Source organism: Dendropsophus ebraccatus, chromosome 7, assembly GCF_027789765.1.
Source record: "Dendropsophus ebraccatus isolate aDenEbr1 chromosome 7, aDenEbr1.pat, whole genome shotgun sequence".
NCBI classification, from domain to species: Eukaryota; Metazoa; Chordata; class Amphibia; order Anura; family Hylidae; genus Dendropsophus; species Dendropsophus ebraccatus.
In genome coordinates, this window is record NC_091460.1 from 97477 (window position 1) to 169565 (window position 72089).

At 46.2% G+C, this 72089-nt stretch overlaps 1 protein-coding gene across 3 annotated transcripts; it reads left to right on the top strand.

The window, feature by feature from the left end:
* Positions 1-768: 768 nt before the first annotated feature.
* LOC138797163 (gastrula zinc finger protein XlCGF57.1-like) lies at positions 769-58905 on the top strand. Of its 3 annotated transcripts, none has more exons than XM_069976989.1 (8): positions 769-873; positions 3287-3544; positions 15785-15881; positions 15956-16120; positions 16209-16344; positions 16500-16594; positions 21553-21610; positions 35418-36469. In XM_069976989.1, the coding sequence occupies exons 3-8, from the start codon at positions 15813-15815 to the stop codon at positions 36395-36397; spliced, it is 1503 nt and encodes a 500-aa protein (XP_069833090.1). In that variant the 5' UTR covers positions 769-873; positions 3287-3544; positions 15785-15812; the 3' UTR covers positions 36398-36469. The 3 variants fall into 3 exon arrangements, with proteins under 3 accessions (XP_069833090.1, XP_069833092.1, XP_069833091.1); XM_069976991.1 differs by lacking the exons at positions 769-873; positions 3287-3544 and adding exons at positions 5998-6395; positions 57517-58905 and having other exon boundaries at positions 35418-36347; XM_069976990.1 differs by lacking the exons at positions 769-873; positions 3287-3544; positions 15785-15881; positions 15956-16120; positions 16209-16344 and adding an exon at positions 33004-33071 and having other exon boundaries at positions 16566-16594.
* The last annotated feature ends 13184 nt before the right edge of the window (positions 58906-72089 follow it).

The following is a 72089-nucleotide window of genomic DNA, read 5'->3' on the forward strand; positions in this document are numbered from 1 at the left end:
GTATATGAATTAAACTGTGGTGGATGTGTAGGGGTTAAAAGTGGATGCATTGAAGTGTTGTGGATCTAAAGGGGTTAGCAGTGGATGAATTAGATTGTAGTGGATGTGAAGGGGTTAACAGTGGGGTAATTGAACAGTTGTGGATCTGAGGGGTTAACAGTGGGTGAATGGACCTGAAGGGGTTAAGAGTTGGCATTCTTTAGTTAGTCTCACATGTAGGTGTCACCCTATGATCTTCCTGGCACATTCTGGAGCCTGGAACTAACTAGTCCTGGCTATTACCGTAATACATGGTATATAGGAGCACTGCAATTCCTAGTGCTGATAGTGGGACTCCATTTCAGTGAAGTGCTGATAGCGTGACTGCAGTGGGGGGGGGGGGGTTCTGTGTAGAAGATGATGATGATGATGTGAGGCACCTGGCAGAAGGTGAGCACAGCCTGACATTGTTTGCTGATTAGCACTTTATATTATGTGACCAAGAAAGGTCATAGAGTCAATTGTATTTACATCTAGCACGATTTACCTGATCACATGACTGTGACATCATCGCGGGTCCTGTATGGCCTATCCCTGTATGTACCTGATCACATGACTGTGACATCATCGCAGGTCCTGTATGGCCTATCCCTATGTGTACCTGATCACATGACTGTGACATCATCGCAGGTCCTGTATGGCCTATCTCTGTGTGTACCTGATCACATGACTGTGACATCATCGCAGGTCCTGTATGGCCTATCCCTGTGTGTACCTGATCACATGACTGTGACATCATCGCAGGTCCTGTATATCCTTTCAACAGTATATAATGGATCACATGACTGTAATACCATCACAGGTCCTGTGGGCAATAAGATAGAACATCATCAGGTGAGATCTGATTGTGTCTCTGTACTTTGTCCATCCAATCACTTGGCGGCAGGTTATACAGTGTGCGGATGCTGGGCGGGAATTACCATTGTAGCTCTTTTTTGTTGTTGTGTTTTCTGCTTCTTCATGTAATCAGTCTGCACGGCTCAGTGATGGCTCCTACTCTGTGCACCATGTCCTGGGTCAGAGTGGGAGCATGCACAACATAATAAATGAGGCACAAACTATAAACACACACACACCTATGTACATCAACTATTTATCTATATATCTGCATCCACCTATATATCAGCATACACTGATCTACATAAGCTATTCACCTGCACAGTCATCCCTCAACTCACAATGGCCTCAGGATACAATAGTTTCAACATACAGTGTTCCTCTCTGCACCATCGTAATTTGAGACCAGACACAACATACATACAACATACATACAACTTACATACAACATACATACAACATGCATACAACATACATACAACATGCATACAACATACATACAACTTACATACAACTTACATACAACATGCATACAACATACATACAACATGCATACAACATGCATACAACATGCATACAACATGCATACAACATACATACAACTTACATACAACTTACATACAACTTACATACAACTTACATACAACATGCATACAACATGCATACAACATGCATACAACATACATACAACTTACATACAACATGCATACAACATACATACACTGCTACAGACAGTCAGGATCTGCAGCACATGTAAATATCTAGATGATTGACCAATATAAGTGGCCATTTTACTGGTAAAACCCCAGTATTACTAAAGTGCCTGCAATGATTGGCTGCCTAGTATCTCCTCCCTACAGTATAGTGTGATACTACATGTCCTGTACTGCTGTGTGTCTAGTATCCCCTCTACAGTATAGTGTGATACTACATGTCCTGTACTGCTGTGTGTCTAGTATCTCCTCCCTACAGTATAGTGTGATACTACATGTCCTGTACTGCTGTGTGTCTAGTATCCCCTCTACAGTATAGTGTGATACTACATGTCCTGTACTGCTGTGTGTCTAGTATCCCCTCTACAGTATAGTGTGATACTACATGTCCTGTACTGCTGTGTGTGTCTAGTATCTCCTCCCTACAGTATAGTGTGATACTACATGTCCTGTACTGCTGTGTGTCTAGTATCTCCTCCCTACAGTATAGTGTGATACTACATGTCCTCTACTGCTGTGTGTGTCTAGTATCTCCTCTACAGTACAGTGTGATACTACATGTCCTGTACTGCTGTGTGTCTAGTATCTCCTCCCTACAGTATAGTGTGATACTACATGTCCTCTACTGCTGTGTTTGTCTAGTATCTCCTCCCTACAGTATAGTGTGATACTACATGTCCTCTACTGCTGTGTGTGTCTGGTATCTCCTCCCTACAGTATAGTGTGATACTACATGTCCTGTACTGCTGTGTGTCTAGTATCTCCTCCCTACAGTATAGTGTGATGCTACATGTCCTGTACTGCTGTGTGTCTGGCATCTCCTCCCTACAGTATAGTGTGATGCTACATGTCCTGTACTGCTGTGTGTCTGGTATCTCCTCTACAGTACAGTGTGATACTACATGTCCTGTACGGCTAATTACCTTTACCATAATGAGCTTCTCCTTTGGGCACCAGGTGAGGGTGACTTCATTTTATTTTTCTGGGGCCCTCTGTGATCTGTACAGGACCTTCAAAACAGTCCAGTCTTCTACATAGAAAGTAATTTACAGCTTCCAGAAGCTCTTTCTGACTGTTGTATGTAAGGACTTGCTTTATCTCTATTAGTCATCTGCTTATTTTCCTTTAAAGTGTCACTGTCGCTTCATTTTTGTTTTTTTGCAGAAATCAATAGTACAGGCAATTTAAAAAAAACGTTGTAATTGGGCTTATTAGGCAAATATGCCATTATCTGCATTCAAAAAGACTTTCCCCAGGCCTCCCCCTCTCTCATTCACTGCTCATTATCAGGAAATTTCGACTTTTTAACATCAATCGGGTCCTGTCTGTTCTATGGAGAGGGCAGGGGGGAGAAGGGAGATTAGTCCGCAGCAGAGGGGAGCTGTGTGAAAGCCGATATTCAGAGGTCAGAGAGGTCAGTGCTGACTGTCAGAGGAGATAGCCGGTGATGTAGCTGTAAATTAACTCTTTGTTGTCCTGTTTTGGTGCCTCATCTCCCTCAACCCCTGCCCTCTCCATAGACAATCATGAAGACAGGGGGAGAGCTTCAAACTGCTTTTTGATTATAAAAATGCATTTTTCGGCTAATAAACACAATTGCAAAGTTTCTTAAAATCGCCTGGACTATTTTTTGCAAAACAATTTAAACGACTGTGACACTTTAAAGTTTCACTGTCATTAAAATTTTTTTTTTGCAGAAATCAATACTACAGGCGAAGGGGAGACTCCCCCTATGCATTTAGACTCACATGTAGTAGTCACAAGTAGAACGCCAGGGCACAGATCCGACTATCCATCTGAGGGAGCACGATCGTGCTGATTTTGATCTATGTACAACCCCCATCAAACGGACACCGTACCACCGGGAGCCTGCACAACAGCGGAAGGCGTTACCACTACCAACCACTGTCAAACAGAGACTATACCTCTGGGAGCCCGTACAGCTGCGGAGACTGGTGAGAGGTGGTAACCCACCATACAAAAATCATCCTACATGACTCCACTATTATATATGCATACTAAAGCATACATAAACATTAATTCATATAATAAGTACTTAAATAAGGATAAGAGTAAACTGCAAATAATTTTCTGATACGCGGCAAGCAGGGGCCTCCACCTGTTTTTATACACACTATTATAAGATAATTTTATGAGAACATTTTATTCATTATTATATTATCTATTTGTATAATGTGTATTTATATCTAAGTGGATATATTTTATTTTACTTTACCCATGAAATTTATAAATATAAATTTAAGATTTTTGATTTATATCTATCAAGTGTCTTTAGAGAGCCTACCACTTTTTCTTTTTCATCTACCAATTGCCATGAAAGTTCTATAGGGTGCAGAACCAGGTAGTGCATTCAAGACACAACATTAACCAATTACTCTCCTTCCACCCTAAGTTGAGCTCACCACTTTCCTTTTTGTATGTCAGAAAGGGTTTTTCTTGTTATAAATAAAGGGCTCAGATTGATTGAACATAAACTAAATTAACCCCTTCCCCCAATATGACGTCCATGGACGTCATGAAAGCAGTGCCATTCTGCATCATGACGTCCCTGGACGTCATGCTTTCCCTGCCTCCCCCCCCCACTGTCCCTATCTGAGATCTGGCAGCAGGAGGAAGCTGTGTCACACAGCCTCCTACCGCTGCCACTGCCAGGAGGGGAGCCGTGCTCCCCCCGGGCAGTTAACCCCATAGACACCACGGTCGTTGCGACTGCAGCTTGTATGGGAAAATTTGCTGTGTTCTGCTGATCGGACGGCGGGGGAGGAGGCTGCAGCACGTTGCCTCCTCCCGCTGTAATGCTCCCCCAGGCCCCCCTTCCTTCCCCCTGTAATGTCTGGGCTCCCCCCGGCCCGATCCAGCTCCTCCCCCTGTCTTTCCCGGTCCCTGCACTGATCGTTTGAATGAGTGTCACTGCACGGATTATGTGCTGTAATGCATTATATATGTACCTGCAAAAAAAAACACACACACACATACGTAAACTAAATAATGAAAACAAATAAATTAAATAATTAAATAAATAATTAAAATATACACATTCCCCATCCCCCCCTTTATAAATGATCCCCTATAAATAAGATACACATATTTGGTATTGTCACGTCCATAATGACCCCATCTTATAACCCGTTACATTAATTATACCGCCAGATTAACACCATTCAAAAAACTAAACAAAATGACATTTATTTTTTTTGTTAATCCTGCCCCCTAAAAAATATAGAAAAAAGCTATCAAAATGTCACATGTACCACTAAAAACATCAGCTTATGCCGCAAAAAAAAACCCCTCACATAACTCCATTGGCGAAAAAATAAAAATATTACTGCTCTTACAATATGCAAGACACAGTGTATATATAGTATAAATGGCATAAACTATAACAAAAGCGATATAACACATATACATATATATCACTGTAACCGTACCGACCTGACAAATAACGATAACATGTCATATGTAACATATAGTAAACGCTATATAACATGTCATATGTAACGTATAGTAATGGTCGTACAAAAGGAAAAAAATGGATTGTAATGTAATATCTGCCAAAAAAAAATGAAAATTTTACATTTCCCCTCCAACTTGCTTAAATTTCTGCAAAACACCTAAAAGGTTAATAAACTTATGAAATGTTACTTTGAATACTTTGAAGGGTGCAGTTTTTACAGTGGAGGGATTTATGGGGGTAACATACAGGCCCCACAAATCCACTTCAGAACTGGACTGGTCCCTAATAAAATCAGAATATGTAATTTTCCTGAAAATTTGAAAAATCGCTGCAGAATTTTGAAGCCCTCTAACATCCTAACCAGTAAGAGGACGTTCAGCAAATGTAATCACCATAAAGTAGACATGTTGTAGATGTTGCATTAGTAATAAGTTTATGTGGCATGACTATCTATATTCAAAATTCTCTTTTTCTGAGAAAAAGGATTGTAAATTTTTCAAATTTTTGCGCAAATGTTGTGTTTTTTACAAAAAACTACTGAGTGTATCAACCAAAGTATACCACAAACATAAAGAGGAATATGTCACGAAAAAACAGTCTCAGAATAACCACGATAGTTAAAAGCATTGCAGCGTTATCACTACATAAAGAGAGACGGTCAGATTTTGAAAAATAGGCCCTGGGCATTAAGGCCAAAACAGACTGCGGGGGGGGGGGGGGGGTGTGGGGGGTGTAACAGGCTTTTTTCTTAAATCTGTAGTAGGGCTGGGTGATATGACCAAAAAATTTAATCTCTATTTTTTTTTTTTTTTCCCTTTTGTATTGCTGTATGTATGCACTGTATTGCTTTCCAGTGTAACAGTGCTCCCCCTGTGCCCCCATGTAGTAGACAAGCCCCCTTCATAAGTAGGTTTGCCAGATATGTGCCACTCTGTGCCCCCATGTAGTATAGGAGATCTTTGTGCTTCTATCTAGGTAGGGTATAGTAGAGGAGGTATATTGGATAAGGGGTGTAATAGTACAGATATACAGTCATGGCCAAAAGTTTTGAGAATGATACAAATATTAATTTTTACTAGGTCTACTGCTTCAGTTTTTAAAATGGCAATTTGCATATAGTCCAGAATGTTATAAAGAGTGATCAGCTTAACAGGAATTGCTTGCAAAGTCAATATTTGCCTAGAAAGTGAACTTTATCCCCCAAAACACATTGCCCCATCATTACAGCCCGGCCTTACAAGGAGCAGCTAACATTGTTTCAGTGATTGCTCCAGTTACACAGGTGTGGGTGTTGGTGAGGACAGGGCTCGAGATCAATCTGTCATGATTAGGTAAGAATGACACCACTGGACACTTTAACCCCTTCAAGACCAAGCCTATTTGCACCTAAAAGACCAGGCTCATTTTTCAAAATCTGACCTATCTCACTTTATGCGCTTATAGCTCAGTGATGCTTTAACGTATGCTAGCGATTCTGAGATTGTTTTTTTCGTCACATATGGCACTTTATATTAGTGGCAAAATTTGGTCACTACTTTGTGTGTTTTTTGTGAAAAACATCAAAATATCATGAAAAATTTTAAAAATTTGCATTTTATGAACTTTGAAATTCTCTGCTTCTAAAAAAAGAAAGTTGTATTACATAAATTAGTTACTAAGTCACATTACCAATATGTCCTCTTTATTCTGGCTTCATTTCATAAACATATTTACTTTTTTAGGGTGTTACGGGGCTTAGAAATTTATCAGCAAATTACCACATTTTCGTGAAAAGTTTCCAAAACTGATTTTTTTAGGGACCAGTTCTTATTTTAAGTTGATTTAGGAGATTTGTATACTGGAAACCCCCATAAGTGACCCCATTTTGGAAACTAGACACCTTAAAGAATTAATCTAGGGGTATAATGAGCATTTTAACCCTACAGGGGCTGGAGGAAAGTATTCACCATTAGGCCATAAAAAAATGAAAAATTAAAATTTTCCAATAATATATACATTTAGATTAAAGTTTCTCATTTTCAAAAGGAACATGAGAGAAAAAGCATGCCAAAATTTGTAACACTGGTTCTCTTGAGTACTACGGTACCCCATATGTGGGCGTAAACCACTGCATGGGCACACAGCGGGGCTCAGAAGGGAAGGAGCGCCAATTAGCTTTTCCATTGCAGATTTTGCTGAAGAAGTTTCTGAGCGCCAGGTGTGTTTGCAGAGCCCCTGTAGTGTCCGCAGAGAGAAAATACCCCATAAGTCACCCCATTTTGGAAAGTACACCCCTCAAAGAAGTCATCTTCAGGTAGGATGAGCAATTTGACCCCACAGGTGTTAGAGGAAAGTATTCAAAATTAGACAGTAAAAATGAAAAACTCAAATTTTTTCCAATAATATGAAATTTTTCAATTTCACGAGGAAAAAGAGAAAAAAAGTACCCCAAAATTTGTAACGCAGGTTCTCCTGAGTAAAAAGGTACCTCATATGTGGGCATAAACCACTGCATGGGCACACAGGAGGGCTCAGAAGGAAGGGAGCGCCAATTAGCTTTTTCAATGCAGATTTTGCTGAAGAAGTTTCTGAGCGCCAGGTGTGTTTGCAGTAGGGCTGGGCGATAATGGCCTAAATTAATATCGCGGTTTATCGTACATATTGCCGCGGTAACGATAAATTGAGCGATAATTATGACACGACCCCTTTTGAAAACCACACCCATTTGAAACACGACGTTTCGGCGTCTCCTATGCCATTTTCAAGTGGCACTTAGGAGACATAGGAGACGTCAAAACCCTGTGGTTTACTTATGAAGTTTGCTGCACATCATTTTATGGAATAAATCCACATTTTCACATTTGTACTACAATCAGAGTGCTGCAGAGTATCTGTTACTAGCTGATCCAAGGTCTAGGATTTGTCTGCTGGCCCCCACAGTGCTGCCTATATTGTTTGCTATAGCTGTCTATCGATCAACCTCTCTATCTAAGATAGATAGATAAATCAGAAGAATACCGCAGCACTCATGGGAGAGAATTCAGAAGAATACCGCAGCACTCATGGGAGAGAATTCAGAAGAATACCGCAGCACTCATGGGAGAGAATTCAACACAACGTGTTTATTTCCCCAAACACGTTGTGTTGAATTCTATCCCATGAGTGCTGCGGTATTCTTCTGATTTATATTACCTATACCGGGTGGTCGCTGGTATATACCGCCTGGCACCACATTCATCGCTACACGAGTGCTGCATTCATTCTGAATTTCTAAGATAGATAGATAGGTAATAGATATTAGAGAGAGGAGATATATTATAGATAGATAGATAGATAGATAGATAGATAGATAGGAGATAGATGGGAGATAGATAGGAGATAGATAGATATTAGAGAGAGGAGATATATTATAGATGGATTATATATCGATAGGAGTCCTATCTATCTTGTATCTATCTACGATCTGTATATCATCTATCTATAATATATCTCCTCTCTCATATCTATCTATATATCATCTATCTCCTATCTATATATAATCTATCGATCTAATATAGATAGATGATATATAGATAGGAGATAGATGATATACAGATAGTAGATACTAGATAGATAGATATAGATAGATAATAGGAGATAGATGATATACAGATAGTAGATACTAGATAGATAGATATAGATAGATAATAGGAGATAGATGATATACAGATAGTAGATACTAGATAGATATAGATAGATAATAGGAGATAGATGATAGATTATAGATAGGAGATAGATAGATAGATAGATAGATAGATAATAGATTGATAGATAGATGATAGATAGGAGATAGATAGATGATTATAGATAGGAGATAGATAGATAGATATAGATAGATAATAGGAGATAGATGATAGATTATAGATAGATAGGAGATAGATAGATAATAGATAGATAGAGGAGAAGTAGGAGTCGCACTTAGTGGATGTAGCGGGTGCTGCATGTAGCGGGTGCTGCAGAATGTAAGTCCCTTGGCTGGAGGGATCCCCAGGTACAAAACGAAAGTTCCAAACACTCCAGCATAAGTGAAAAAGTAGTGGTTTATTGCAAGGTGCAAAAAATACAAAGGTGCAACGTTTCGATTCCCTCTCAGAATCGTTCTCAAGCATGCTTGAGAACGATTCTGATTCTGAGAGGGAATCGAAACGTTGCATCTTTGTATTTTTTTGCACCTTGCAATAAACCACTACTTTTTCACTTATGCTGGAGTGCTTGGAACTTTCGTTTTGTAGATAGATAGGAGATAGATAGATTATAGACAGGAGATAGATAGATAGATAGATAGATAGATAGATTGATATGAGAGAAATTAGATAGATAGATCTATCTATCTCCTATCTATCTATCTATCTATCTATCTATCTATCTATTATACCTGCTGTTCTGCCCTGACCCCTCAATTGGGGTCAGGTATGGGGTCGGCACCTCCTTGCTCCCCCGGGCACCGCTCTCTCCCGCACAGGAATCCTCCCTGTCACATATATCTGTTGTCAGTGTCCCGGGCAGAGCGTCGCACACAGCTGCTTCCAACACTGACAAATGATAACGGGCGCCGAGGATTCCTGCGCGGGACAGAGTGCGGTGCCCGGTGGAGGGAGGATGTGCTGACCTATACCTGACCCCCTGCGGCCGCTGTATGTGAGGGAGAGGGGGGGCCACGGCTCACTGTGAGTGCAGCTTACAGAGCCGTCCGGCAGCAGCGATGAGCACACACTGGAGGGGGAGCTGCTACCTGGAAACAGCCTGTCACATCTCCAGCCTTCTTCCTTACCCCCAGCAGCACTGTTATCAGTGTCCTGAGCCGAGCGTCACACATGGCGCACGCCCCCCCAGACAGCAGAATAGTTTTACCCAGGCCAGGCAGCGGAGGAAGAGGGACGCGAGGAAGCCTGAGGGGAGCAGAGCTAACGGCCGCTGGGTGAGGGGAGGAAAAATACCGCAGATACCGTCCTGGCAGAGTTGAGGTCGGTTAACCGACGCCAGTGACTGTATCGGTATTTTTGCGGTATACCGCCCAGCCCTAGTTTGCAGAGCCCCTGTAGTGCCAGCGGAGTAAAATCTCCCCAAAAAGTACCCCAAAATTTGTAACGCAGGTTCTCCTGAGTAAAAAGGTACCTCATATGTCGGTATAAACCACTGTATGGGCACACATCAGGGCTCAGAAGGAAGGGAGCGCCAATTAGCTTTTTCAATGCAGATTTTGCTGAAGAAGTTTCTGAGCGCCAGGTGGGTTTGCAGTGCCCCTGTAGTGCCAGCGGAGTAAAATCTCGCCATAAGTCACCCTATTTTGGAAAGTGCACCCCTCAAAGAATTCATCTTGGTGTGTGGTGAGCATTTTGACCCCACAGGTATTAGAGGAAAGTATTCAAAAGTAGACAGTAAAAATGAAAAACTCGAATTTTTCCAGTAATATGTTCCTTTAGTTTGAAATTTCTCAATTTCACGAGGAACAGGAGAGAAAATTCACCCCAAAATCTGTAATGCAGGTTCTCCTGAGTACAACGGTACCCCATATGTGGGTATAAACCCCTGTATGGGCAGCCGGGCTCAGAAGGGAAGGAGCGCCAATTAGCATTTTCTCTGCAGATTTTTCTGAAGAAGTTTCTGAGCGCCAGGTGCGTTTGCAGAGCCCCTGTAATGTCTACAGAATAGAATCCCCCCAAAAGTCACCCCATTTCGGAAAGTACACCCCTCAAAGAATTCATCTTGCGGTAGGATGAGCATTTTGGCCCCACAGGTATTAGAGGAAAGTATTCAAAATTGGCCAGTAAAAATGAAAAACTTGAATTTTTCCAAAAATATGTTGGTTTAGTTTGAAATTTCTAAATTTCACAAGGAACAGGAGAAAAAATGTACCCCAAAATCTGTAACGCAGGTTCTCCTGAGTACAACGGTACCCCATATGTGGGCATAAACCACTGTATGGGCACACAGCAGGGCTCAGAAGGGAAGGAGCGCCAATTTGCTGGAGCAAAACCGCAGCTAGTAATAGTTATTAGAATAGCGCAGTTACTAAAATACAATAAAAAAAATTAGATTACAGGTAATGTGGGGTGGTTACGGACAGTCTGGGGTGGTTCCGGGTAATCTAGAGGTGGTTACGGGCAGTCTGAGGTGGTTACGGGCAGTCTGGGGTGGTTACGGGCAACCTGAAGTGCTAATAGGTAATCAGAGGTGGGTACCTGTAATCTGGCATGGTTACGGGCAATCTGGAGGGGGTCACTGGCAATTTGGGGTGGTTAGAGGCGACGTGCGGTGGTCATAGGCGACGTGCGGTGGTCATAGGCGACGTGCGGTGGTCATAGGCGAGGTGCGGTGGTCATAGGCGAGGTGCGGTGGTCAGAGGCAACCTGCGGTGGTTGCGTGCAATCTGGGGGGCTACATGTAATCTGGCATGATTACGGGCAACCTGGGGTGGTTACGGGCAACCTGGGGGGGGTTACAGACAATCTAGAATTGTTACGGATAGAGTGAAGTGCTTATAGCTAATCTGGGGTGTTACATGTAATTTAGGGTGGTTACAGGCAATCTGGGGTGATTACGGACAATCTGGAGGGGGTTACTGGCAACGTGCGGTGGTTACGGGCAACGTGCGGTGGTTACGGGTAATCTGGGGGTTACGTGCAATCTGACGTGATTACGGACAACCTGGGGTGGTTACGGGCAACGTGCGGTGGTTACGGGCAATCTGGGGGGTTACATGCAATCTGACGTGATTACTGACAACCTGGGGTGGTTATGGGCAACGTGCGGTGGTTATGGGCAACGTGCGGTGGTTACGGGTAATCTGGGGGGAGGTTAGGGGTAATTTGGGAGTAAACTGCAATTATTACTATAATAAAAAGTGTGTGTTTTATTTTTTTGTATGTTTGTCACTTTTTGTACTTTATACATTCATGTTCACTGTATTACTATGATTACTGTGATATTTTCTATTCAGTGACAGAGACCAAATTGGTCTCTGTCACTTTAAATTTTCAGAGCTTGGCTGGTTGTGGAGCGCATGCGCACTTCATAACCAGCCAGGACACTGAAGAGGAAGGAGCTCCAGGAGCAGGTGAGTATATGGGGAAGGGGGGGTGGGGGCGACTTGGGGGGTGGGGGGACATCACTTTTTATCCCCTGTCACCAATCATTCATGGTGACAGGGGATAAAAAGTGCCGGCGGCACATGGCACAAGTGATCAGCGGTATATAGTATATACCGCTGATCGCTTGTACCGGGACCCCACAGGGGGGGTCCCGATGACTGCCCCATGCTCTCCGCTACCTCCGGTGGCGGAGAGCATGGGGCTTTCATTCATTTTTCTTTTTTGATCACTGTGACCAGACATTAGTCTGTTCACAGTGATCGCGGCGGCCATCTTGGATCCGATGGCCGCCGCGGGAGGGGGGGTTAGTGACTGGGGCACTAGGGGGCTGATCTGGGGTCTGATTTTTACTTATTTCATCTCCCCCCACCGTGGATTCACAGTGGGGGGAGATGAAATACAGAGGCGGCACCAGCCCATTAGTGACCGCCGTTTCGGCGGTCACTAAGGGGTTAATGGGGGTCAGCTGCGGAATCGCAGCTGATCCTCATTATCTCCGGTGCTGTACACAGATGAGAGCGGGATCGCTGTCCCTGCAGCGATCCCGTTCTCATCACAAAGCCCCTGTCAGTCAGGAACGTATATGTACATTCCTACTGCACGGGGCATGTGCAATAGGAACGTATATATACAGATGGCTGACGTGAAGGGGTTAAAAGGAGGCTGGTGCTTGGCATCATTGTTTCTCTTCTGTTAACCATGGTTATCTCTAAACAAACACGTGCAGTCATCATTGCACTGTACAAAAATGGCCTAACAGGGAAGGGTATCGCAGCTAGAAAGATTGCACCTCAGTCACCAATCTATCGCATCATCAAGAACTTCAAGGGGAGAGGTTCCATTGTTGCCAAAAAGGCTCCAGGGCGCCCAAGAAAGACCAGCAAGTGCCAGGACCATCTATTAAAAGTGTTTCAGCTGTGGGATGGGGTTACCAGCAGTGCAGAGTTTGCTCAGGAATGGCAGCAGGCAGGTGTGAGGGCATCTGCACTGTGCACTGTGAGACTGCGGAGACTCTTGGAGCAAGGCCTGGTCTCATGGAGGGCAGCAAAGAAGCCACTTCTCTCCAGAAAAAACATCAGGGACAGACTGATATTCTGCAAAAGATCCAGGGAGTGGGCTGCTGAGGACTGGCGGAAAGGTCCAGGGAGTGGACTGCTGAGGACTGGGGGAAAGCTCCAGGGAGTGGACTGCTGAGGACTGGGGGAAAGGTCCAGGGAGTGGACTGCTTAGGACTGGGGGAAAGGTCCAGGGAGTGGACTGTTGAGGACTGGGGGAAAGCTCCAGGGAGTGGACTGCTGAGGACTGGGGGAAAGGTCCAGGGAGCGGACTGCTGAGGACTGGGGGAAAGATCCAGGGAGCGGACTGCTGAGGACTGGGGGAAAGGTCCAGGGAGCGGACTGCTGAGGACTGGGGGAAAGGTCCAGGGAGCGGACTGCTGAGGACTGGGGGAAAGGTCCAGGGAGCGGACTGCTGAGGACTGGGGGAAAGGTCCAGGGAGTGGACTGCTGAGGACTGGGGGAAAGCTCCAGGGAGTGGACTGCTGAGGACTGGGGGAAAGGTCCAGGGAGCGGACTGCTGAGGACTGGGGGAAAGATCCAGGGAGCGGACTGCTGAGGACTGGGGGAAAGGTCCAGGGAGCGGACTGCTGAGGACTGGGGGAAAGGTCCAGGGAGCGGACTGCTGAGGACTGGGGGAAAGGTCCAGGGAGCGGACTGCTGAGGACTGGGGGAAAGGTCCAGGGAGCGGACTGCTGAGGACTGGGGGAAAGGTCCAGGGAGCGGACTGCTGAGGACTGGGGGAAAGGTCCAGGGAGCGGACTGCTGAGGACTGGGGGAAAGGTCCAGGGAGCGGACTGCTGAGGACTGGGGGAAAGGTCCAGGGAGCGGACTGCTGAGGACTGGGGGAAAGGTCCAGGGAGCGGACTGCTGAGGACTGGGGGAAAGGTCCAGGGAGCGGACTGCTGAGGACTGGGGGAAAGTCATTGTCTCTGATGAATCCCCTTTCCGATTGTTTGGCACATCTGGAAAACGGCTTATTGTGAGAAGACGAGGTGAGCGCTACCACCAGTCTTGTCTCATGCCAATTGTAACCGGCATCCTGAAACCATTCATGTGTGGGGTTGCTTCTCAGCCAAGGGAATCGGCTCTCACAGTCTAAAAACACAGCCATGAATAAAGAATGGGACCAGAATGTCCTCCAAGAGCAACTTCTCCCAACCGTCCAAGAGCAGTTTGGCCATCAACAATGCCTTTTCCAGCATGATGGAGCACCTTGCCATAAAGCAAAGGTGATAACTATATGGCTCAGGGAACAAAACATAGAGATTTGGGGTCCATGGCCTGGAAACTTCCCAGATCTTAATCCCATTTAGAACTTGTGGTCAATCATCAAGAGACGGATGGGCAAACAAAAACCAACAAATTCTACAAAATGCAAGGATTGATTGTGCAAGAATGGACGGCTATCAGTCAGGATTTGGTCCAGAAGTTGATGAGAGCAGCCGGGGAGAATTGCAGAGGAATGAAGTAAATATTGACTTGCTGCAGTAACTCATTCTAACTGTCAGTATAAGCTTTTGTTACAGAAATATAATTGCAATCATATTATGAGTATGTGATAAACCTCTGACAAACACATAAAAACCAGAGGGCAGCAGATCATGTGAAAATATAAGATTTGTGTCATTCTCAAAACTTTTGGCCATGACTGTAGATGAGGGGTGTAATAGTACAGGTACAGACATAGGGTGTAGTAGTACAGATATGGGGTATAGTAGTACAAGTATAGTTGAGGGGCAGACTGGCGGGCACTCACACTGATCAGCTGTTTGAAGGGCCTGCAGTCTTTTTAAACAGCTCTTCAGTGAGTGATCTGACATGCTGACCCATACTGATATTTGTGGCCTTTCCTGAGGATATGTTATTATTTTTTAAAGATTGGATAACCACTTTAGGCCACAATCCCACATGCATGCAAATGCCTCCTAATCTCAGAAACATTGTGCAACTGCTGGAGAATGCCAGTGGCTAGGTTTCAAGCATGTGTTTGCATGCAGGTGGGAATGTGGCCTTACAGTGGTTGGCTATCTTATCTTATAGCTGTTTTTAAATAAAATTGCAGTGTTAAAAATACTGGCTTTCTGCCTCTGTGCTGTATAATAAAACTTTACCCCTGTTGTCCCTCATTATAGCGGCCAGCTAGACGGCTTTTCTCTGCCTTTCCACAGCGGTGCAATGCGTCCAGAAAACAGGCACCGTGGAGAAGAATAGGGTGACAGCGTAGCAGTGACCCCCGTAGGAGTGCTGCCATCCTGCACCTTACCCCGTCACCCGTCCTGCACCTTACCCCGTCACCCGTCCTGCACCTCGCTCCGCTGCCCGTCCTGCACCTAGCCTTGCCACCAAATCTCAGTGATTTTTATTTTTTTTCTTTGTGAAAATCGAATTTATGATTTTCACAAAAAAATCGAATTGATTCTCAAATTCTGGGGGAATTAAATGAATGAATTCGATTAATCGCCCAGCCCTAAGCTGGAGTATGCCAGGCTGTATACTGCCCTTTCAGCAACATGTGATTTTTCCTCTCCATTTCTCCTTGTTCCTCAAATCCAGGACCCTTATAGCCAAAGTCTGGAAGAAGATGGACAGAGACGTGGCTGCCCGGATACTAGACCTGACCCTAGAGATCATCTACTGGATATCTGGAGAGGTGACATTACTCGTTTCTCTATTACTAATACTGGGGAAGGACGTATGTAGTGATCCGTGTCTCTCCATCCCCAGGATTACACCATAGTGAAGAAGACATGGGGGGAGGGTGTGGCCTTCCCCCAGGAGTCAGGAGGGCGGAGCAGGGCCCGGGGCCCCATCACGGAGCCTCCATCACTGATACATGAGCAGAAGATCCTAGAACTCACCCACAGGATGACTGAGCTGCTGACTGGAGAGGTGACACTGGGGAATGCTGGGAGATGATAGAGTAATCCAGGAGGCAGCAGGCTGGGGGGGATGACTGTGTGATCATTGTGTGTGTCAGGTTCCTATAAGGTGTCAGGATGTGGCCGTCTATTTCTCCATGGAGGAGTGGGAGTATGTAGAAGGACACAAGGATCTGTACCGGGGGGAGCAGCCGCTCATGATGGAGGATCAGCCGCCCGGCCTCACAGCACAAGGTAAGAGGAGACCTTCCTGATTCTAGAGAGCAGGGGGAGGGGCCCCTACGTCCTCCTCCCATCCTCCTCCTATCCTCCTCAGCTCCTCCTCCCATCCTCCTTCTGATGACATGTAGCAGTGTATAATGGATTGGCTCCCTGTGTGTTCCCTACAGATGGAGGCAGTGACAGGAATCCACCAGAGAGGTGTCCCCGTCCTCTGTATTCCCAGGACTGTTCAGAGGGAAATGTCCCAGCAGACAATCAGCAGGTAGATGAGATTCCTGTTATCTCCTATAGATGATATAATGGAGCTCCTAGATGTGGAGTGTGCTCTCTGTCATCTTGTTTTTGGCTCTGGTAAAGATGACAAATGGTTTCTAGGTTATTTTGGGTATCGAAGTTATTGAAAAATCAGTGTGATAAATGTTCGGCAGTGTAAATGGAAGTCACAGAGGGAACAATAATAAATACAGTGGTACCTTGTTTCTCAAACTGCTTGGAACTCAAACAGTATTTTTAAGGAAAGTTTACTTTGGTTTCAAACTCTTGCTCGGTTATCAAACACTATTCGGCCACCCAGTCTTCAAATACAGTAACACCGCGGTATTCGAACGGAAATTTACCTTGAAGTAACGTTTATAATTCAAACTTTGCTCAATATCTGAACGTTTTTGTGAGCGTAGATCGTGGGTTGTACTTGAGGAGTTTAGCACTGGTCAGGCTTCACATACAGTACTGTATAAGATTGCTGGAGTGCATATACAGTCAGTGCACCACCATCTCCCATCCTGTACTGTATAAGATTGCTGGAGTGTATATACAGCACAGTAGTAGTACAGTCAGTGCACCACCATCTCCCATCCTGTACTGTATAAGATTGCTGGAGTGTATATACAGTACAGTAGTAGTACAGGCAGTGCACCGCCATCTCCCATCCTGTACTGTATAAGATTGCTGGAGTGCATATACAGTACAGTCAGTGCACCACCATCTCCCATCCTGTACTGTATAAGATTGCTGGAGTGCATATACAGTACAGTAGTAGTACAGTCAGTGCACCGCCATCTCCCATCCTGTACTGTATAAGACTGCTGGAGTGTATATACAGTACAGTAGTACAGTCAGTGCACCACCATCTCCCATCCTGTACTGTATAATACTGCTGGAGTGCATATACAGTACAGTAGTAGTACAGGCAGTGCACCGCCATCTCCCATCCTGTACTGTATAAGACTGCTGGAGTGCATATACAGCACAGTAGTAGTACAGGCAGTGCACCACCATCTCCCATCCTGTATAATACTGCTGGAGTGCATATACAGCACAGTAGTAGTACAGGCAGTGCACCACCATCTCCCATCCTGTATAAGACTGCTGGAGTGCATATACAGCACAGTAGTAGTACAGGCAGTGCACCACCATCTCCCATCCTGTATAAGACTGCTGGAGTGTATATACAGCACAGTAGTAGTACAGTCAGTGCACCACCATCTCCCATCCTGTACTGATCTCCCATCCTGTACTGTATAAGACTGCTGGAGTGCATATACAGCACAGTAGTAGTACAGGCAGTGCACCACCATCTCCCATCCTGTACTGTATAAGATTGCTGGAGTGTATATACAGTACAGTAGTAGTACAGGCAGTGCACCGCCATCTCCCATCCTGTACTGTATAAGACTGCTGGAGTGCATATACAGTACAGTCAGTGCACCGCCATCTCCCATCTGTTACAGTGCTGGGGTGGGGGGGCTCTATACAGTAAAGGATGAGTGAGGAGTTAGTGACTACTGTACTATAATTACTGGTTTTGTTGAGTGTTTCTTGTGTATAATGTCCTGTACAGTATATAGTACTGTACTGTAGGTATTAAAATGGGCACTTTTCAATGTTATAAATAAGTATTGTAGGTAATTATTGGTGGGTGCTGGAACCAATTAAACACACATACATTATTTCCTATGGAAAAACATTGCTCGGTTCTCAAACTACCTTCCTACTACTGGTTCACAATTAAGTTCAAGAACCGAGGTACCACTGTATTTATTTGCATCTGGGTTTGCGCCAGGGTTATCACCCATTTAAGTGGCAATAAATGAAGATGTGAAGGGACCATTAACCCTAATTTATCCAACATAAATCAGATTTACCGAGGACTCCACCAACACTACAATATGTCCACAGTTCCAGCCCATCTATGTAATTTGATGTCCCACTCTCTGTCCTTTTATACTTTGACCATTTGATCCTTTTTCTCCTTCCTACTTTCCCTCATCTCTTCTGGGTTATAGAGTGGAGGGAGCATTCAATTCCAACACTCAACCATTCTTGTCTCTTCCTTTACTGTGGATTGTAATATCTCCTCGTTCAAAGAGGAAATTTAGGATCCTGCCTGGCGCACCCGATTTCCCCCCCCCCCCCCTTATTTAGCTGCGGATCCCTAGTAACCCAAGTCTGCCTCCCCTTTTTGGCCCATCGACTTCTCTGCTAATCATATATCATGAAGCCACTTATGGAACCCTACCCTGTGGCTCGGGGGTTATTTTTAATGGTCCCTTGTATTTTATGCTTATAGATCGATCTATCTATTTACTACTTCCACTTTATCGTAACATGATTGTCCAGTATTTCACCATCTCCTCCTCCTCCTCCTCCTCCTCCTCCTCCTCCTCCTCCTCCTCCTCCTCCTCTTACTTCCCGGCTTTCTACCTCTCTATTTGTCGTGTTTTGATAAGGCAACCCCCAATTCACAACTTTACTTCATAACTCTAAAACCTAGATCTCTTCTAATAAAAAACAGAAAACAAAACCTTCTCCCACCGCAGGGAGTACACAGGGGGCTGCTGTCAGTATATACAGCGAGTACACAGGGAGCTGCTGTCAGTATATACAGCGAGTACACAGGGAGCTGCTGTCAGTATATACAGCAAGTACACAGGGAGCTGCTGTCAGTATATACAGTGAGTACACAGGGAGCTGCTGTCAGTATATAGAGAGTACACAGGGAGCTGCTGTCAGTATATAGAGTGAGTACACAGGGAGCTGCTGTCAGTATATAGAGTGAGTACACAGGGAGCTGCTGTCAGTATATAGAGTGAGTACACAGGGAGCTGCTGTCAGTATATAGAGTGAGTACACAGGGAGCTGCTGTCAGTATATAGAGTGAGTACACAGGGAGCTGCTGTCAGTATATAGAGTGAGTACACAGGGAGCTGCTGTCAGTATATAGAGTGAGTACACAGGGAGCTGCTGTCAGTATATAGAGTGAGTACACAGGGAGCTGCTGTCAGTATATAGAGTGAGTACACAGGGAGCTGCTGTCAGTATATAGAGTGAGTACACAGGGAGCTGCTGTCAGTATATAGAGTGAGTACACAGGGAGCTGCTGTCAGTATATAGAGTGAGTACACAGGGAGCTGCTGTCAGTATATACAGTGCTAAAACAAAACACAAACAGAGGGCGCTTCCTGGTGCAATATAGTCAATTTCAGAAAAAGTAAAAGCGAGCAATAGAAACCCCCAAGAGGGGTAGACTGTACACTCACCTACTAGGGTTGTGCTGGATAGGCACAACGCTAGTAAACGCATAAGCTGCACCACCGCAGCACACAGGAGGGACCACAACAGAACGTTGAGTGGAAATAGCCAGGAAAAGTTATCTGCCAGGACCCAGCAGATAGTGGATTGTCCTGTCACATACGGCCGCAGGTGGTTAGGAGCGGCAGACTCCGACTTGACCGTGATTATTAGGGACCAGGGTGGATTTGTTTTAAATCAAACTGATTTAAATCACGATTTAAATCACGATTTAAATCACTAGTCCGGAAGGCTTGATTTAAATCAGTGATTTAAATCAAAGTTTCTACCTAAACTAGTTCTTGCTACTTTAACATGCAAGTAGATGAAGATTTTTAGAATCACTTTTTATATTACTTTTTTCTCCCCAGTTTAATGGGTTAATCATTCATATTTGGACACCACTGTTCTGTTGTACTTAGGAAGGAGAAAAATAATCCTGAACTTAATAACAATTTAAATGGATTTATTCAACTGAAACAATAACAACATTACAGCATACGTTATTTGCTTAAACAAACATCCATGTTAACTAATTTGGCTAAACAAAAAAAAAAAAAAAAAATAGTCCAAACAATCAAACATATTGTCTAACTTCTTGGACTTGGTACTGAAGGGGATGATTCTGTATTCATGGGTTTGTAGAACAATAGGATTAAGGTCTTTTTCTCAACTCTGTTCATGTTGTAACATTTGAGAACATATACAGCCTTTATTCTCAGCTTTATCTCATGATGGAAGAACCTTTGGATGGTAAAATATTTTCCTCAAAAAGCAGTTTATTGAAAAAAATCCGATTTAAATCAAAAAAATCCGATTTAAATCAAAAAAATCCGATTTTTTTGATTTTTTTAAAAAAATCATTGATTTTTATCCACCCTGTTAGGGACGCAGTGAACAAGATTGCAGGGATGAATGCCGCTCGAAGTAAACCATAAAAAAAATTTATTTGTAGCAACGCGTTTCTGCCCTCTAATCCGAGAGGGCCTTTCTCAAGCTCTAACCAACATCTTACAAGTGTAGCCTTTTATAGCAGAAAACAGGAAAAAAGTACTTCCGGCCGATCTACACACCTCAAAAATACATAACAAGATTGCAAACAGATCATAAAGAAGTCATAAAACTATATTGCATACCAAACTTCATTACCATGTGGAGTCGTAAATATATACGTGTATACAGTGAGTACAGGGAGCTGCTGTCAGTATATATAGGGAGTACACCGTACGCCCTTCGACCTCTTACAGGTAATGTGTATTATGCTACAGATGAGTACGGTGATGCAGTATTATTACAGCACATATGTCTGAGTGTTCCCTATAGCTGAGATATTATACAGCACCCGCTCTTTAGGTGTATAGCAGATATGAGTGTGTAAACTGCCCACAGCAGCCAATCACAGCTCAGCTCTCAGCTCTGGTAACATGAGTGCTGAGCTGTGATTGGCTGCTGTGGGCAGTTTACACCCTCTTATAAATCTGGGCTGATATGTTTGACGGCAGTGGTCTCATTGTCTACGGGGAGGCTAATGTGTCCGGGATCCCAGTCAGAGAGTTCCCAGCAGTCAGACCTTCCCAAAATCCGACTCTTATCCCCTTTATCAGGGTTCCTGTTGGTTTCTCTCATGTCCTCAATGTCTGATTTTTGCAGGAACGGGAAGGTGGACTGACGAGTGGAGCTGATAATCCCACATCGGTGTCAGTTAATGGTAAGAACCAAACCAGTGCCATGCAGGCGCAAATAACAAGACGTGGATCAGAGCCCTATCAAACATGGAGCATGGGGTGGGGGCAGGAATATCAGGAGAGACAGTGGAGAGCCATGACATAGAAGAGACCGTCTGTTGCTTCACATCCATAACCCGGAGGCCAGGCAGAGGGCTCCCAGTAACCTCCATGGATAAAACATTCCCAGGGCTCCCAGTAACCTCCATGGATAGGACCTTCCCAGGGCTCCCAGTAACCTCCATGGACAGGACCTTCCCAGGGCTCCCAGTAACCTCCATGGATAGGACCTTCCCAGGGCTCCCAGTAACCTCCATGGATAAAACATTCCCAGGGCTCCCAGTAACCTCCATGGATAGGACCTTCCCAGGGCTCCCAGTAACCTCCATGGACAGGACCTTCCCAGGGCTCCCAGTAACCTCCATGGACAGGACCTTCCCAGGGCTCCCAGTAACCTCCATGGACAGGACCTTCCCAGGGCTCCCAGTAACCTCCATGGATAGGACCTTCCCAGGGCTCCCAGTAACCTCCATGGATAGGACCTTCCCAGGGCTCCCAGTAACCTCCATGGATAGGACCTTCCCAGGGCTCCCAGTAACCTCCATGGATAGGACCTTCCCAGGGCTCCCAGTAACCTCCATGGATAGGACCTTCCCAGGGCTCCCAGTAACCTCCATGGATAGGACCTTCCCAGGGCTCCCAGTAACCTCCATGGATAAGACCTTCCCAGGGCTCCCAGTAACCTCCATGGATAGGACATCGTGGAATTTTGCCCCATGTGGCTGGAGCAGGCAGCTGGTGTGATGGGGGAGCAGCGCTCACCTTACACCGACCACATCAAGGATTATGGGATATATAACATTTCTATTCGTCCTACGGCAGCACAGGAAAACAATTGGGTTAACATGAGTTTCATCCTACCAGACAGAAGAAACAAACAATTAAAGCATGAACAGGTGAGATCTCTTACCCTGATTACCATGCTATAAGAAATCTCCAGAAAGCACACTACACAAGTTTTGTTTCTTCTGCAGGGCAGGAGGAGTATAGTTTTATGTGTCCCATATTGGTTCTATTTTTTTTTTCTTTTTCCTTTTCAAGTTATTGTTTTAGGGCTCTGTTCATGTTCTGCATGTTCATTCCCTGACTCATGTTCAAATATGACTATATGCTTTTAGAAGCTCTGACCTTGGGGAGTGAGGTCAACTTCATTTATGGGAAAAGCTCTGGTCTTGTTGTTCCACCTGACCAACTTTATATATACCCTCAGGTGACTCTTTACTTGGCATTCCAAGTATTTTTTGGTTCCCTAACATGCCCCTGTGTGGTGATTGGGACTGCTGCGGTGTGTGTTAGAGCAATTTCGACTGAGACCTCAAAATGGATCTCCCAGGTTACTTTGTCTGTGAGCTTCAAATTGCAAACTTCCCTGGTACGGGGGAAGGGAAGAATGTCTGGCCAGAATGAGTAGGCAGTCATACACCAGTGGTATACAAATGCCTCACTCCATGGTGGAGTGAGTCCACTTTATTTATAGCAAAGCTTGACCAACTCTCTGAGCATGTTCCAACGAGTTGACCAATAATATTGAACATATACATAGATAGGTTAGAAGAAGACAAGGTATGGTAATGCCTAATATGGTAGCCAAGAAATCGTACATAGTAATGGGTTTTAGCTCATGGCATAGTATATCTTTAGCCTAAGACATATGCTGATCCTAGTGAGAAAACTGGTGTCGTGTGCATACTGTAACCAAGACCCCTTCCCCATGCTGTCTTATACCAGATGTATTAGGGAAATTATTGGTTAACCATATCCTAGATGTTACATAGATAAATTACTTCATCATGTGCACGCATTTTACCATCCGTGGTGGAGACAGAGATGAGCTTGAAGCTACGTCCGGTCAGGCAGCACATCCCCGTGGTGAATGGCAGGATGGGGTGTTACAGGCTCTCTGCTTGTTACTGTCTCCGGCAGGTCATAGTATGCCACGTGTCTCTGGCAGGAAGTACTTTGTCTAAGTTCCTCCTCCGTTTGCGGCGAAGGCGCAGTCGGGCTCAGATTCCCCGGCGCATGCGCACTGCTGTTTTCTGTCTCGGAGTTCATTTAAAGCAACTCTGTACCCACAATCTGACCCCCCAAACCACTTGTACCTTCAGCTGCTTTTAATCCAAGATCTGTCCTGCGGTCCGTTCGGCAGGTGATGCAGTTATTGTCATAAAAAAAACTTTTAAAATTGCAGCCCCGTGCCATACGGCCGTGGCCTAGATTGTGAATGCATTAGGCTGGCACAACCTCCCTGTCCCTCCTCCCCGCCCTCCTCATCATTAGGAATGCTCCAGGCAGATTGCCTCCTATTCCCCACCTGTGAGAACACAGCACATGGGCTGGATCGTTAAGGCACCTGTGCAATGTTCAAACTGGAGTAAATGTTCCAGTGGCATTGATGAAGAGGGTGGGGAGGAGGGACGGAGGGGTGGTGCAAAGTTAGGGCACAGATACGCCCGTAGGGCACAGGGCTGCAAGTTTAAAAGTTGTTTTTTATGACAATAACTAAATCACCTGCCGAACGGACCCCAGGACAGATCTTGGATGGAGGGATTTGGCCTGGCCGTCCGAAGACGACATCGCAGACTGAAGATCGGAGACGAGTCGGCACGTGACAGGTATGTGTATCGCACCACACTTCCGGGTACACGGGTGGGGGTGGTGGGACACGGGGAAGGGGGCCATTCACAGACATAACATACATTACAAAGTTGTATAACTTTGTAATGTGTGTTATTCTGTCAATAATTCTTTACTGCCGCACTACCCCTTTAAGCATGATTCACCTAGCAGGAAGTTGCAGCTCTGTCAGGCAGCACCTCCGGTGATCACAGAAGGTATATGGAGATCCTCATGGTTCCCTGCTTTTCCACTGTTATATGGATTCTCATTATGCTTTCTTCTTTTTAGATGGCTGAAGAGAATTGATCCAGAAAACAGACAAGGAAGGAGAGGCACAGACCGTGCTCAAAGTTTTCTCAACCTCTGCCTGATAATTGTGAAGGCTTCCCGTGCACTTATTTTTATTTTTGCTGTGCTAAAAAAGGAAGGTACTTGGCGTCTTGTAATAGGCCTGTCCTTTCTGAACAGATATATTCTGGCAAAACACTTCAGAATGGAGACGATCAGATCAGTTACAACATTCTTACAAGAGAACGATTGGGCAGCAACCCTGGGCCTGAATGACGCCTATTTACATATACCAATTTTGATGGCCCATCGCAAGTTCCTCAGGATTGCCATTTGGCAATGGAAGACAGTCCGTCACCTGCAGTTCGTGTCTTCCTTTTGGCATTTCATGGGCTCCAAGAGTCGTCAGCAAAGTTGTAGTGACTCTAGCTACGCACCTCAGACTCCAAGGAGTCTTTGTTGTCCTTTACTTGGACGACTGGCTCATCAAAGCCCAGTCAGAAGAGCTTCTTCGTCAGCATATCAACCTGACCATGTCTGTTCTACAACATCATGGATTCTTTCTCAATCTACAGAAATCCAACCTGCAGCCTTCCAAAATTTGCAGATTTCTAGGGTTACGGCTGGACTCTGTGGACATGAAGATTTTCTATCTACAAAGAGAGAGAGAACAAGCTCTTCAACAGTGTCAAGGATCTTCTCTCCACAGATCATTCTTCGATTCGTACTGGAATGAGAGTCCTAGGTCTGATGACCTCATCTCTGGAGGCAGTCTGTTGGTCCAGTCTGTTGGCGCACATGAGACTCCTTCAGCAGGACCTGCTCTCTGTGGGATCGTCGCCAGTCTTCTCTGGACAACCCATAAAACCCTAAGGTTGTGGCTATGGACAGACAAGGTCTCATAAGGGAAGAGTCTGTCCAGGGCTCCCCAGGTAATACTTACCACAGATGCTTCCAAACTGGGTTAGGGAGCTCATGTTGCGGATGTTTGGATTCAAGGGTGTTGGTCCATAGAGGAGTCTCGGTGCTCATTCAACCTGAGAGAGCTGAGAGCTATCCACAGGGCTCTAACTTAACTGTCTCATCTGGTCTCCAGAGTGTCTTCATCCAGTCAGACACTCTTGCAGCTGTTTACTATGTAAACAAGCCGGGGGGGGGGGGGGGGGGGACAAGATCCCCTCTGCTAATGAAAGAGTGTCAAGCCCTGATATCGTGGGCAGAGAATCACCTCTTAGGGTGGTATTACACGAAGCGATTATCGTTCGAATAATCGTTCAATCGGTCGTATTTGAACGATTATCTTTAAGTGTAATAGTAGACAACGATTAAACGACGAACGATTGGTCGCTGGTCGTTTAATAGGTTTTGAATCTATTTTTATCGTTTGTCTTTTACACATCGTTCGCACATCGTTCGTTTGAATAAGATGTCGTTAGCCGTTCCCTGTTCATTCGCAAATTGAAAGGGGAGTGTTCTTGAATTTTGTTGCTCCAATATAACCGATAATCTTTCCGTGTAGTAAAACGAACGATTATTAGGCAACCGCTATTGCGATCGTTGGAGATCGTTTATCGTTAATCGTTAATTGAAAAAAATCGCTTCGTGTAATACCACCCTTAGACATCCATGCGGTCCACATCAAGGGGTCTTCCAATGTCACAGCATATTGGCTGAGTCAACATCAAATTCAGATAGGAGAATGGAATCTGCATCCGGAGTCTTTTGCCTGGATCGTGGAGAATTTCGGCCTTCCGGAGATGGATGTCATGGCAACTGCGAGCAACAAGAAGTTACCAACGTTTGCCTCTCTCAACAGGAGGGATTCACCAGATGTCCTGGACGGCCTTTCCTTCAGCTGGTCCAACCGCTTTCTTTACGTCTTCCCACCTCTCCCCCTGGTGACCAGGGTATTGAAGAAGATCCAGGAGGATCAAGCCCACGCGATTGTAAGTCTCCCTTTTTGGCCCAGGAGGGCTTAGTGTTAGCACGCGTGGGAGCTTTCGAGCAGGAGATACAAAGAAAATTCCCTTACGCAGGGACCTTCTCAGCCAGAACGGCCTTCTACATCCTTCTCTGAAGAGTCTGCGGCTCATGGCCTGGAAGTTGACAGGCAGTCCTTAAGAGGCAAGGGGTTGGCTGAAAATGTTGTTGACATTCTTTTGTCTTACAGAAAACCTTCCACCATTAAGGTTTATGACAGAATCGCTGGCATCTGTAGATTCTGCTGTTCTCAGAATAATGTATCATCGCCTACAGTTCCTGTTGTGCTGAAACTTCTGCAAGAATGCTTTAGGAAAAATTTAAAATATAACACCCTAAAAGTAAACTTTTTAGCCATCAACGATCGTGACCCTTCCTGTTTTTTTTTTTTTTTTTTTTTTTTTTAATTCTAAATTTTTATTCAAATTTTTATACAACAATGGTTACAACTGGTGTCTCGCAGGGCGCTGAGGCACTCATATTCAGACAGACAGAACCAACCACGGCTCCCATAAAGTGCAATCATTTGGCATAGCAAACTGCAAATGAAGGATAGGGAGTGAGCTAGCGCTCAACCAAAGCTCAGAAAGGTCCGAAGACCAATGGGTTGGGGGGGGGGGGGGGGTAAGGGGTGGAACTAAGGGGGGCAGTTAGACAGGGAGGGAGTACTGAGAAGGGTGGTGACAGGAGACCAGGCGGCTCCTCACTGAGTCAGCAAAGATCTGTATTCAGGGGTCTCTGTGAACTTGTCCCAGTGATACCAGGTCCGAAAGAACCAAGAGTTTCGGTCATGGAACTGAGCAGTCAGGTCCTCCATATGTTTGATGTCTTCCACTTTCCGGATCAACAGTGCAAGGCTAGGAGGGTCTGGTTGGCGCCATAGAGCGGGTATACAGGCCCGGGCAGCATTGATCAGGTGTCGGAGAACTGAAGTACGGTAACTTCTGAGGGGGATGTTGGACACTTGCAAGAGGAAAAGAGCAGGCGAGAAAGTGAGAGGATAGTCAGTAAAGGTGGAGGCAATACGCCACACCTCTTTCCAAAAAGGCTCTAGTCTGGGGCAACTCCAGAATGTATGGAGGAGGGAACCTTCCTCGACGCATTCCCTCCAGCATTGTGGGGACACCTCAGGGAAGATCCGGTGAAGTCGGGTAGGCACCCGGTACCAACGGGAGAGGAGCTTGTAGCCCGCTTCCTGAATGCGGGAGGAGATCGAGGAGGAGTGCGTGCATGTGAGCTGCGCTGCGGTGAAGGATGTGTTCAGATCCTCCTCCCAGGACGTGAGGAAGGGGGGAGAGCCCAGCATGGCATACAGAATGGAAAGAGAATGTAGGAGAGGGCCAGAGCCCAGGCATAGGGGTTCGAAGTGTGTAGGTGGGCGGGCAAAACAGGAGGGCATGGGAAGGGTGAGGAGGAAGTGATGGAGCTGAAGTGATCTCCAGAACCCTAAGGGGGTGGGGGTCTGTCAGGGCATTGAGATCAGAGAGCTAGGGCCATGTCGTGCCCCTGAGGAAGAATTGGGCAAGAAAGCGTCCAGCCCGCGACCACGTGCGGAAGCCTGCATCTTCTATCCCCGGGCAGAAGGATGGGTTATCTAGAATCGGGAACAATGGAGAGGGGTGTGTGGCCAGGAAGCCAGCGGAGAGGTCCTTATGACAGACCCGGAGTGTCAGGGCAATAGTGGGGTGGGAGCCCGCAAGATGGGCGGAGGCCGGGAGCCAGGGAGCCGCCAGCAAAGACAATGGAGCGACCGCCTTTTCCAGGTCCACCCATAACTTCGAGGAGGAGTGGCGGTGCCAGTCCAGTACTCTGGACAGATGGGAAGCGACATAATATTGGTAGAGGTTAGGCAGCTCCAGACCTCCCTTCGATTTGGGGCGATACAAAACTGCCTTTGCTATGCGTGGTTGTTTGTGCGCCCATATAAATTTGGTAAGAAGTGAGGTGAGTTGCCTGAGGTACGACAAGGGTACCGTGACCGGGAGGGCCTGAAAGAGGTACAGTAGACGAGGCAGAACATTCATTTTAAAAATTGCACATCGGCCAAACCAGGAAAAGGTGCCCTTGTGCCATCGAAGCAAGTCCCTCTCTATCGTCTGGAACATAGGTGGGAAGTTTGTTTTGTATAGATCAGATGTGGAAGGTGTGAGCTGGACCCCCAGATACTTGAGGGAGGAGTGGGTCCAGCGGAAGGGAAAGGACGTCCCGAGGGAGGAGACTGCCTCAGAAGGGAGGGATCTGTTGAGTGCCTCAGATTTTTGGAGATTGATTTTATAGTTAGAGAGGGCTTGGTAAGGGGAGGGCTTGAATGGGAGTATAGAGAGCTAATCCATTCCAGCACGTGAGGGCCGAGACTAACATGCCTGAGTGTGGCAAAGAGAAAAGGCCAGGCTACATGGTCAAATGCCTTCTCCGCATCTGTGGATAGAAGCATGGCAGGAAGGGTAGAGGAATGGGCCAGGTGGGTAATATTTATGGCTCTAATGGTGTCGCGGGCCTCTCGCATGGGCATGAACCCTACCTGGTCAGGGAGTATTATAGCTTGCAGAAGGGGGGTGAGGCGAGACGCCAAAATTTTAGAAAAGAATTTAAGGTCCAGATTCAGAAGGGACATGGGACGGTAATTTTGGCACAGTGAGGGGTCTTTGCCTTCTTTAGGGATAACTGAGATATGAGCGCTGAGGGCATCCAGGGGGAGGGGGGAGCCAGTGGACACAGAGTTAAAAGTAGACAGGAAATGGTCCAGCAGGAGAGGACCGAAGACTTTGTAGTAGGGCAATGTAAACCCGTCTGGTCCTGGGGCCTTGCCCGATGGGGACGTCTTAAGAGCCCATTCCCACTCTGAAGTCGTGATGGGTGATTCGAGCGAGGCGGCTTCCGGTGATTCGAGCGTGTCGGCAGTCCTGACTCCGTCAGATACGAGGCAATGGCCGAGTGAAAGGGTGGGGAGTCCAGAGAGGTTGTAGGAGCTGGCAGGCCGTAGAGGGAGGTGTAATAGTCCCTGAAGGATTCCGCTATTTGGGAAGATAGGGTCTGTTTTGGTCCGGAGGAGGAAGCAATATGGGGGATGAAAGAGCGGGCTCTCTGTTGGCGCAGGGCTCGAGCTAGGGTCTTGCCCGGTTTGTTGCCCAACTCAAAATAATGGCGGCGACATCGCGCTAGAGAGGCCTTGGCACTTGCAAAGGTGAGGTCTCTCAGCTTACCTCGCAGGTCCGCTAGCTCCGACCCTGTGGCAAGGTCCAGGCTCGTTTTATGTCGTTTGTCCAAGTCCGCAATCCGCGCGATCAGTGACCTTATTTTGGCTGATCTTTCCTTCTTGAGGCGAGAAGCGAGCTTGATGAATGTGCCCCTTATGAAGCACTTGTGAGCCTCCCACACCACCAACGGGAGAGACTCAGGAGAGGTATTAGCGGAGAAGTAGCTAGAGAGGTCAGTCCGGACTTCGGCCAGGACTCCTGGGTCCCTCAGCAGGGTCTCGTTTAAACGCCAACGCCAGCTTCGCGGTTGGGGAGGGGAGAAAGAGAGGGAGATCAGTGCATGGTCAGAAAATGAGATGGGGTCTATGGAGGCCGCCGCTACACGGTCCAAGTTTGCAGGGGAGATAAAAGGTAGCCAATGCGGGAGTATACGTTGTGGGGGTGCGAGAAAAAGGTGTAGTCTTTATCGCGGGGATGAAGCAACCGCCAGGTGTCCATAAGTTGGTAGGAGTGAAGGGATTGTTTTGCCTGTCTTAAGGAAGAAAAGGAGAGAGCAGAATGGCCAGAGGAAGAGTCAAGAAGAGGGTCAAGAGCCATGTTGAGGTCACCTCCGAAGACAACCACACCCTCCAGGAAGTTCTCAACCTTCGATAAATACCGCTCCAGAGAGGCAGCCTGCCCTGCATTGGGGAGGTACACCGTACTAAAGGTGCATAGGACACCCGCCATTTTCCCTTTTACAAAAAGGAACCGTCCCTCTGCGTCCAACCTCTGATCTATGAATTCACAGGGGGCTGTACGAGCAAACATGATTGCTACCCCCTTCGTTTTACAGTCCGGAGAGCAGCTGTGGTAAGCGTCCGTGAAGTGGAGGTCCGACAATCTTTGCACTTGGTCCCTGCGGAAGTGGGTCTCCTGGATAAAGGCCACCGAGGCCTTTTTAGCCCATAGGAGATGTAGCAGAGAGGAGCGCTTCTCTGGGACGTTTAGGCCTTGTGCGTTGAGTGATACACAGAGCACTGTTGACATGACTTAGTGAGGAGCGAGCCTAGGTGAAAAGAAGAAAGAAGGGGGGGGGGGGGAGGAGAGACTGAAGGTAGGTCAGGAGGCGAAAATCTCCCAAGCACTAGGGAGGACGGAAGTCTAGTGGACCACCGTCCGTAAAAAAAAAAAACCCTGTGCGGAGGACTGCGGGAAAACGCAGAAGAGCAGGCCAGAGGATCGAGTCCGGCAGGGAAAGAGCGGTGTCACCCAGGCATATCATGACAGTCCCACCCGCAGCAATCGGTGGATCCAATATTGTCAATTCGGCTAGAGTCTCGTCCGGTCCCTGATCCAGGGGATGAGTGACTGGGGGGGGGGTGGAGGTTTTGGTTAAGCCCATGGATGGAAACTGCAGGTGACCGGTGAGTCTGTACCCAGGGACAAGGCGGGGGGGGGGGGGGTCGTTGCCCAGGGACACGGAGGGGAGGGGGGAGGGAAATGACCAGGACCCGTATGGGGGGGGGGGGGAGTGGTGCAGGGCTGGAAAGGATCAGGCATGTCCTCCACATGTGGGTGATGGGCAGCAACAGAGGCAGTTTCCGTATCACGGCTAACTTGCAGCTATCAACAGTCTTACTTGGCTGACGGGGTCCTCGGAGTCACCATGTCCTTTCTGTGTGCTGCAACTGGCAGGAACCTTTCAACCAAGATGCAGCAGCGATATCCCCGAACAGACCCGGAGAGTGAGCAGACTTCAGTAGGGAGGCCGAGTCTCAGCGGGGCTCCGACTGGCGGCTCGGCGGTGAATGGCGCCCTCTTTGACGGGGGAGCGGGGGCCCCTGCGGAGAGGAGAACGGGATCTTCTCGACTCTGGTCGTGGGGAGTGACTCCCCGCAGCGGCACCAGCTGGTGGAGGTGGGAGGTCCGGAGCCGTCCAGTCCGGCAGGTGAATCGACGGTAGGCCGAGCAATTCCAGAGCACCAGGCAGATTGGACCTCCCACCTCCATCTATAGGACGCTCCTGAGTCTCTGATCCAGGAGGGGACGTAGCATGCGGCGCATGGCCAGGGTGCGCCGGGAGAGATCCGGGAGGAGAGTGATCTCTACCCCCTCAAACTCCATCGGATCTCGCTCCCAGGCGCGCTGCATTATTGCCTCCTTCAGCTGGTAATAATGTACCCGGCACAGGACGTCTCGAGGGCGGTTTCTGTCGGGTGGACGCGGAGTACGGTCCAGTTCGATGTGGGTGTCCGAGGGGTCCCCCAGGTAGTAGTTGAACATGTATTTAACTGCACGGGTGAGGCGATCCGGCCCGATATCTTCGGGCAGACCGCGGATCTTCACGTTATTGCGACGACCCGGTTCTCGAGGTGGTCCACGTGGGCGATTAAGTCCCTCAGGATCGCATCTTGGGAGTCTAGGCAGGGGGTTACGGAGACAAGAGTCTGGTCTGTGGCATCTTGTCTCGCTTCCAGCCCAGACACTGTGCTCGTGATGGAGGATATCGAGGCTTTTATCTCTGCCATGTCCCTGGCACGGCGCTCTTCCATGCGCGCCAATTGTGTGGTAAGCTCCTTTCTGGTGGGGAGGGCCTGGAGCAGGGTTCTTACCTCAGTGAGCAGCGTTTCAGAGGTCATGGGACTCTGTGGACCCGATTCAGTGGTGGCTGAGCGCGACAATCCATCTCCCAGCGGGGTTCGCAGGATCGTCGGCAGGGTTTGGCTCAGCTCTGGGAATGCGTGAGCTTTCTTCTGTGTGGCGCGCCGGGTAGCAGGTATGGCGCCATTTTAGTGTGCTGTGGGGAGGATTGGGATCCACTCGCTGCTGACCGGACAAATCGGTCCAGGGAGTTTCGGGGGTTGACCGACCTGATAGCGGGTGTCTTCCTGCCCCCGGTGGGCATAACGTTGAAGCGGTGGTGGTGGGTAAAGTCCCGGTAATGAAACGTGGGGCCTGGAGCTGCGGTCAGACACGTCCTCATTCTGCCATGCTCAAGCCACGCCCCCCTTCCTGTTCTCTAATTGCTTTTCTATCCCAGTTGTTTTCCTGTGCCGCTGTAGGACAAATAGCAATTTACTCACCAAAATTTCTTCTTTCTATGAGTTCGTAAGCAGCACAGCATCCCGCCCTATTATTATTGCTGCATTATTAAATTGTGTAGTGTGCTTTCTGGGGGTTTCTTGTAGCATGGTACGCAGGGTAAGATATTTCACCTGTTCATGCTTTAATTGTTTGTTTCTTCTGCCTGGTAGGATGAAACTCATGTTAACCCAATTGTTTTCCTGTGCTGCCTACGGACTCATAGAAGGAAGAAATTTCAGTGAGTAAATTTAGACTGCCTGCCCAGAATCCTGATGAGTTCCAGCTGGCACTCGCATAGATGCCTCATGTCCTCCTGACATATCAACATAGTAGAAGATATACAATGTGACAACAGAGTATACAAGGAGACTGTCACTGACCGACAGAGGCCGGCCATCGCATGAGACATCACATCACACATCACATGAGACACCACATTATATGCCGCATGAGACACCACAAGTGATGGAATACAAAACTGCTGAGTCAGCTGTGGATACGTCATGTGACCGGGGCAGCATCAGTGGTTCGCGCATGCGCTCTCTATGTATCCTAATCCTCATGGGCACCATCTTGGATAAGGTCATCAGGCCCTCAACACAATAGCACGATCAGACCAATTTATATTATTATTAGTTCACACACTGCATAATAGTTATAGACACCCCCCACATGTCACAGATGAGCATGTCCGACTCCTTTCCCAGCGCCAACAAGGTGTCACTGAGGGGGTCTATAACTATTATGCAGTGTGTCATGTGAGGAACTATTAATAATATATATTGGTCTGATCATGGTATGTGCTGAGGGCCTGATGACCTTATCCAAGATGGTGCCCATGAGAATTAGGATACATAGAGCGCATGCGCGAACCACTGGTGCTGCCCCGGTCACACAACTTCTCCACAGCTGACTTGTGGTGTCACGTGATGTCTTGTGGTGTTTGATGCGGTTTCTCATGAGATGGAACAGTCTCCGTCAGTCAGTGACAGTCCCTTGTATATACCCTGTCACAATGAATTTACTTCTACCATGTGGTGTGTGATGGAACAGCTGATGGTCTGCCTTCCTGTATACACAATGTATATACTTCTACCATGTTGATTTGTCACATCGCTGCACTGAATACTGATGATTTCTCTTGTTTATATATGATAATTCTGGTGATGTCACTGATTGGGGGAGGTACAAAGGGGGGATGGTAAATAGCGGCCATTGTATCACAAATTTTGTTGCTTGAAGATTTCAATGAGAGATGGAAACGTTGCACATGTGATTGGTGAATAAACCCGTCTATCACTGGAACTGGAGTGTATCGTGGGTAGTACTATAGATCGTATACAGGGCAGTACAACAGAAGGTGTACAGTGCAGAACCATAGATCAGTGTTTCTCAACCTTTTTAAGCCAAGTATCCCCATGCGACAAGATGCTTCAGCCAAGTACCTCCAAAGATGTGATTCCTTATAAACATTGCCTTAGGGTAGATTCTCACGTATGTTTCTCAGCGAAATGTGCAGTGGCTGCGACAGGACAGTGCACTGATTGTCTTAGCAGGCCATCAGTAAGCCAGGAACCAGAAAAGAAGGTGGGAGTACGGGCAGGTAAGCATAATATGCCCCTTTCAGCCAGGTATTTCCCATGGAGCCAGATATGTTTCTAGATGCCAGGTATGTCTCCTGTACCCAGATATGTCTCTTCCAGACAGATTTGTCCCCTGAAGCTGGATATGTCCCCCTGCAAACATAACTCCCATCATTGCCAGATACCTCCTGCCATGTAGCCAGATACCTTCCCATGGTTTTTTCTCCATCCAGCCGAGACCACCATGATGATTTCTTCAGCTACAATTCATCTCTTGCCAGAGAACTGCACAGACAAACATATTACAGTAGGCTCTTCCCTTTTTTTGTACCTATAGGCTCCCATACAGTAGTAATTCTGCTGTTTGGTATGTGGGTTACCCCTGTATGTAGGATCCCCCATATAGTAATAAGGAGGTAAAGGGGGAAGGGAGGAGGTGTAGAGCGGGGGTGAAAGGAGGAGGGGTGAGATGAGGTGATGAAGGGTGGATTTGGCGCCGGGGGTGCTATTCTAAGCTGTGAGGAATCCAGCTTGCTCCTGATCAGGGAACTGAGCCAACGAGGGGGTTGTGGTGCATCCTGATACCCCACATGGGGCTCTGGCAGCAGTGGGATGTGGACCAGGAGATGAGGGGGCCCCCAATGTACACTGGCAGCTGCTGCTGGTTCTCCTCTTCCGGGGCTCACCTCTGCCTGCTTGCCCGACCACCCAGGACCCTTCACCGGGCTGCTGCTGACCTTCTTTGAGCTCCAGTGAGTACTATAGATGGCATCTGGTAAGGGAGAAGGGATTATTGATGCATTGGATTTTGCAGCAGAAAGAAAAGAAGCAGTGGGGCGTTTTTATGACAAATAAGTTTTTTGTTTTTTTTTAATTTGCTGACTATTTGTAACTGGAATTTTAAAGTGTAAAACTGTATCTTCTTTTAAATAGATGCATGTTCCCATTTCTATATGTTTTGTGTGTATATAATACATATGGGGTTTTGTTTCTTTTTCCAGGTGAAGACTGGATCATACCATCTGGAGATAAACCATTTTCATGCATGGAGTGTGGGAAATGGTTTAAGCTTAAACATCTTCTTGAAAAATATCATAGAATTCAGTCTGGAGAGAAGCCCTTTGCGTGTTCAGAATGTGGAAAGTGTTTTAACCAGAAATCCGTTCTTGTTAGACATCAGAGAACTCACACAGGGGATAAGCCATATTCATGTTTACAATGTGGAAAATGCTTCATGCGTAAAGATTCTCTTGAGCGACATCAAAGAATTCACACAGGCGAGAAGCCATTTTCATGTGCAGAATGTGGTAGATGTTTTACAGATAAATCAGCTGTTGTTGAACATATGAGAATTCACACAGGTGAAAAGCCATATTCATGTTCAGAATGTGAAAGGTGCTATAACCATAAATCGAGACTTGTGGAACATCTAAGAAGTCACAGAGGGGAGAAGCCATATTCATGTTCAGAATGTGGGAAAAGTTTTAGCAAAAAATCAAATCTTGTTAAACATCTAAAAACTCACACAGGGGAAAAGCCATATTCATGTTGTGAATGTGGAAGGTCTTTTACCCATAAGTCATCTCTTGTGGAACACCTGAGAACTCACACTGAGGAGAAGCCTTTTTCATGTGCTCAATGTGGGAAGTGTTTTACCCATAAGTCAAGTTTTGTGGAACATCTAAGAGGTCATACAGGAGAGAGACCATTTTCATGTTCAGAATGTGGGAAATGTTTTACGAAAAAATCACATCTTATTAAACATCAGAGCATTCATACAGGAGAGAAGCCATATTCATGTTCTGAATGTGGGAAATGTTTTATTACTAAAGCAAAACTTAAGGATCATCAGAGAATTCATACAGGGGAGAAGCCGTATTCATGTTCAGAATGTATGAAGTGTTTTAGCCAGAAAGCTGCTCTTATTAAACATCAAAAAAGTCACTTGGGGGAAAGCTGTTTCACTGTAAAATTTGTATAAGATGTCTGGGATGCAGAGAGCCATTGTAATCACTGTTCACAATAAACACTGCCTTTGCGGGACGTTTTCAAACCTTCTAGCTCAAGGTTTATTTCCTAAATTGGTGGAATGAAAGCCAAAAGCCCTGGTACATGGCCTGACGAGCAAGACCATGCGGCTGGGACACTCCAACCACCGGCTTCATTTGTGCGGCCACTTACATCCACCGTTATAGGCCGCATGTCCCTTCTTTACAGATGTGCAGCCACTGATTTTACCAGTCACACAACAGATGAAATCAGCCAATGAGCATAGATTACACATGCCGATTATCGGGTGAATGAGTGTTCCTACCAAGAATCGGGGTAAGGGATCCTGTAGGTGTGTGATAAGGATGCACCTCTAGGGTGCTGTTATATTTACCATCTGTTCCAAATTCCAATTCTAAAGTTTATAGTGTGCACTGAGTAACCTCACTAACACACTGATAGTTAAGGTGGATGTTGTTTATTCAAAGATGGCAGCCAGTATATATATCCTGGGGGAAGGTTGTGTGTGTGTGTGTGTGTGTGTATATATATATCTCATGAGGGTGGGAAGTGTGTATATGTTTATCCTGGGGGAGGGGGCAGTGTATATACATATATACACATACTGAGGCTTTGAACAACCGCTGCGTGTATGTAATTCTGCCGGATGCTTAACCCCTTCTGCTCCCACTCTGTATACATTACCTCTCCTCGCTACACGGGTCCCGGCGTACTGCTCTCCCGCCCGGCCATTCAGTGACTGCGGCAGGGCAACACATTGATTGGCCGGGCGGGAGAGCAGTACGCCGGAACCCCGTGCAGCGAGGAGAGGTAATGTATACAGAGTGGGATCCGGGCAGAAGCTGAAGGGGTTAAGCGGCCGGCAGAATTACATACACGCAGTGGTCGTTAAGACCGCTGTGTGTATGTAGTGAAAGTGATCTGCCAGGACCTAGCCGACTCGCAGCGTTATTAACGCTGCGAGTCGGTACGTGTGAAGCTACCCGGAATGTAACATCTCTACATGTTTAGAAGGTTAATGCCATATTGTAATGGCTTCACTAAATCTACAGAATATAATCATCCTTAACAGTCCCCCCTCCTTTCCATCCTCCTCATCATTAGGAATGTCCTGGGCAGTACTTGTGTGATGAATAGGAAAACTCCTGCCCAGGGCATTGCTGATAATGAGAAGGGATGGAGAGGTGGTGCAGGCTTAGGGCATAGACACTCTAGGCCACGACAGTTTGGCACAGGGCTGCAAGTTTAAAAGTTGTTTTTTAGGACAATAACTGCATCATCGCCCAGACAGACCCCAGGACAGATCTTGGATTAAAAGCAGCTATCCGAAGGTACAAACGCTTTGGGGGGGAGGGGGGGGGGGCAGATTGTGGCTACAGAGTCACTTTAAAGTGTCTATAATATGAAAAATGATTTAGCTTTACTAGATATGTGGTCAAAAATGGAAACTGCGGTTCAATGTTCCAAATGTAAAATAATGCAGTTGGGGAGAAGAAATCCTCTATTTGAGTGTCATATCAGAGGTTCTGTGTTGGCAGCGACTTCTGACACCTCACAATTAGTGACCTGTGCAACCAGGCGGTAGGGAAAGCTAATTATATGCTAGACTGTATAATATATATATATATTACAGTGGTACCTCTGTTCCAGAACTGAGCTGTAAGTTCCCATAGGGAAAAATGTAAATCTCATTAATTGTTTTTTACACTCCATTAGTCAGGTGCAGAACGCCCGGCCAACAGAGCAGAAAAACTAGCAGTAAGTAGTGGTGCAGCTTGTGTTCCCCAGAGAGACAGGAGCAGTGGCTGTTTAAACTTGCAGCAGTGGGGGACAACCTGTAAATCCACGCTTCTTTACAGGGTGTTCCCCGCAGCTGAGAAGCAAGAGCCGCCCGCTGCTGCCTCTTTCTGGGGATCCCACACACACACAGCTCACCACCTTCGGCAGCCTCCAGCTGCTCACCACTGCCTCTGTGGGGTGATGGAGAGGCGGAGGGGAGCAGCTGAAGCCAACAGCTGAGGAGTACAGTAGGTGAGCAGGGGCGCTGATGGGTCCTGGGAGCTGCTCTGGTTGGTGAGGGGAACCCCACGGGCAGAGTGAGCAGTGTCAGGAAGCGTCAGGAGCCGGAGGCTGCTGAAGTAGGTGAGCAGTGCGGGGGCTGACAGCTCAGGGGATTCTCATCAATATAATGGGAATCCCCTTCTTTGCAAGGTGTTCCATAGAGAGAAGCAGCAGTGGGCAGCTGTTTAAACTTGCCACTCTGCTCCTGCTTCTCTCAGCTTCGGGGGACACCCTGTAAAGAAGCGGGGATTCCCATCATAATTCATTAGAGGGTATCCCCGCAGCTGAGAGACGCCGGAGTGGTACGGCAAGTTTAAACAGCCACCTGCTGCTGCCTCTGTCTCGGTTACGGGAAACACAGAGCAGGGATTCCGGTCATTATAAGTTTAGATGTAAGCAAATCCTATCTTATGGCAACAGCAAAAAGTTGATGTCCACACCAGCGCTGTCACAGACACATTGGTCGGAGTTGCCAAAGAGCCAGAGGAGTAGACGCACATCGTTTCGCCCTGACTGAACTTGCCAAGGCTTACTCCTAGGTCTGTAACCATGACAAGGGGGCATCCTCTCGTAGAGGAAGGAAAGAAGATTTTATCATCAGCATTGATGCAGGTTCTTTACTGTACGAACAGTAAAACTAGTGTGACTGCGGGGGTCCCGATCGTTGAAACGGACTGCCGGAGGTCTCTTACCTGCCTCCCTGCGGTCCGATCGGCGATCTGCTACTCTAAGCCTGCACAGGCAGGCTCAATGAGCAGATCGCCGATAACACTGATCAATGCTAGGCCTATGGAATAGCAATCATCAGTGTATAAATCAGAGTACTGGATGTACAAGTCCCCCAAAGGGACTTCAAAAGTGTAAAAAAAAAAAAGTTCAAAACACCAATACACTACCCCAAAACCCCTCCCCCAATAAAAGTCTAAATCACCCCCCTTTCCCATTATATAAATAAAACATATAAAAATAAATAAATAGATAAACATATAATATACCGTAGCGTGCGTAATTGTCCGATCTAGTAAAATATAACAAGCGTCATTGCGACCGGTAAACGGCGTACACGAAAAGAGGGGAAAAGTGCGCAGATTACCGATTTTATGTTACATTATATATTAAAAAAAATCAATAAAAAGTGATCAAAACGTCTGATCTTCACAAATATGGTATTAATAAAAACTAGAGATCATGGCGGAAAAAATGACACCCCATACAGCCCCGTAGGTGAAAAAATAAAACCGTTATAAGCGTCACAATAGGCCCATTTTATTAATATTTAATTGCCAAAAAAAAGGATTTCATAAAAAAATACATATATAACATTAGAGAATCTGTGTAACCTGCATATGGTTGTGTTCAGACTGACCTATAGAATAATAGTATCATGTCGCTGTTACCATATAGTGCATTACGTAGACACAGGAGCCCCCCAAACGTTACCATATTGCATTCTTTTTTACAATTTCACCTATTTATATCTTCATACATAATATATTTGGAATTCCATCATACATAATATATTTGGGGTTCCATCATACATAATATATTTGGGGTTCCATCATACATAATATATTTGGAATTCCATCATACATGTTATGGTAAAATGAATGACGCCATTACACAGTACAACTATTCCTGTAAAAAACAAGACCTTACATGGCTTGTAGATAGAAAACTGAGAGTGCTAGAGCTCTTAGAAGGGGAGGAGGGAAAAACGAAAGCACTAAGATCAAAATTTGCGCGGTCCACTGGGTCATTTTGGGCCTGGTCCTCAAAGGGTTAACTATGTTACTATGAGTTTGTTTAGTAGATGCATTCACATGATTGTTCAAAGCAAATTCTGCCATAGGAAAGTAATCAGACAACTTCTTATTTTGGTTATTAGACACATAACATCTCAGATATTGCTCAAGAGACTGGTTAACCTGTTCTGTCTGACCATTAGTCTCCGGGTGGAACGCTGACGACAATGACAAAGAGAGAGCAGCAGCGCGCGCCTCCCATAGACTCCCATTATGAGAGGGAGGCTAATAGCATTCCACGGCGGACAATTCCGCTAGTTTAGGGAATGTGTCACAAAGTAAAAAAAGAAAAAAAATTATAACATTTAATTGTTTTTTTTTTTTTTTATCTTTTTGCATGTAAGGAAATTAACTCTAACTTAATTATAATTTTTTCTCTAATTTTTTCATATTTCCCAGTGATGGCCCCTAGAAGGAGCTCCAGCAGAAAACTGCTTGTAAAAGTAACCTGAAATCCGGCTGCTAAAAAAAGGAGGCAGTCTCTGCTCAACTGCTGTGACATCATCGCCTCCCTCCTCTTCTCACAGGGGAAAAAAGAGATTAACCCCTTAACGACATCGGGCGTAAACTTACGCCCTCGCGCCCTGGTACTTGGCGCATCAGGGCGTAAATTTACGCCCGATGTTTCCCCGATCACTGCGTGTTCACACACAGCGGTCGGGGAAGATGGCCTGCTATAAATCATAGCAGGCCATCGTAGCTTCACGGCACGGGGGGTGGTTAACACCCCCCGTGCTTACGATCGCTGCTATAGGCTGATCAATTCAGATCAGCCAATAGCGGCGATCGGAACCTTTCCGGGTCATCGGCGACCCGATGACCCGGAAAAAAATGGCGGTCGGTGCTGTCCGAGGACGGCACCGACCGCCATTACTGTAAAAAGTAATGGTGATCGCCGTGCCACCGGCCCGATCGCCGTGAACGGCCGCCCGGCCGTTCACGGCGATCGGGCCGGTGGCACGGCGATCAGAGTCCCAGAAAATAGTAAATACCTGCCCTGGACCCCTCAGCTAGGTAGCGGAGGGGTCCAGAGCAGGTATTTGTACATTACTCACCTGTCCCGGGCTCCTGATCGGCGTCTTCCGGGTTCGCGGCGTCCTCCATCTTTCCGTTCGGTCTTCGGGTCTTTCCGGCGATCCCCGTCGTCTTCTCTCGGCTATTTTCGGCTCCAGCCTCGTCATTTTCCGGACTTTGCGCTCTGCTGCCCTCTAGCGGCTGATATGTGTAATACACGTATCAGCCACTATAGGGATGTTCAGAATGTAGAATTTTTATTTTTTTTTTCCCAATTTTTTTTTTCCGATTTTCCGCACCCTATCGCCGCTGAGTGCTGATCAGCATCGCACGAAAGTGCGCTGCTAATCAGCAACTCCTCCTTTTTGGCGTAGGGTGTTTTTTTTTCTATATCCTACTGCCACGGTCTGCTGATAAGTGCCGAACATAAGTGCGGCATTTATCAGCAACTCCTTTGTTGGCGTAGGTTTTTTTTTTATACTTACTGTAAAAAAAAACACGTAAAAAACACTACATTACACCACACTACATTGAATAAAGTTTGACACTACACCACTATATACCCCATATACCAATCCCCGTATAAAGATGGCCCCCAGGGTGTTTTCGGCGTCAGAGGGATACGTTATTATTGCCTCCGACACCGAAACAGCCAGTGAGGATGAATGGGGGGGATCCTTCTTTCCTCCATTCATCCTCATCCTCATCATCCAATGACATGTCTGGGGGGTAGCGTAGCGTATGCTGCCTCCCAGACACGTCTTTTCCGCCAGTACCGTCCCAATAAGAGATGACGGTATGGCGTGAAATTCTACAAACTCTGTGAGAGTACCTCAGGGTACACTTACAGATCCAGGGTACGTGCACACTGCGGAATGGCGAAGGATAACCCTTTGTGCATTCCGCAGCTGGCACCCGCCGGCGGACTGATGCGGGCGCATGTCTCTACCCGTGTCATAGACTCCATTCTATGCACGGGCGGAATCCGTCGTCCATCCAAAGAATGAATACGTTGGACGGAGAGCGGAATCCGCCCGTGCATAGAATGGAGTCTATGACACGGACGGAGACGTGCGCCTGCATCAGTCCGCCGGCGGGTGCCAACTGCGGAATGCACGAAGGGTTATCTGTCGCGATTCCGCAGTGTGCACGTACCCTTAGAGTGTATGTAGGAAGGGACACCCGAATCCAGCCCCAGATGCCCCCTCCCCCCCATCCTCGGAACAAGTGGGAAGATCATCCGGGAACTGATCTTCCCACTGCTGGATAAAGGTCACCACCTGTACGGGGATAACTTTTATACCAGCACCCCCTCTTCTGGTCCCTCGCTGCCCGAGCTACTGTAGCTTGCGGCATGATCCGAACATATCAGAAGTAGTAATAGCGCCCTAATATTTAGTAGCCATATAGCGGCCCCAGCGCTTCTGGATATGGGGGACCCCGTATCGCACCAGGACAACATTTTCCAGGTGACGTCCCCCACACTGGAGAACGGGAGACCCCAGAAGAAGTGCAGAGTGTGGCGTAACAGGGGGATCAGGAAGGACACCATTTTCCAGTGTGACGCCTGTCCTGATCCCCCCGACCTCTGCATACTGGATCGCTCCAAGGCGCACCACACGTCACTGGGGTTCTACATTATCTAAATTCTGTCCCTTATTCCTATTTCAGGGGTCACGTTGATCCAGGGATTATTCTGATCGCCATTATGGAGTCGGGAAGGAATTTTTCCCCTGTGATGAGGCTACTGTCGTCTGCCTCACGAGGGTTTTTTGCCTTCCTCTGGATCAACACAGGTTGAATTTGATGGACACCTGTCATTTTCAACCTTATAAACTAATAATTGGCCTAATACCCCCAAATAAATTAGAATTGTCCCTTTTCCCCAGCTAAATAGGTATGGCCGCTATTCCCATTAGAGGATGCCATGATGCAATTACAAAGCCTCTGTGCGGCCAGGACAGTAGAAACCCCCCACAAGTGACCCCATTCTGGAAACTACACCCCATAAGGAATCTAACAAGGGGGGCAGCGGGGATATGGCCCCCTGGTGACGGCCACATTTGGGACGTGAAAATGAAAAAAAATGGTATTTTTTATTTTCTCGGCATATGTTCTACGTAAGTGACTGTCACCAGTGGGGTCCATATCCTCACTGCACCCCTTGTTAGATTCCTTATGGGGTGTAGTTTCCAGAATGGGGTCACTTGTGGGGGGTTTCTACTGTCCTGGCAGCACAGGAGCTTTGTAATTGCGACATGGCCTCCATCCTCCATTCCAGCCTCTAAATGGCGCTCTGTCCCTTTGGTGGCTTGCCCTGTGCCCATATGGCACATTATGCCCACATGTGGGGTATTTTCGTACTCAGGGGAAACTACCCTACACGTTTTGTGTTCATTTTCTTTTTTAACCCCTTGTGGAAATGGAAAAAATCAAGGCTAGACCAACATTTAGTGTAATTTTTGTAAAGTTTTTACTCTAAATCATTAATCTTGTCATGATTTTTTTCATTTTCACAAGGGGCTAAAAGATTAAAAAAAACAATAAATGTGTAGAGCAATTTCCCCTGAGTACGGAAATACCCCACATGTGGACATAAAGCGCCATGCGGGTGCAGGGCAAGCCTCCAAAGGGAAGGAGCGCCATTTCGTTTTTGAAGGCTGGATTTGAATGGAATGGATTTCGAGGGGCCATGTTGCATTTAAAAGGCCTCTGTGTTGCCAAGACAGTTGAAACCCCCCACAAGTGACCCCATTATGGAAACTGCACCCCTCAGGGAATGTAACAAGGGGTGTAGTCAGCATATGGACCCCACTGGTGACTGGCACAAATATGGAACAATGTGGCGTGAAAATGAAATATTACATTTTTTACACTATAATGTTGGTTTAGCCTTGAATTTATCATTTTCACAAGGGGTTAAAAGAGAAAAAAACACACAATATGTGTAGAGCAATTTCCCCCGAGTCCGTAAATACCCCACATCTGGACATAAAGCGCCATGTGGGCGCAGGGCAAGCCTCCGAAGGGAAGGAGCGCCATTTGGATTTTGGAGGTTGGATTTGGCTAGAATGGATGATGAAAGCCATGTCGCATTTACAGAGCCCTCGTGCTGCCAAAACACTGGAAACCCCCCACAAGTGACCCCATTCTGGAAACTGCACCCCTCAGGGAATCTAACAAGGGGTGCAGTGAGGATATGGACCCCTTGATGACGGGCACATTTGTGCCATGAAAGTGAAAAAATTAAATTTTTTACTTTTACGTCACATTGTTCCACATTTGTGCCCGTCACCAGTGGGGTCCATATGCTCACTGTGCCCCTTGTTAGATTCCTTGAGGGGTGTAGTTTCCAGAATGGGGTCACTTGTGGGGGGTTTCCAGTGTCTTGGCAGCACGAGGGCTCTGTAAATGCGACATGGCCCTTGAAATCCTTTCCAGTGAAATTCAGCTTCCAAAAGCCAATTGGCGCTCCTTCCCTTTGGAGGCTCGTCCTGCGCCCCCTTGGCACTTTATCGCCACATGTGGGGTATTTCTGTACTCGGGAGAAACTGCGCTACACATTTTGTGTCTTTTTTTTCCTCTTATCCCTTTAAGAAAATGAAAAATTGAAGGCTAGAACAACATTTTAGTGTAAAAAAAATTTTTTTCTTTTTTCACGCCATATTGTTGGGAAAATCTGTGAAGCACCTGTGGGGTCCAAATGCTCACTGCACCCCTTGTTACATTCCTTGAGGGGTGTAGTTTTCTAAATGGTGTCCCTTTAGGGGTGTTTTTTAGGTTTTGGCACCCCAGAGCCTCTGCCAACCTGAAGTGGTACAGTCAGAAATGACCAAATATAACGGAGGCATTGAAATTCACTAGGCGCTCCTTTGTATCTGAGGCTTGTGGTTGCGTCAAATAGCGCAATAGGGTCACATATGGGGTATTTCTATAAACTGCAGAAACGGGGCAATAATTATTGGGGTGCATTTCTCTGGTAATAGGTTATAATTATGAAAAATATTGGATTACAATAAAATCTCTGCACAGAAAATTAAAATTTTCAAATTTCTTACACACTTAGCTTTTATTTCTGTGACTCCCCTAAAGGGTTAAAACACTTTCTGGATATGCTTTTGCAGAGTGTGGGGGGTGCAGTTTCTGAAATGGGGAGCTTTGTGGGGCTTTCTAACATACAGGCCCCTCAAATACACTTTAAACCTGAACAGGTCCCTAAAAATATCTGATTTTGAAATTTTACTGAAAATTTGGAAATTTGCTGCTAATGTTTTAAGCTTCCTATCGTCTAAAAAAAATGAAAAATCGTTTAATAAATGCCGCCAACATAAAGTAGACATGTTGCTAATGCTATTTAATATATAATTTATGTGGTATAGCCAATTTCTGTATATGCAAAAAAGTTTCAAAGTTGGAAAAATGCAGTTTTTCACATTTTTTCACATTATTTGGTTTTTTTTCATAAAGATTCATTATGAGTATCGACTCCAATTTACCAGAAATGTGAAGTACAATATGTCACGAGAAAACAATCTCAGAATCAGCCGGATAGGTAAAAGCATCCCGAAGTTATTAATGAATAAAGTGACACAGGTCATATTCATAAAATTTGTCTCTGTCATTAAGGCCATTTCAAGCTCTGTCCTTAAGGGGTTAAAGATGCTATTATGTCTACTGCTGGGCAGCGCCATTTTGTTGTTGTCTGCACAGAAATACACATGCAACAGGCGTGTCCCTGGCCCTTTATACTACACCTCAGTGTCACACATTATACAGGTAGAGGAGGTATATAAATATATATATATGAGGGTATTGCTCTCTGGTGTCAGCAGTGTATATACATTACACAGGTAGGAGGTATGTGTATATATATATATATATATATATATATATATACATACACAGGAGAGTACAGGCTACTGTTCTCTGGTGTCAGCAGTATATATACATTACACAGGTAGGAGGTATATATATATACAGGAGAGTACAGGCTATTGTTCTCAGGTGTCAGAAGTGTCCCATGTTATGGTGCGTCTACACAGAGAGATTTATCTGACAGATGTTGGAAGCCAGGAACAGACAATAAACAGGGAGCAGGTCATAAAGGAAAGATTGTAATTTCTCCTCTTCTCAAATCCAGTGCTGGCTTTGGCTTCCAAAATCTGTCGGATAAATCTCTCTGTGTAAACGCACCATAACTAACATTGCTCCTCTCCCTTCACATTTTCCATGTCGGATGATATGAGAAAATCACCTGTTCCTCCTCATTGTAGTTACAGCTCTGTAACCTAGGAAACTACATTCCTTCCTCTATAGGCCACACCCCTTCCTGTGTCATCACATGCCCAGCAAGTAGAACGTTGCAGAGACGGAAATCATTGCTGATCTGTGACCCCAGCAGTAAGGTAAGCTTACAGGAGGAGGGGTGTTACATTGTGTTACTATCAGTGTGAGCCCCCAGCAGTAAGGTAAGCTTACAGGAGGAGGGATGTTACATTGTGTTACTATCAGTGTGACCCCAGCAGTAAGGTAAGCTTACAGAAGGAGGGGTGTTACATTGTGTTACTATCAGTGTGACCCCAGCAGTAAGGTAAGCTTACAGGAGGAGGGGTGTTACATTGTGTTACTATCAGTGTGTGACCCCCCAGCAGTAAGGTAAGCTTACAGGAGGAGGGATGTTACATTGTGTTACTATCAGTGTGACCCCAGCAGTAAGGTAAGCTTACAGGAGGAGGGATGTTACATTGTGTTACTATCAGTGTGTGACCCCCCCAGCAGTAAGGTAAGCTTACAGGAGGAGGGATGTTACAGGAGGAGGGATGTTACATTGTGTTACTATCAGTGTGTGACCCCAGCAGTAAGGTAAACTTACAGGAGGAGGGGTGTTACATTGTGTTACTATCAGTGTGACCCCAGCAGTAAGGTAAACTTACAGGAGGAGGGATGTTACATTGTGTTACTATCAGTGTGACCCCAGCAGTAAGGTAAGCTTACAGGAGGAGGGATGTTACATTGTGTTACTATCAGTGTGTGACCCCAGCAGTAAGGTAAGCTTACAGGAGGAGGGATGTTACATTGTGTTACTATCAGTGTGTGACCCCAGCAGTAAGGTAAGCTTACAGGAGGAGGGATGTTACATTGTGTTACTATCAGTGTGACCCCAGCAGTAAGGTAAGCTTACAGGAGGAGGGATGTTACATTGTGTTACTATCAGTGTGTGACCCCAGCAGTAAGGTAAGCTTACAGGAGGAGGGATGTTACATTGTGTTACTATCAGTGTGTGACCCCCCCAGCAGTAAGGTAAGCTTACAGGAGGAGAGATGTTACATTGTGTTACTATCAGTGTGTGACCCCAGCAGTAAGGTAAGCTTACAGGAGGAGGGGTGTTACATTGTGTTACTATCACTGTGTGACCCCAGCAGTAAGGTAAGCATACAGGAAGAGGGGTGTTACATTGTGTTACTATCAGTGTGTGACCCCAGCAGTAAGGTAAGCTTACAGGAGGAGGGATGTTACATTGTGTTACTATCAGTGTGTGACCCCAGCAGTAAGGTAAGCTTACAGGAGGAGGGGTGTTACATTGTGTTACTATCAGTGTGACCCCCCCCCAGCAGTAAGGTAAGCTTACAGGAAGAGGGGTGTTACATTGTGTTACTATCAGTGTGACCCCAGCAGTAAGGTAAGCTTACAGGAGGAGGGATGTTACATTGTGTTACTATCAGTGTGACCCCAGCAGTAAGGTAAGCTTACAGGAGGAGGGATGTTACATTGTGTTACTATCAGTGTGTGACCCCAGCAGTAAGGTAAGCTTACAGGAGGAGGGATGTTACATTGTGTTACTATCAGTGTGACCCCCGCAGCAGTAAGGTAAGCTTACAGGAGGAGGGGTGTTACATTGTGTTACTATCAGTGTGTGACCCCAGCAGTAAGGTAAGCTTACAGGAGGAGGGGTGTTACATTGTGTTACTATCAGTGTGTGACCCCCCAGCAGTAAGGTAAGCTTACAGGGGGAGGGGTGTTACATTGTGTTACTATCAGTGTGACCCCCCAGCAGTAAGGTAAGCTTACAGGAGGAGGGATGTTACATTGTGTTACTATCAGTGTGTGACCCCAGCAGTAAGGTAAGCTTACAGGAGGAGGGGTGTTACATTGTGTAACTATCAGTGTGACCCCCCCCCCCAGCAGTAAGGTAAGCTTACAGGAGGAGGGATGTTACATTGTGTTACTATCAGTGTGTGACCCCAGCAGTAAGGTAAGCTTACAGGAGGAGGGGTGTTACATTGTGTAACTATCAGTGTGACCCCCCCCCCAGCAGTAAGGTAAGCTTACAGGAGGAGGGATGTTACATTGTGTTACTATCAGTGTGTGACCCCAGCAGTAAGGTAAGCTTACAGGAGGAGGGATGTTACATTGTGTTACTATCAGTGTGTGACCCCAGCAGTAAGGTAAGCTTACAGGAGGAGGGATGTTACATTGTGTTACTATCAGTGTGTGACCCCCCCAGCAGTAAGGTAAGCTTACAGGAGGAGGGATGTTACATTGTGTTACTATCAGTGTGACCCCAGCAGTAAGGTAAGCTTACAGGAGGAGGGATGTTACATTGTGTTACTATCAGTGTGTGACCCCAGCAGTAAGGTAAGCTTACAGGAGGAGGGGTGTTACATTGTGTTACATTGTGTTACTATCAGTGTGACCCCCCCCAGCAGTAAGGTAAGCTTACAGGAGGAGGGATGTTACATTGTGTTACTATCAGTGTGACCCCCCAGCAGTAAGGTAAGCTTACAGGAGAAGGGATGTTACATTGTGTTACTATCAGTGTGTGACCCCAGCAGTAAGGTAAGCTTACAGGAGGAGGGATGTTACATTGTGTTACTATCAGTGTGACCCCAGCAGTAAGGTAAGCTTACAGGAGGAGGGATGTTACATTGTGTTACTATCAGTGTGACCCCCCAGCAGTAAGGTAAGCTTACAGGAGGAGGGATGTTACATTGTGTTACTATCAGTGTGTGACCCCAGCAGTAAGGTAAGCTTACAGGAGGAGGGGTGTTACATTGTGTTACTATCAGTGTGCCCCCCCCCCCCAGCAGTAAGGTAAGCTTACAGAAGGAGGGATGTTACATTGTGTTACTATCAGTGTGACCCCCCCCCCAGCAGTAAGGTAAGCTTACAGGAGGAGAGATGTTACATTGTGTTACTATCAGTGTGACCCCCCCCCAGCAGTAAGGTAAGCTTACAGGAGGAGGGATGTTACATTGTGTTACTATCAGTGTGACCCCCCCCCCAGCAGTAAGGTAAGCTTACAGGAGGAGGGATGTTACATTGTGTTGTATGTGAAATAACTTTTTCCTTCCTGTATCAGGACATAAGCGTCTGTACCGGGGGGAGCAGCCACTCATGATGGAGGATCAGCCACCCGGCCTCACATCACAAGGTAAGAGGAGACCTTCCTGATTCTAGAGAGCAGGGGTGAGGGGCCCCTAGATCCTCCCATCCTCCTCCTCCCATCCTCCTCCTCCCATCCTCCTCCTCCCATCCTCCTCCTCCCATCCTCCTCCTCCCATCCTCTTCCTCCCATCCTCTTCCTCCCATCCTCCTCCTCCCCCCCCCCCCCCATCCTCCTCCTGATAAAATGTAGCAGTGTATAATGGATTGGCTCCCTGTGTGTTCCCTACAGATGGAGGCAGTGACAGGAATCCACCAGAGAGGTGTCCCCGTCCTCTGTATTCCCAGGACTGTCCAGAGGGAAATGTCCCAGCAGACAATCAGCAGGTAGATGAGGCTGATGCTATAGCACTATATCTCTATAGCGCCCCCCGGTGCTGGTGGTTGTTGCTCCTGCACTCATAGATGTGATGAGGCTGATAGATACATGTTGCTGGTTTCTTATGTTGATGTGTTAGATTTTCCCTCCTGTCTGCTGGATTGTACTGAATTGTTCTATATGTCCCATCAGGGGGGAGATCAGGTGACTAATATTAAAGTGGAGGATGAAGCAGAAGAAGAGAGGATGAGGGGCGATCCCCCGTGTATGAGTGAGGTGAAGGAGGAGGAGATGCCGGGAGCTGCTATACCAGGTATGGGAGAATGGATGGAGCGGGGGTATATTACACACTCCTCATCCCCCTATATCCTCTAGGATCACAGATTTCTCCTCTCCTGGTAGGTGACACAGTGAGAAGTCTCCGTCCTTTTGATCACTGTGCAGTAATGTTATCAGGGACCTCCACTTTTCTTTCTTTAGCTAATTATAATTATTACCAGTTCAGGACACAGGACATGCAGCTGTTTCCTGGCACTGTCAGCAGTGTGTAGAGCGGCTCTGGACTCGTAAACCTGGTGCGCCCCCCACACACACCACCACCACCACCACCACCTCACTGCTGTCACTAACTGGCAGACGCCGCTATATAATCTGACAGTGGTGTGTACCCTGCATTTTTGTCCTCCAGGGCTGCCTGACATCCAGTATTGTTTCCGCTCGTCTGTTGCAGACGCTTTATGATGGAACAGTGTGATACATATGTTTTGCATTGATTCCTCTAAGCCATGGTATTGCTCACTGGGGAAGGGTGACAGAATTGGGGGGGGGGGGGGCGGTGTTCAGAAAGGGGTCGTGCGGAGAACCCATGCCTGACCTGCCATGCTCCCAGCTGCTATTAGCTGCACCTGCTATTTAGATATTCAAGTGCCTGCAAAATCCCCATCCCTGATGTCTAGTGGAGGGGTTGCCCCCTTGTAATGTGATCGCGGAGCGGCAATCCGTACTTCTGCCTGGACCGGGCCTCAGCATTGCAATGACTTCGATCCAAGCTTGGCATTCGATTGCTCTGGGCTCCAGCAGGCCATAGTAATAGAGCACTGATCTCATGGATCAATGCAGTGTGTATATACTATCTCTATTGGAGATCAGTGCAGTTGTATTAGAAGTCTCCCTGGGGGCTACAAATTACTGTTAAATAAATAAAGTTTTTATTAACAAAAAATTCCATCCCATAATAAAAATTTAAGTCACCCCCCCCCCTTTTTCCCACTTTATAAATATAAAAAAATAAACCTATTTTGTATTGCTGCCTGTGGAATCCCCGAACTATTAAATTATCCCATTCCTGATCTCACATGGTAAACGGTGTAAGCACCAAAAAAAAGGCAAAATTGCTGATTTTTGGTACCATTAGGGTTGGAATGAGGAATCAGTAGTGGCTTCCATTGTGTACAGTTTATACCTTCTCTGGCTGCTGTCAGTGCCCCCTGCACCCTGATACTGCTTCTACTTCCTGTCTGAATCCATGTCAGTGTGCTACAAGTGCCTACAACTCCCAGCATACCACACTGCACTGTCCCCCTCCCCCCCACCTCAGTCACCGCCCACTCTCCGCCCTCTCTCCCTAGTAGGGATTAGCTCCCTGGATCTGTGGCCCGCCCCCATCTTGTGTGCAGCCTGCACTGTAATTGACCCTTTCCTGGCTGTTTGCTGAGGTACCCTGCAGACAAGAAATTCCCCAACACAATCCACCATGGTAGAAGACACACAATGTGATTTTTATCTGAATGTGTACAACAATCATTTTCTACTGAAAGTGATTTTTACATATAACGTAGAGCTAGATATATAAAACAACTACCAAACTACAACCACCATCATGGATGGTCAGCAGTGTGAGATAGCTATTGTAGTTATACAAACTGGAGAGCCATTGCTTGTAGTTTTCCAAGCTTTGATTCTACAGTTTGCGTAAGTACAACCACCATCATCTTCTGATTATAAGGCATGATGGTTGCGTGACTAGTCGTATTTCTTCAAGCTATAATTCCAGAGATAGCAATACTACTACTCCAAGCATTTTAGTCTGTTCATAGTAGGGCTGTAGCGTTGCTAGTTGTAGTCGTATTTCTTCAAGTTGGAATTCCACAACTAGCAAGCCTACAACTACTATTATAAACTGTCAACAGACATAGATGCTGGGAGTAGTAGTATTGTTAACTCTGAAATTGCAGCGTGAAGCAATCCGACTACTGTACTACCACCACCATCATGCCTTATAATCAGGAGTGTGGGTTGTAGTTATGCAATACTACTACTCCAAGCATCCTATAATGAACTGCCAGCCAGCTAGGATGCTTGGAGTAGTAGTTTCACATGAATACACATGTCCTAAAAGGCACAATGATGGTGGTAGTAGTATTTATTAAAGTTGGAATTCCACCACTACAGATCAGTAGAAACAAATGAGCGTATGATCTATACAACTTCTAGGTTCATGTGCTTTGTATTACAGTATAGGGGTCTCCCACTACCCACATTTACAACAAGGGAAGGCAAGAGGGAGTAGTGCAGAGGCTCAGAAGGCTCCATGACAAAATAGAAGTCGTCTCTCCCCAGGCACCTTCATTACTATAACAGTGTCCGGGGCTCCCTGCTCCTGTCAGGTCTCTCTCCCTCACTGTGTCCCTCCTCAGTCCTGTCATCCTCCTGTCAGGTCTCTCTCCCTCACTGTGTCCCTCCTCAGTCCTGTCAGGTCTCTCCCTTCCCCCTATAAGTCTCTGAAGTGCAGTGCTACTTGGCAGCTGCTGTGTGTGCTGCATTATGGAGAAGGCAGACAGAGGTAGGGATGTCACTGGGACCTGTAAGTCATCATCATCACAGTGACATCCCTTCCTCTGTCTGCCTTCTCCATAATGCAGCACACACAGCAGCTGCCAAGTAACACTGCACTTCAGAGACTTATAGGGGGAAGGGAGAGACCTGACAGGACTGAGGAGGGACACAGTGAGGGAGAGAGACACCCTGCAGCAGGCTATGAAGGGGGAAGCCTGCGATCCCGGGGCGGGGGCGGTGCCACACTATAGTGCAGCCAATAGAGAGCGGGGCCGTTACGTCACGGCCCAGGACAGAGGGAGGTGGGCGGAGATGCAGCCAGGGGCGGCCCTACAGAGACATCATCCCAGAGAACACGTCACGGCCCCAAGATGGCGCCCGTGCCGTGACGACAGAGGTTTTGCAAGGACTACAAGACATCCGGCCCTAGTAAGAGTAGAAAAAGAAGCACTTTATATGCATAACTCGTGATTAATGTATATTGTTAATTTGTATAACTTTTTGGGGGCAATTCAATGCTTTAACCCTTTAAGGACGGGGCCCATTTTCGTTTTTACGTTTTCTGTTTTTCCTCCTTGTGTTTAAAAGGCCATAGCACTTGCATTTTTCCACCTAGAAACCCCCATGACCCCTTATTTTTTGCGTCACTAATTGTACTTTGCAATGACGGCTGAATTTTTGCATAAATTACACTGCGAAACCAGAAAAAAATTCGAAGTGTGGTGAAATTGAAAAAAAAAACGCATTTCTTTTATTTGGGGGAAATGTGTTTTTACGCCATTCACCCTGGGGTAAAACTGACTTGTTATGCATGTTCCTCACGTCGTTACGATTAAAACGATATATAACATGTATAACTTATATTGTATCTGATGGCCTGTAAAAAATTCAAACCGTTGTTAACCAATATACGTTCCTTAAAATCGCTCCATTCCCAGGCTTATAGCGCTTTTATCCTTTGGTCTATGGGGCTGTGCGAGGTGTCATTTTTTGCGCCATGATTTGATCTTTCTATCGGTACCTTGATTGCCCATATACGTCTTTTTGATCGCTTTTATTACATTTTTTCTGGATTTGATGCGACCAAAAATGCGCAATTTTGCACTTTGGGATTTTTTTGCGCTGACGCCGTTTACCGTACGAGATCAGGAATGTGATTAATTAATAGTTCGGGCGATTACGCACGCGGCGATAGCAAACATGTTTATTTATTTATTTGTTTACTTTTATTTAAAACCTGGGAAAAGGGGGGTGATTCAGACTTTTATTAGGGGAGGGGGCTTTTTACTATTAACAACACTTTATTTTATTTTTTTACACATATACTAGAAGCCCCCCTGGGGTTAGGGTTATTCCCCCTGGAGTTAGGGTTATTCCCCCCTGGGGTTAGGGTTATTCCCCCTGGAGTTAGGGTTATTCCCCCTGGAGTTAGGGTTATTCCCCCCTGGGGTTAGGGTTATTCCCCCATGGGGTTAGGGTTATTCCCCCTGGGGGACTTCTAGTATATACACTGTGATCTCTCATTGAGATCTCTGCAGCATAGATATGCTGCAGAGATCCATGAGATCGGCACTCGTTTGCTTTCGGCTGCTGCAGCCGGAAGTAAACGAGTGCCGAGCCGAGGACGGCGCCATCTTGGACGCGTCCCCGCCGGCATCAGTAACGGAGATCGCTCCTCCGGGACAAGGTCCCGGAGGAGCGATCTCCCCCACCAGACACCAGGGAAACGTTGCCTCCGGTAATCGGAGGCAGCTGTCAACTTTGACAGCTGCCTCCGATTAGCTAATTAGCGGGCACGGCGATCAGACCGTGCCCGCTAATAGCGGCGGTCCCGGGCTACACGCGGCACCCGGGATCGCGGCACTTCAAAGCGGGGCCGCCGCGCGGCCCCGATTTGAAGTGCAAGTGAGGACATAGGACGTACCGGTACGTCCTATGTCCTTAAGAGGTTAATATTGTTTTTGGCTGGAATACCCCTTTAAATCCAGAGCAATTGTAATAAGTGATCAAAAAGTCTCATATACGCAACAAAGGTACCGATAGAAAGTACAGATCATGGCGCAAAAAATGTCACCTCACACAACCCCATAGACCAAAGGATAACAGCGTTATACAGAGGGAATAGAGCAAAGGATAACAGCGTTATACAGAGGGAATAGAGCACAGGATAACAGCGTTATACAGAGGGAATAGAGCACAGGATAACAGCGTTATACAGAGGGGAATAGAGCAAAGGATAACAGCGTTATACAGAGGGAATAGAGCAAAGGATAACAGCGTTATACAGAGGGAATAGAGCACAGGATAACAGCGTTATACAGAGGGAATAGAGCACAGGATAACAGCGTTATACAGAGGGAATAGAGCACAGGATAACAGCGTTATACAGAGGGGATAGAGCACAGGATAACAGCGTTATACAAAGGGAATAGAGCAAAGGATAACAGCGTTATACAGAGGGAATAGAGCACAGGATAACAGCGTTATACAGAGGGAATAGAGCACAGGATAACAGCGTTATACAGAGGGAATAGAGCAAAGGATAACAGCGTTATACAGAGGGAATAGAGCACAGGATAACAGCGTTATACAGAGGGAATAGAGCACATGATAACAGCGTTATACAGAGGGGAATAGAGCAAAGGATAACAGCGTTATACAGAGGGAATAGAGCAAAGGATAACAGCGTTAGGGTGGTATTACACGGGCCGAGCAGGGCCCGATAATACCTGTAAACGAGCGCCGATCTGCTAGATCGTTGCTCGTTTACTGGCTTTATTACACGGCCCGATAATCGTTTGACAAGAGCTGCAAGGACATCGTTACCAATGTCCTTGCAGCCCTTGCTAAACTGGCATACATTACCCATCCACGTTCCAGGGCTGCTCATGCCGTTCGCTTCTCCCGGGGGCCCCGTGCGCGCTCTAGCTTCACAGTGGCCTGTCAGCTGATTGGCCGCTCAGCCAATCACAGTCCGGGACCGCTGCGGCCTGTGATTGGCTGAGCGGCCTATCTGCTGACAGGCCGCTGTGAAGCTAGAGCGCGCACGGGACCCCGGGAGAAGCGGACGGCAGGAGCAGCCCTGGAACGTGGATGGGTAATGTATATCGTTAGTCGCCGGCCACGCACCGTTATTACACGTAGCGGTGCGCGGTTGGCGCCCGACAAAAATAGGGTCTAACCTATATCAACGATCAGCCGATGATCGTTGTCATCGGCTGATCGTTGCATTTATTACATGGAGCGATAATCGGCCGAATCGGGCCAATTCGGACGATTATCGTTCCGTATAATAGTACCCTTATACAGAGGGAATAGAGCAAAGGATAATAGCGTTATAAGGAGGGGAATAGAGCAAAGGATAACAGCGTTATACAGAGGGAATAGAGCACAGGATAACAGCGTTATAAAGTAAAGTAGAATTGGCTCAGATTCCACCTTTCATTTTCTAAAGCAGCTGTGAAGAATGAAAGGTGGAATCTGATTGGTTGCTAGGGGCAACTCAGCAAGTTCTACTTTACACCATGTTTGATAAATCTCCCCCTTAGTATTTTAAAAAAAGTTTTAATTTTTTAAAGGCTGTTAAATAACCCTGCTCCATCTCCCCCCCCACTTACATTATACATGTGCTTCCACCCCGCTCCATCTCCTCCCCCCTTACACTATACATGTGCTTCCACCCTGCTCCATCTCCTCCCCCCCTTACATTATACATGTGCTTCCACCCCGCTCCATCTCTCCTTACATTATACATGTGCTTCCACCCCGCTCCATCTCCTCCCCCTTACATTATACATGTGCTTCCACCCCGCTCCATCTCCTCCCCCCCTTACATTATACATGTGCTTCCACCCCGCTCCATCTCCTCCCCCCCCTTACATTATACATGTGCTTCCACCCCGCTCCATCTCCTCCCCCCCTTACATTATACATGTGCTTCCACCCCGCTCCATCTCTTTCCCCCCTTACACTATACATGTGCTTCCACCCCGCTCCATCTCTTTCCCCCCTTACATTATACATGTGCTTCCACCCGCTCCATCTCCTCCCCCCTTACACTATACATGTGCTTCCACCCCGCTCCATCTCCTCCCCCCTTACATTATACATGTGCTTCCACCCCGCTCCATCTCCTCCCCCCCCCCCCTTACATTATACATCCACCCGCTCCATCTCCTCCCCCCCCCCCTTACATTATACATGTGCTTCCACCCTGCTCCTATAATGTGCTTCCACCCTGCTCCTTCTCCTCCCCCCTTACATTATACATGTGCTTTCACCCTGCTCCCTCATTTTATAAAACTTCTCTACTTTTTGTGGTTTGAAAAAAAATAACAATTTAATTTTTAACCCTGACAGGAGAGCACGGTTATATCTCTGAGGGAGACTCCATGTTATGTGTGAATTATAAAGAAGAAGCTGAAGCTGTGGAGGAGCGCTCCTCAGGAGAACACCTCCTTATTCTTACTGTAGATGCAGGACTTCACACAGATCTATCATATAATCCTCCTGACCAATCACACAGTGTTACCACAAGGGCGGGTCAGAGAGGGGGGAAAAGGATTCAGTGTGGTGAATGTGGAAAAGGATTCACAAAAAGATCAGCTTATTTTACACACAGAAAGATTCACACAGGAGATAAGCCATATTCATGTTCAGAATGTGGGAAATGTTTCACATATAGATCAAATCTTGCTCTACATGAGAGAAGTCACACAGGTGAGAAGCCATATTCATGTTCAGAATGTGGGAAATGTTTTACAAGTAAATCATATGTGGTTACACATGAAAGAAGTCACACAGGGGAGAAGCCATATTCATGCTCAGAATGTGGGAAATGTTTCACAGGTAGAGCAAGTCTTGTTACACATGAGAGAATTCACAAAGGGGAGAAGCCATATTCATGTTCAGAATGTGGGAAATGTTTCACAGATAGAGCAAATTTTTATAAACATAAGAAAATTCACACAGGAGAGAAACCATATTCATGTTCAGAATGTGGTAAATGTTTTGTACGTAAATCAACTCTTTTTAGACATGAGAGAAGTCACTCAGGGAAGCAGCCATATTCATTTATAAGTAAATCACAGGTTATTGAACATGCAAGAAGTCACACAGAAGAGAAACCATTTTCATGTTCAGAATGTGGGAAATGTTTTATAAGTAAATCACATCTTGTTATACATCACAGAAGTCACACAGGAGAGAAGCCATATTTATGTTCAGAATGTGGGAAATGTTTTATAAGTAAATCTCATCTTAATATACATGAGAGAATTCACATGGGAGAGAAGCCATATTCATGTTCACAATGTGGGAAATGTTTTGTGAGGAGACTTGCTCTTGTTAGACATATGAGAATTCACTCAGGAGAAAAGCCATATTCTTGTTCAGAATGTGGGAAATGTTTTATAGATAACTCAAATCTTGTGCTACATCAGAGAATTCACACAGGAGAGAAGCCATATTCATGTTCAGAATGTGGGAAATGTTTCACAGATAGATCAAATCTTGCTCTACATGAGAGAAGTCACACAGGTGAGAAGCCATATTTATGTTCAGATTGTGGGAAATATTTTACAAGTAAATCAGATCTGGTTAAACATGAAAGAAGTCATACAGGTGAGAAGCCATATTCTTGTTCAGAATGTGGGAAATGTTTTACTAGAAAATCACGTGTTGTTATACATGAAAGAAGTCACACAGGTGAGAAGCCATATCCATGTTCAGAATGTGGTAAATGTTTTACATGTAAATCAGCTCTTGATAGACATGAGAAAAGTCACTCAGGGAAGAAGCCATATTTATGTTCGGAATGTGGGAAATGTTTTTCTGATAAATCCTATCTTGTTAGACATGAGAGAACTCACACTGAGGAGAAGTAGGATTGATGTTTTATATATGGAAAATGTCTTACTAGGAAAATTATATTTTTAAATTCATCAAAGAATTCCCAGGTTATTTCTGGTGAGAAATGCAGTCTGAATAAAAGTTATTCTTAACCTATGTGGTTTGTCAGACATTAACGTCTATGGGAGAAAAATACTTGTTTCTTGGAAACCAAAATTCGACCACTTGGAGGTCACCAAGTCCACAATGACACCTCAGGAAATGATGCCAACATCTCTGGATGCAACTGGGACAGCAGGGGAAGCATGCCTGGCTGCATCTAATACGCCAAAGTCGCAGCATTATGCCACTATCACAGTCTCTTAGCTATACACTCCACACACAATATATCCTCTATGTAACGTGGAAAATACACCAGTAAACCTTCTTTCCCCTATTTTATCATGGACAGAAAGCCACATTGTAAGCCAAAGAAACATTTTCATGCACCCCTTTTAAATTATGTTGCCTATGACAACCACAGATGGTGTGTGTGTGTGTGTGGGGGGGGGGGGGGGGGGATCACACTGCACCCACCACTGACTGTTATTGTGTGTGTGTGTGATGTGGTCAGACACGTTCTACACATAAAGGGTGTGGGTCTCATTGAAACCATGTAAAAACTGAAATTCAATGAAAATTAAAAATTGAATTGGAGTTCATTTGACATAGAAAATTAAAAAAAACAGCCGATAAAGTGACCTTTAGCGACCTGCCAGCTCCTGCCTTTGAAACAGCTACAAAATGAAAGGAAGGTGGAGGACACCCCCAACAAGCAAAATGAGAAAAACAGCATACACCATAATTATACCTTGTCCATAGTCGTCGTATTGGGAAAGAAATGCAAAAGGAACTTTATCCAAAAGTGAAAAAATGTTAGATGTGTTTCACAGCTGCATAAGTAATGGACATACAACTCATATATATAGTAGGGATCTTCCCGGGGGATGGTGTGTTTGGACACAGTTCACAGCAGACTTGGATTTATAAAATAACAGCTTGACGTTTATTTGCAGCATAAACCGTCCAGCAAACAGAAATACAGCAACACCGCGCTTTTAAGAACAAAAACAAATAAAAAGGTCTTGCCCGTCTGGGCGCTTACTAACAGGTTCTCTCACCTATCTGACACTTTATAACAAGGTGTATATTAGCTCCAGCCGTGGCTGCGTTCACAGCTTACCCCAAACACACACAGGCTGTTCACTCCTGGCTGAGAGCAACCACCTGCAGCTCTGCAGAGCTTTTACCCTCTCAGGCTCATTAGGGTCAGAGCTCACCAGACCCCAAAACCCAAACTGGATCGGGGGGAGGGAATGGCAGGTCCCACTACCAAACCTACCTGCCATTCCATGTAAATCCAGGCCTGGCAACAATAAACAATAACTCAGCAGCATAACACTGCTGAGTAATAAATCCCTCCCGGACTTACCATCTCATCCTGTGTAGCAACCTAGGTGAGATATACACCCCCTCGAACACTTCTCCAGTGACATGTCTATATATATATATATATTCCCACATGCCGCCTGACTATCATTGGCTTACATGTGATGTAGTGGGACTGTATTCCCACATACGGCCTATCATTGGCTTACAGTGATGGCCAAAAGTTCTGAGAATGACACAAATCTTCTATTTTCCCATGATCCCCTGCCCTCTGGTTTTTCTGTGTGTTTCTGGTTTTTCTGGAGTTTGGCAGGGCACCCCTTGTGTTTAAATACCAAATTCTCATAGGACACAACAGTGTTTACCAAATTTACCCATTCGGATAACGGGGGCGATCTAGGGTCCATCCACTTGAGTGCAATAGCCTTCCTGGCCATGAACAATGCTTCCTTTAGACAGATCAGCTGATGATGAGTCCATACTTCATCATCCAGGATACCGAGCAAGCATCCTTTGGGCTCTAACTCAATTGGGCATTGCATAACACTACTTAGTAGTTTAATCACATCCTCCCAGAAAGATCGTATGAAGGGACAGTCCCACATCATATGTCTAAAGTCAGAGTGGGGGTGGTGACATCTATGGCACTCTGGTGAAGGATGTCTTCCCATCTTATGTAACCGAACCGGTGTTAAATAACACTGATGGAAAATAAAAAGTTTATTATTGATCGCAGGTGACACATACAGATGGGAGGACAACGCTTCCTTACAGTCATCATCCGACAAGGATGGGATCCATGCTTTCCACTTATCCAGCACGGGGAGTCGGGCAGCTTTTATTACTGCATCCAATAAATACGTATAAAGAGTAGAAATTATTCCACGAGGGCCCTGAGACTTAAAGATACCTATTAAAGGGTACTTAGACATGGGGCGTTTAGGGATATCAAACTGTGCAGTAACAGCATGACGAAGCTGTAGGTACTTATAAAAACACTGTCTAGGAAGGTCATATTTCTCCTGCAGTTGTTGGAAAGTACGAAACCCTCCATCTGCATAGACATCGGTTAAAAAGCTAACTCCGGGCGGAGCGAGCTGCCGATGGAGCCGGACGTGTGAGGCGAGAGCTCCCGCTCCACACAGTATAAGCAGAGACCCTAACATTCCCAGCACCACCGTTTATGGGGAAATTACAGAAAAAACCCTCCCTGACCACCCGGACGACACCCTCCACCCGGCTGCGGTCCTCCACGCTTGACCGGTACCTGCTTAAAGATCCCGGGACTTCTCCTCTCCCCGTCGGGCGGCCCGGTCATCAGCCGCCGAGGAGATCGAGTCGGGCAGGCTCCAGATCTCTCAGTCTCCCGTCCAAGTCCCCACCGAACTCTCAGGGGTCTGAATCGGAGGCGGAGCCAGTGACATTACCGGTGGGTGACTCCATCCAGCCCCCGGCGCAGTATACAGCCCGTCTGCCAGCGCCATCTTGCCACGAGGCACAGCCCGCTACGCAGTCTCTGCCTGCTACCACTTTCTGTCTCCCGTCCGCCTCACCACCAGACGCCCCGGTGCCTGCAACGGAGACAGCAGCCACGGTCTCCCCGCCGGGTGAGCATACACAGCCCCCAGCACAGCAGACAGCCCAGCCGTCAGCGCCATCTTGCCACAGAGCGCGGCCTGCCGCGTGGTCCTGGCCTCCCTCCCCCGCCATCCCGGTGACCCGGTTATAGAGGAGGACATGGATATTACCTTCCAGCATCCCACTAATCCCGGTGGGGTCACGCAGCACAGTGGGACATTCTGCATAGGGGCTGTAATATCCCCTAGCCCTCCATTAACCCCTGCACAACTGTTTGTCCCACACCCCATGGACATGGCTGCAGCTCCTAAACCCCAGAGGGGGGGGGGGGGGAATCATCATCCTGCCCCTGTGTCTGACTGGATGCAGCAAGATCCTGCCTCCTCTAACACAGCCTGCTCCCAGCGTCCTTTATCATTGCCAGGATCTGGTTCCAATGCTGGTGACTCTGACTCTGATTCATGTATGCTAGGGGAGGGCTCCCAAGCCATAGTACGCACCTTGCTTGCCCAACTACCCTCTAAGAATGACTTCTTCTCCTTACTCACTGAAGTTAAGGAAGCTTGCAGGGCAGAAATCTCTGCAGTACGAAAAGATATTCAACACATGACTAACCGAGTGGATTCCCTGGAAGAGGAACATGACTCCACTCGTTCCTATATTGCTCAACTACAACAAACGGTCACCTCACAATCTTCAGCCTTAAGCGAGATGCAACGTCATATAGAGGACCTTGATAATCGTGGTCGCCGCAACAACATACGGGTGCGGGGTCTCCCCGAAGCCACACATGATGAGGACCTCCATTAAACTCTTGAAGCTATTTTTAATAACATTCTGGGTGAACCCTCCTTTCACCATATTAGGTTGGATAGAGCTCACCGAGCCTTAAGGCCGAAATCTACTTCTGGCACTCCTCGGGACGTTATTTGTTGTGTACACGATTTTGCCCTAAAAGAACGGATTATGTCTAAAGCAAGGAACCTCAGGAACTTCGACTTTGATGGCGCCCCGATCCAGCTCTTCCCCGACCTTTCGTGGATTACCTTGCAGAAAAGGCGCCTTCTACGCCCATTGCTGTCAGTGCTTAAGGATCACCAGGTGGCTTATAGGTGGAATTTCCCATTTGCTCTGAATGCTCGTAAAGACGGACGCTCTGCAGTTCTTAGAGATATTGCTGACCTACCCAGTTTCTGCGAGACTCTAGAAATCCCTGCACTGCATATTACTGACTGGACGGTGGCTCCTCCACCTCCGCCGCCTCCTCCAGTCTGGCAACAGGTTTCCCAGAAGAGACGCCGAAAGGGCCCGCAAGGACCATCGCCTGCATCCTCCTCGAGATCCTCACCTCGTCCTCCAACCTGAGCCGTGGGCTCCTGTGATGGCTGATGTTCTGACAATAACTTGTTTCCCCAACATTAGCTAGGGTTCTCTTTTCTACTATCTTTATAGTTATGTCTTGCTACACTTTCTCTATATACTCTCACTTATTTTACTCTACATATTACTGTGTGGACCAGTCTCTTGTTCTGGTCTTTGCCTATGTTCTCTCTCATCTTGACTCTGTCCTGCCTCTTCCTCCCCCTGCGGGACTCAATTTCTGTATTTGAAGCTCAGATTGATCTGCATATTATGTGTGTTGATCTGCCTCTCCCAGTTCGTAGTCCTCACCCATACTACGGTAGCATGGGTTTACGGCCATGTGCCACAGTGCTAACTTATGTCTCTTTGTGTAGTTTGTTTTGTCCATGTCTTCCCCCCTCCTTCCCCCTCCCCTCTTTCCACAGTTTGTCTCCTGGTTCTTTTAGATCGAGCATGGGTGAGCTGTCATCAGGGGCTGGCTGGCAAATTTTAGCCTGGGGGGCAAGCACACAGCACTGGCCCATGAGTAGCCGCCTCGTGGCCCATCCTTCAAGGACCACTCTAGGCCCTCACTTATTACGCTCCCCACATCAGTGCAGGGAAGGTAGATGCCACCCACTCCAATACTTTCTCCAGTAGCACTGTTCTCACACTTCGGATAACACATTCGGCCCTTCCAGTAATTTGTAAACAGGGAATTCCTACTGCTCGCTGTGACGGGGTCGGGGATCTCTTTACTGTATAAGTATATGGGACGGCTCAGCGTTGACACGGAACCATCCCATAGACTTACATTGACAAGGTGACTTCTGGCCCCTTCACACAGAGCAGTAGGAATTCCCTGTCACAAATGACCAGAAGGGAAGGAGACGTTACCCCAATGGTTGGAACATCGCCGCTGGCAGAAGTACAGGCCTGGGGTGCCATCTACCGTCGCTGCACTGAAGTGGGGAGGGTAATAATAGGTAAGGGCTGGAGTGCTCCTTAAAGGGAACCAATTAGCACAATTGTGGTGATATGGTTTTCCGCTGCACAGTATAGATATACTATGCAGCTCCCCGAGGCTACCAGCCACTGAGTATAAGATGGTGGGAAAGCTGGGTGACCTCCATCTTACTGAGTATAAGATTGTGGGAAAGCTGGGTGACCATAATATACTGAGTATAAAATGGTGGGAAAGCTGGGTGACCATATTATACTGAGTGAAAGATATTGGGGAAGCTGGGTGACCTCCATTTTACTGACTACAAGATGCTGGGAAAGCTGGGTGACCTCCAACATACTGACTACTATATAATATGCTCCAAAATACCCTACAAACTGTGTATATTGTTCTGTATGAGTGCGTATTGTTCTGTATGGGTGTATATTGTTCTGTATGAGTGCGTATTGTTCTGTATGGGTGTATATTGTTCTGTATGAGTGCGTATTGTTCTGTATGAGTGCGTATCGTTCTGTATGGGTGTATATTGCACTGTATGGTTCTGTATGGGTGTATATTGTTCTGTATGGTTCTGTATGGGTGTGTATTGTTCTGTATGGGTGTATATTGCACTGTATGGTTCTGTATGGGTGTATATTGTACTGTATGGTTCTGTATGGGTGTATATTGTACTGTATGGTTCTGTATGGGTGTATATTGTTCTGTATGGTTCTGTATAAGTGTGTATTGTTCTGTATGGGTGTATATTGCACTGTATGGTTCTGTTTGGGTGTATATTGCACTGTATGGTTCTGTATGGGTGTATATTGTACTGTATGGTTCTGTATGGGTGTATATTGTACTGTATGGGTGTATATTGTACTGTATGGTTCTGTATGGGTGTATATTGTTCTGTATGGTTCTGTATGGGTGTGTATTGTTCTGTATGGGTGTATATTGCACTGTATGGTTCTGTATGGGTGTATATTGTACTGTATGGTTCTGTATGGGTGTATATTGTTCTGTATGGTTCTGTATGGGTTTGTATTATTCTGTATGGGTGTATATTGCACTGTATGGTTCTGTATGGGTGTATATTGTTCTGTATGGTTCTGTATTGTTCTGTATGGGTGTATATTGCACTGTATGGTTCTGTATGGGTGTATATTGTTCTGTATGGTTCTGTATGGGTGTGTATTGTTCTGTATGGGTGTATATTGCACTGTATGGTTCTGTATGGGTGTATATTGTACTGTATGGTTCTGTATGGGTGTATATTGTTCTGTATGGGTATATATTGTTCTGTATGGGTGCATATTGTTCTGTATGAGTACGTATTGTTTTGTATGGGTGTATATTGCACTGTATGGTTCTGTATGGGTGCATATTGTTCTGTATGGTTCTGTATGGGTGTGTATTGTTCTGTATGGGTGTATATTGCACTGTATGGTTCTGTATGGGTGTATATTGCACTGTATGGTTCTGTATGGGTGTATATTGTTCTGTGTGGTTCTGTATGGGTGTGTATTGTTCTGTATGGGTGTATATTGCACTGTATGGTTCTGTATGGGTGTATATTGTACTGTATGGTTCTGTATGGGTGTATATTGTTCTGTATGGGTGTGTATTGTTCTGTATGGGTGTATATTGCACTGTATGGTTCTGTATGGGTGTATATTGTTCTGAATGGTTCTGTATTGTTCTGTATGGGTGTATATTGCACTGTATGGTTCTGTATGGGTGTATATTGTTCTGTATGGTTCTGTATGGGTGTGTATTGTTCTGTATGGGTGTATATTGCACTGTATGGTTCTGTATGGGTGTATATTGTACTGTATGGTTCTGTATGGGTGTATATTGTTCTGTATGGGTATATATTGTTCTGTATGGGTGCATATTGTTCTGTATGAGTACGTATTGTTTTGTATGGGTGTATATTGCACTGTATGGTTCTGTATGGGTGTATATTGTTCTGTATGGGTGTATATTGTTCTGTATGGGTGCATATTGTTCTGTATGAGTGCGTATTGTTCTGTATGGGTGTATATTGTACTGTATGGTTCTGTATGGGTGTGTATTGTACTGTATGGGTGTATATTGTGCTGTATGGGTGTATATTGTGCTGTATGGGTGTATATTGTACTGTATGGTTCTGTATGGGTGTATATTGTTCTGTATAGGTGTATATTGTACTGTATGGTTCTGTATAGGTGTACTGTATATTGTTCTGTATGGTTCTGTATGGGTGCGTATTGTTCTGTATGGGTGTATATTGTTCTGTATGGGTGTATATTGTACTGTATGGTTCTGTATGAGTGTAAATTGTTCTGTATGGGTGTATATTGTTCTGTATTGGTGTATATTGTTCTGTATGAGTGTATATTGTTCTGTATGGTTCTGTATGGGTGTATATTGTTCTGTATGGTTCTGTATGGGTGAGTATTGTTCTGTATGTGTGTATATTGTACTGTATGGGTGTATATTGCACTGTATGGTTCTGTATGGGTGTATATTGTTCTGTATTGGTGTATATTGTTCTGTATGGGTGTATATTGTTCTGTATGGTTCTGTATGGGTGTGTATTGTTCTGTATGGGTGTATATTGCACTGTATGGTTCTGTATGGGTGTATATTGTACTGTATGGTTCTGTATGGGTGCATATTGTTCTGTATTGTTCTGTATGGGTGTATATTGCACTGTATGGTTCTGTATGGGTGTATATTGTACTGTATGGTTCTGTATGGGTGTATATTGTTCTGTATGGTTCTGTATGGGTGTGTATTGTTCTGTATGGGTGTATATTGCACTGTATGGTTCTGTATGGGTGTATATTGTACTGTATGGTTCTGTATGGGTGTATATTGTTCTGTATGGTTCTGTATGGGTGTGTATTGTTCTGTATGGGTGTATATTGCACTGTATGGTTCTGTATGGGTGTATATTGCACTGTATGGTTCTGTATGGGTGTATATTGTTCTGTATGGTTCTGTATGGGTGTGTATTGTTCTGTATGGGTGTATATTGCACTGTATGGTTCTGTATGGGTGTATATTGTACTGTATGGTTCTGTATGGGTGTATATTGTTCTGTATGGGTGTGTATTGTTCTGTATGGGTGTATATTGCACTGTATGGTTCTGTATGGGTGTATATTGTTCTGTATGGTTCTGTATTGTTCTGTGTTGGTGTATATTGCACTGTATGGTTCTGTATGGGTGTATATTGTTCTGTATGGTTCTGTATGGGTGTGTATTGTTCTGTATGGGTGTATATTGCACTGTATGGTTCTGTATGGGTGTATATTGTTTTGTATGGGTATATATTGTTCTGTATGGGTGCATATTGTTCTGTATGAGTACGTATTGTTTTGTATGGGTGTATATTGCACTGTATGGTTCTGTATGGGTGCATATTGTTCTGTATGGGTGTATATTGTTCTGTATGGGTGTATATTGTTCTGTATGGGTGCATATTGTTCTGTATGAGTGCGTATTGTTCTGTATGGGTGTATATTGTTCTGTATGGGTGCATATTGTTCTGTATAAGTGCGTATTGTTCTGTATGGGTGTATATTGTACTGTATGGTTCTGTATGGGTGTGTATTGTACTGTATGGGTGTATATTGTGCTGTATGGGTGTATATTGTGCTGTATGGGTGTATATTGTACTGTATGGTTCTGTATGGGTGTATATTGTTCTGTATGGGTGTATATTGTTCTGTATAGGTGTATATTGTACTGTATGGTTCTGTATAGGTGTACTGTATATTGTTCTGTATGGTTTTGTATAGGTGTATATTGTTCTGTATTGGTGTATATTGTTCTGTATGGGTGTATATTGTTCTGTATGGTTCTGTATGGGTGCGTATTGTTCTGTATGGGTGTATATTGTTCTGTATGGGTGTATATTGTACTGTATGGTTCTGTATGAGTGTAAATTGTTCTGTATGGGTGTATATTGTTCTGTATTGGTGTATATTGTTCTGTATGAGTGTATGTTGTTCTGTATGGTTCTGTATGGGTGTATATTGTTCTGTATGGTTCTGTATGGGTGAGTATTGTTCTGTATGTGTGTATATTGTACTGTATGGGTGTATATTGCACTGTATGGTTCTGTATGGGTGTATATTGTTCTGTATTGGTGTATATTGTTCTGTATGGGTGTATATTGTTCTGTATGGTTCTGTTTGAGTGTAAATTGTTCTGTATGGGTGTATATTGTTCTGTATGAGTGTATATTGTACTGTATGGTTCTGTATGGGTGTATATTGTACTGTATGGTTCTGTATTGGTGTATATTGTTCTGTATGGGTGTATATTGTTCTGTATGGTTCTGTACAGGTGTATATTGTTCTGTATGGGTGTATATTGTACTGTATGTTCTGTATGGGTGTATATTGTACTGTATGTTCTGTATGGGTGTATATGGTTCTGTATGAGTGTAAATTGTTCTGTATGGGTGTATATTGTTCTGTATGGGTGTATATTGTTCTGTATGGTTGTATATTGTTCTGTATAGGTGTATATTCTTCTGTATAGGTGTATATTGTTCTGTATGGTTCTGTTTGAGTGCGTATTGTTCTGTATGAGTGCGTATTGTTCTGTATGGGTGTATATTGTTCTGTATGGGTGCGTATTGTTCTGTATGGGTGCGTATTCTGTATGGGTGCGTATTGTTCTGTATGGGTGCGTATTGTTCTGTATGGGTGCGTATTGTTCTGTATGGGTGCGTATTGTTCTGTATAGGTGTATATTGTTCTGCATAGGTGTATATTGTTCTGTATGGTTCTGTATGAGTGCGTATTGTTCTGTATGGTTCTGTATGGGTGTGTATTGTTCTGTATGGGTGTATATTGTTCTGTATGAGTGCGTATTGTTCTGTATGGGTGTATATTGTTCTGTATGAGTGCGTATTATTCTGTATGGGTGTATATTGTTCTGTATGGGTGCGTATTGTTCTGTATGGGTGTATATTGTTCTGTATGGGTGCGTATTGTTCTGTATGGGTGCGTATTGTTCTGTATGGGTGCGTATTGTTCTGTATGGTTCTGTATGACCGTATATTGTTCTCTATGAGTGTGTATCATTCTGTGTGTGGGGGCACAGCAGTCTGAAATGTGTGTGTGTGGGGGGGGGAGGGGGGGGGCAAAGCAGCCTGAAAAGGGGGGGGACCGCAGCCTGAAGGGGGGGGGACCGCAGCGTGAAGAGGGGGCACAGCAGCCTAAAAGGGGGGGGAGGGGCACAGCAGCCTGAAGGGGGGGCACAGCAGCCTGAAGGGGGGACACAGCAGCCTGAAAGGGGGGGGGGGGGAGAGGCAAAGCAGCCTGAAAAGGAGAACACAGCAGTCTGGGGGGAAGGCTCACACAGCAGCCTTAGGAGGTACATATCAACTACAGGTGCAGAGGGGCAATGCAGCCTGTGGAAGAGGGTGCAGCTATAGGGGGTAAAGGGCAGCAGGTACAGGGGGTTGGGGGAACAGATGCTAGTGTGTGTTTGCCTCTGTCAGCCCAGCCCAGCAGACAGCCCTCTCCTCTCTGTCCCGACCTCCCTCCTATCTACAACCCAAAGTACCTGCATTTATAGCTGCTGAGCAGAGAGCAGGACACGAGGGGGATGGTCAGGGAGCAGGAGCCTGGAGCTGGAGGACGCTGTGTAGCTGGAGGTTAGCAGCAGCCTCCTCCTCTCCACACTGTGTAATACAGGAAGTCCCGGGCCAGGAGGAACATGGGACGGTACACAGGGGGCGGGGCTTAACGGGGGCGGGGAGCAGCTTCAGCTGCCACTAGCATCACAGAGCGGCCCTGCAGCACAGGCAGAGATGAGAGCGCTGGGGCGGTAAGCAGCCTCAGTGCGGCCCTGTAATGTACTGGGGAAGGCCGGCCCGGGGGGCAGATGCCACCCTGCCCCCCGGCCCAGCCCGCCCCTGGCTGTCATGGACTCGGCCGGTGTGGAACGGTGACCATACCGAACTAAGTGAGTATATACATTCTATAGGTTCTCTTCTTATTTGCCCTAATGGTTAAGTGTATTTCTCTTAATGTTAATGGCCTCAATTCTGATGTCAAAAGAAGTCTGGCACTGAGAGAATTGAGATCATTACAGGCTGATGTAGCGTTTCTTCAGGAGACGCATTTTGATACATCTGCTACCTTCCGGTTTGCCCGTCACTCCTTCCCCCAAGCCTACTCGTCCTCTTCGGGTCATAAGCGTGCTGGTGTCGCCATACTCATCTCCCGTCATTGCCCCCTGCAGGTTACTTCGTCCTACTCAGATCCTGGGGAGCGGTTTGTCATAGTGGAGGGTTCTTTACAGGGTAACCCACTTATCTTATGTAATGTCTACGCGTCCAATTCCTCCCAAATTCCTTTTCTCCGTAGGGTCCTCAAGCGTTTGGCAGCGTATCCAGCTGCGCCCCGAATTTTGGGGGGAGATTTTAACCTTCTCTTTTCAGGCACTCTAGATAGACAGTCGGCCGCCGGACAACCCCTGGCTCCTAGCTTGTTACGATTCTCCACCGAGTTTCGCAAACTTATCCGCCAATACCAACTCTATGATTTATGGCGTATTGGACACCCTACAGAGAAAATGTTTACATTCTATTCCCACCCACACAAACCGCACACCCATATAGACTATTTATTTGGCAATATCCCCACGGTCCGCCTCCTACGGGACACTACTATCGAACAGATCTCCTGGTCTGACCATGGCCCGATCACAGCCTCGCTGGCTTCGCTAACCACTCCTATACGTCAATGCCACTGGCGTCTTAATGAGTCGCTATTGAAACACCAGGTTACGAGAGATTCTATCAAAGAATGTATCTCTAGATATTTCCTAGAAAATGAGGGAACAGTAGACTTTCGTTCCCTGTTGTGGGAGGCTCACAAGGCTGTGATTCGAGGGCATTGCATTTCCATAAGCTCCAAACAAAAACTGGACAACTTAGCCAGAATTGTTGAGACTAAAGCTAATATCCGTAAATTGGAACAACAATTTGCTATCCAGGCAACCTCGGGGGTCCTGCGCAGACTGGTAGCCGCCAGAGCCCAGCTTAAGGACTTGCTACTACACAAAGTGGAGCGCTCGCTGCTGTATTCTAGGCAGCGCTTCTATGAAAAAGGAAACAAGGCTCACACGCTTCTGGCCCGGATGCTTAGAGATCGGGTGGCGGCACAGTCTCCACAGGCCCTGAAGGACCATTTAGGTACTACTAAATTTCACCCCAAGGACATAGCCTCGATCTTTCTTAAGTACTTCTCTTGGCTGTATTCTCTTCCCTGGTCCCTACCCTTGGACCCGGGGGCTCGCACCCGGAAACTGAGGAACTTCCTGGAGTCCTGTAATCTGCCCACTTTAACTGCGGAGGCCTTGGAGTCCCTGAATGCCCCCATCTCGGCTGAGGAACTTCAGGAGGTTCTTAAATTCTTGCCGGCTGGAAAGTCCCCAGGTCCCGATGGTTTTACTTATCTCTACTATAAAACTTTTGCTCTTGAACTTTCTCCTAAGCTACTTGATCTCTTCAACTCTTTTCTCACCGGGGAGGCTGTTCCCTCTTCCATGCTCCACTCTTTTATCACACTCATTCCTAAACCTCATGAGGACCCGCTTGAGTGCTCAAACTATAGGCCGATAGCGCTGCTTAATGCAGACCTTAAACTTTTCACCACAATATTGGCCAATGGCTTGGGCTTCTGGCTACCCTCCCTAATAGACAAGGATCAGGTTGGCTTTGTTCTGGGGCGGCAGGGAGGTGACAACACCAGAAGGGCTATAGATATTATAGACGCAGTGAATAAACAATCAGACCAGGCTCTCTTACTTAGTTTGGATGCTGAAAAAGCTTTCGACCGCCTGGGTTGGCCTTTCCTATTTGAAACACTGAGGACTTATGGGGTGTCGGGCCCTTTTTTGACAGCGATTGGGAGTCTTTATTCCAATCCCACTGCGGCTATAAAACTGCCTCACCAGTTATCGGAGCGATATACCCCGCACAATGGCACCCGCCAGGGCTGTCCGCTGTCTCCCCTGCTTTTTGTCATGTGCATTGA

Bases quoted from the DNA above. Each gene is read 5' to 3' on its own strand.
- LOC138797163 (XM_069976991.1), top strand. The intron at 16,121-16,208 runs GTGACACTGGGG...TGTGTGTGTCAG, and splicing joins CTGAGCTGCTGACTGGAGAG to GTTCCTATAAGGTGTCAGGA. The intron at 16,345-16,499 runs GTAAGAGGAGAC...TGTTCCCTACAG, and splicing joins GCCCGGCCTCACAGCACAAG to ATGGAGGCAGTGACAGGAAT.